At 38.0% G+C, this 72,089-nt stretch overlaps 1 protein-coding gene across 6 annotated transcripts; it reads left to right on the plus strand.

The window, feature by feature from the left end:
- The first annotated feature begins 515 nt into the window (after positions 1 to 515).
- Positions 516 to 55,074, plus strand: LPGAT1 (lysophosphatidylglycerol acyltransferase 1). 6 transcript variants are annotated; one of them, XM_025165842.2, is made up of 10 exons: positions 516 to 676; positions 2,780 to 3,004; positions 3,993 to 4,260; positions 21,326 to 21,444; positions 26,077 to 26,172; positions 29,560 to 29,833; positions 44,737 to 44,766; positions 49,236 to 49,362; positions 51,972 to 52,078; positions 53,274 to 55,074. In XM_025165842.2, exons 3-10 carry the CDS (start codon positions 4,023 to 4,025, stop codon positions 53,423 to 53,425), a joined length of 1,143 nt encoding a protein of 380 aa, XP_025021610.1. In that variant the 5' UTR covers positions 516 to 676; positions 2,780 to 3,004; positions 3,993 to 4,022; the 3' UTR covers positions 53,426 to 55,074. The 6 variants fall into 6 exon arrangements, with proteins under 6 accessions (XP_025021610.1, XP_015743333.1, XP_007426929.1 ...); XM_015887847.3 differs by lacking the exon at positions 516 to 676 and adding an exon at positions 772 to 1,200; XM_025165843.2 differs by lacking the exon at positions 516 to 676 and adding an exon at positions 1,300 to 1,475.
- The last annotated feature ends 17,015 nt before the right edge of the window (positions 55,075 to 72,089 follow it).

The raw sequence follows: 72,089 nt of genomic DNA on the forward strand, positions 1-72,089 counted from the left end.
GGATGGAGCCATTTTGCTTATATATGGGTAGAGATGCTCAGAAAATTACTATGATAAATAATAAACAATAAAATTAATGTGATAACCATTCCTGCTCTTTAGTTAAAAATGCAGGTTAATACAGACGTGCACACACCCAAGAATCTTAAACAACAGTGAAAATCAGAATAGAATGATGTCAACAGTTATTTCAAATCACCCTATTGTATGCTTTTTAATCCCACTTCACTTGCTGGATCTCCAAGGTGGACTCTAACTCTCATCGAGCTTCTGTCCTTAAACTCAGTGAGAGGTTTAATCCTCATCACCATTCAACCCATAATTTTTTAGATTCCCGCTGAAGGCCTTCTCTCAGATCCCATACTTCCTATCCTTTTTCCAGTCCTCAGCCTCTTCCCGCCTCCAATACCAAGTTTTACTTTCAGTAGGCCCCGGGCCAGGTTTTTTGCTGCAGCTGCTCTCTCTTAAGTTCCTGCTGCCTTTCCTTCGTCCCTTCCCCTTCTCCGGACCTTGGGATGACACGTGAGACACGGGGCGGTGGAGGTGGTTTTTCACACCATCGCTCTTAACCTCTTAACGTGACTTTTTCAACTAAAGGCTTGCTAGTCACGAACTGTGCAAAGGCCTGGCGCTGTCAGATCGCCCAGCCAGTCATTCGGTCATATCCTCGCTGCTGGTACGGTCGTTCAAGCTTGAGGACAAGGGGAAGGCTGCTAAATCTCTTTGCATTTTTAATGGCTGCAATTCCTGTTGCCGTTTCTCCGATATTCTGAGTTTAGCGTTCCCTTTAGCTGGAAGAAGGACGCGCTTTCGCTGCCTCTTCCGGGAGCGGGGAGGGGAGTTGCAAGGGAGGCGGCCTGCTGAGGCCCAGCCCGCCGGGAGTTTGGCTGACTGGCGGGCAGAGGGACGGACGAAGCCAGACTGCTAAGCTTCGGCTCGTTAGAGGGAGCTATCGGCCGGAGGGAGTGGGGCTTGCTGCAGTGAGGGACCTGCTCCTGCCTCCGCTTCCACCTCCTCGAGAGCCAGAGAAACTGGCCGAGGAGCCGAGTTAGCCGTAGAAGAGGCGGCGACGAGGGGTCACGGCGCAGCCTCTTCGCGGCAGTCGAAGTGGGTGAGGGCCCTGGCGGCCACGGTTGCCACCGTTATGAATCCGGCGGGCTCCTCAGGACCGGCCCTGGGAGGAAAGCCGCTTGGCCGGAGGTAGGAAAGTCCCCACCCATCCTTTGCTCGCGAGCGGCGCCTCTCGAGAGGGGAAGGGAAGGGAAGGAAGGGAAGGGATGGGGCGCGGGATAAATAAGGGAGTTTTGGAGCCAACGCCGCCGCTTCCCCGGGGCTCTTCGGGAGGTAGTCCCTCCTGGGGGAGAAGCCGGGGACAGCCTCTCGGCGCCCTTGAGAGGATCCCCCTCGCCGCCCGAGACGAGGTCGGGGCGCTTCCTTCCCATTGGCGCTCTCTTCAGATCCTCCCCTTACTCTGGGTGAGCAGCGCGGCGTGGCGGCGGTGATGGAGGAGGAGGAGGAGGAGGGTGGCTGTCGCCCTTGAGGCTGCCCTGGAGCCCGAGGTTGAACTTGAAAAGGGACAGGGTCGTCATGTCCATGGTTGCCTTTCTGGGCTCATTTTGGGCAAAGCGGGGATATGCCTTCGCCCGCCCAGAGGGAAGATGACCCTTTAAGGGCTTTCATTCCAAGCGGGGAGGGGGGGCGGCGGAGGAAGAGAGCGACCCACGAGCACATTGTGGAGCCTAGTCTTCGGTAGGCAAGGATGCTGTTTGCGAAAGATCGCCTACTTCGGGCTGCGGAGGCACCCCGTTGGTGCCCTTGAAAGAAGCTTTCGGTCGGGAGGAGGGAGCCAATTCAAGTCCCTGGGACAGAACCATTTCCGACCTTTAAAGTTCACGGTCGGGTGTAACCCGGAATGTGCTTTTCCCCCGCCAGGATTCTTTTTGTTTCCTCCGTATTGGAACAAAGGTTGAGGATCCTGCCCCCCACTCCGAGAGGACTTGAGGGGCTTTCCAGTTTTTCCTTTGAATGTAAGGCGATAGTGGATTTTCGAGGGACTTCAGATAGGTGAATAGGTCACTCCTGATGCTTTTGAAAGACCCCGAGTCACGATGCTCCCTCTGTGGCTGTGCATCACTTGCTAGTGGCACTTGTGAAAATCTGCCCCTTCAACCTCTCCTATAAGGAGGAAGTTAATTTTATTACGATGTGGCGACCTCACGTCGTTTGGAGGGAGAATTTTCTCAAGAGAACTCCCCTTCCCCTTCCGTTACTTAAATAGAGTAGATGCTACCGAGCACCACGGAGTGCTACTGTACTCTTAGTTCACCATTTGCCTGGGGGAGGGGTAGAGCTTCCTTTTCCTTTGGGGCCCTTGCAAGCTTGTGCATGTCCAGAGAGGTAGAGCCTGTGTCCTGATCCGAAATCCTCGACAGGAGAGAAGGATAACGCGGCGGCTGAGATACAAGAGATCCTCCGCGTCTTTTTCCTGTCCTACAGAGCACAGCGCTGACACCCCAACAGGTGCGGGCATTGCGCTTGCTGCCCTCTTCCTCCCGGGAGGAGAAGCGGATAGACCCGCTGGGGTGATTCGCGGCAGAATTCACCCTCTTCTCCTGGGAAGGTGCGCGAATCGCGATAGGCCCAGAATACTGTGGAAATCCCGTTAGGGTAGGATAAGTCCTCTGGACGGCGCCTTCCCTTGTAATGTAGCAGGCTCCAGCGTTTGTGCCGCTTCAGTCTCCTTCAGTTGGTCTATCTCTGCTTGTCTTTTCTCCCTTAGTGAGGTGCAAAGGGAATAGGGAGTGTTCCCAGCCCATTCCGTTGGGTCCAGGCCAGTAACCTCCGTGTCCATGAGACCGCCGTCATCCCATCAGAGTTGCTGCCACTGCCACCACTTCCTTCTCCTTCACCTGCAGCCACCGACCAAGGCACCCTGCTCTGCTTCTAAGGCCATCAGGCCCGCTTCTTTGGGCTCTCCTGTTTCCTTTCCTCTGCGCAGCAGAAGGTGAGTGATCCAGCGAATGGCATTGTCTGAGTCTGGCCTGATGCCTCTGTTTTTTTTCCTATCCTCCTTCCCCAGCCTTTTAGTAGAATTCTACATACTCCAAACAAAAGCATTGAGTTTAGTAAGTCCTATTCCTCGATAAGTGTCTTTGGGATGGAAGCTCTAGTCTTTCCCCCCCCCTTTGCTATCTATTTGCTTTGGTTTCTGGTGCTTCCTGCTGTGTTTTTATTTCACTGTTTCCTTCTTGTAATTTTAAGAGTTGGGGTAATTTTAATTTTTTAATTAATGATTTTGCCATTTTTAAATCATTTAGATAAAACATTTCTATACTGCTTCACGTTAAAAGAAATTTCAAAGCATATACTAAAAAGCATAGTCTTCATATTTTCATTTTTTCTCTTCACCTACATTTCTTCTAGCACAGTAAAGGGGAGTTAAATATCTCTGATCTTAATGTGTAAACTATGATAACAGTTCTTTTATGGGGGGAAAGCAAGGGGAATTCTTTTTCTCAAAGAATCTGTCCTTTGTATACCATGTTTGTGTCTTCTGTCTTACCACATAAAATGCACATTTCTTTTGTATGCTTGCTGTGATCTTAAGACATTGAAAATGATGATTTACTTAATATACAATTATCTTATTGGGAGTAATCAAAATACATATTCTTATAAAAACACAAACAACCCCTAGGGCCATGAGAACAAGTTTTGTAGGATTTCTTCTAGCTCTTGTGAATATACCACAATAAAGACAAGTAATTCTCATTGGTAGCTTGTAGTGAATTTTTTTTATTATGGTTTTTTAAAAGGTTTTGAGAACAATACTTTGTGTAGCAATCTAGAAAATTCAGAAAAGACGTATGAAAATACTGGCAAAGTATATTACCATATCTTTAAATGAAAATCTTTTTGGTCAGAAGGGTTTTTTTTTAAGCAGGAAGTTGTATACTTTATGCTGACTAATTTTTCTCTTTCTTATCCTGTAGGAAAAGACTACAGACTTCTGTGTGAAGAGAATGGCTGTAACTTTGGAGAAGGCCCAAAGGGCAGGCTATATATTTCTGAAGGCACTGTTAAGATTTAGCTTCATGGTTGCTAATAACCTTGTTGCTATTCCGTCCTATGTTCTATACTTAATAGTACTGCAACCTCTTCGATTGTTGGATAGTAAATGGTTTTGGTATATCGAAGGAGTATTATTTAAATGGCTTTTAGCCATGGTGGCATCCTGGGGCTGGTGGGCAGGATATACAGGTAAGAACATTTTCTTAACTTGAAATAAAATGCTTATATATGCAGGAATAAATCACTGCCAGTGATTATATGATACACTCAACCACATTTTAGGCTAATCCTGCCCATGCTGTTAATTTCTGACACGGTTTGCTATGCAAACCACAAATTTTGGTTAATTGAATAAACCATAGTTCAGTTAAGAGTATTGTGCAAACACAGCAACTATGTTTAAACATATGAATGTATTCCTCTTAAAATATTTTCATATGCTCTTGCACAAATATAGAAAATGCTTGTAGATTATTACAAATTAGGTTGCCAACTTGTCCACGTTATTGTACCTTGTTTAAAAAGTATACATGGCAGCTAAAATCCCAGTACCAAAAGTGATTCTCCAGCAAAAACTATGTATGTTAGGCTGTATATAATTGAGTTCTTAAATTCATTTAGTCCACTCTTGCCTCAGAGGCATTCTTAGACATAAATGTTTTTATTTGCTATTTTAAAAAAAGGCAAGTTGATTTCTATGAAGAGAAAAAAAGCTATATTGAACTCAGAGGGATTTATTTGCAAGTAAATATATATTTGTGGTGGTAAAATGTGTTTTTTTACAAGGAAGCCAGGAGAATTGGTGACTCTGTTATGCCCAACTGTGACATCCAATTGTGAGAATTGAGTTGTTTCAAGGTAAAAAAGTGGAAGTCTGGTTTTTTGTTCCCATCAACATTTCTCCAAAATGCAACACTTGTTTTTCATGGATTGAATGATAAATATTTGCATTCACTGTTTGCAGTGAAGAGAGGTTATATTTATTCTGCACTCTATCCTAGATGCTACTTTTTGGTTGCATTGAAATGTATGAATTGGAAACTCTTATACAGCTTGAATTTAGTCAGCAGACTAAACCAAAATGTGGTTTGCTTGTATTTGTAGCCTAGCATGTTGTGCAGTCAGCTATAGTGATTTGCCACCTATGGCATATAAGCTGTGTGAATTCAGCAAATTGTGGATTATTCAATAAATCATGGTTAAACATAATGACTTTCTGGTGTGTGAAATCAGCCATAGTGAATGCTCATATCTAATAAATATTAATATTCATTTTTTAATAATGACTGTCACAGTTTGTGGAAATGTTTCTGTGAATGTCACTCTTTACCACTTCGCTTTATTGTTTTATTGTCATATTCATCCAGATAGTGTTGATATCCAAAGTGATAATTTAGATAATTACAGGAAAGTATACTCATAATAATAGAATTGGAAGAGACCCTTTAAGGCATGAATACCATGTTCAAATGAAGAATCATATCAAAATATCAGTGATGAATTTGTTGAATACATCCAGCTTCTGCAGAACTCATCCATTTTTGGGGGGACTCAGTGTCTCTTTGAATAATTAGTTCTACTGTCAAACTGCTCTTACTGTTAGGATTTTTTCCCTAACATTCAACTGGAATTTGCCTTCTTGTAACTTAAAGTCATAATTCTGTATATTCTGTTCGGGTTGACAGAAAACAGAATTCTGTATTGATATGCTTTCCGGTGCTTAGAAGAGGTTTCTCATATATTCTCTAGTTGTCTTCTTATGGCAAAACATACCCAATTCCTTCAGTTTGTCCTCATAGAACTTAGTCTCATGATCATCTTCATTGCCATTTTTTGCACTTGATCCAGTTTGGCTAACTCTATAAAATATGGTGACTGGAGATGACAGAGTTCTGGTGAGATCTAATAAGTAGGACTGAAGTGGAATTATTGCTTCTTATGACTTGGAAGGTATATTTCTGTTGAAGCAGCCTAAAATTGCATTTGCCTTTTTTGAAGCCACATCATACTGGTGACTCATTATTCACTTCTAATCAATCACTATTCCAAGATATTTTCCACAGATATTATTGCCAAGCCTATATCTGTGTGTTTGATTTTTGCTTCTTATATGAAAAACTTCATTTATTTCTATGAAATTTTATTCAATTATTTTCAGCCCACTTTTCTAATGTATCAAAATCATTTTGAATTGTTGCTATCTTCTAGAATATAAGCTTATATTCTAGAAGATAGCAACAATTCAAAATGATTTTGATACATTAGAATTCAATTTTGGGTCACCTGGACATGTAATAAGTATTCTCTACCTCCTGATCTAACCCTAAAATACAAATATTTAAAAGTGTGGGGTCCAGGACCAAATTCTATGGTATTTCACTTGGCACTTCAGTATAGTGAAAGTCTGTTGATAAGCACACTTTCAGTATGATTTTGGGGTCAACTCTGTATCCATCTAATTGCCATGCCATCCAGGCCATATTTAATTAATTAATCTTGCTAGTTACTTGTGTATGTTTGTGAATTATATACACACACACATAATCAACTTAGGTCAGTTCATGAATGATTAGTGACATGGATGCTACATGAAACAGATCTATACAACTCTTAGTAGTAAGTAATTGATAAAGAGAAATTCCTGTATGGTTGTAGCATTGTCAACACATTGCAGTTGGCATGATGTGAAGGTAATAGTACTGTATGCTTAAAACTAACTTTTAAAGAAGAGGCTGTGTTTTAAAATATTTGAAGGGAAGTACATAATTCTTAGCTATGTAATTCTGCACCTGTTTTAAATGTATTTAAATACAGAGAGATCTATTTTCTCTCTGATAGCTGGACCTTTTAAGATATGAAATTGTACATTGGTGATATTTCTCATCTTAGAATTTTGGACTGGTACAGTATATAATATAGGGGCTTATATGTGCCCTCTATGAACTTCAGCAGCGCAGTTATTGAAAATCAGCAGTGCAGTTTAAGACAGAAAGCATACAAAACCTATTGTGTAAACCTAACATGTGGCTGCACTATTTTCAAAGCAATTAAGTGTAGCACATGCCACCAAAATGTTGCCCAAGTTTGGTCTGGTAAGAGTTGTCAGAAAATATAATTAATTGTATAAGGCAATCTGCCAGTATTCAGCATCAAGTTAGTTTGCTGTTCTATAAATTAATTTGTAGAGGTTTGGCAGGATTATATATGTGTAACACTAATAAGACTGTTAACCAATTTGCCCTAAATATTCAGCCATATATATATAGTATATTTTGGTTTGCGCTTCATATCGATCTAGTTTGAAAATGCTCAACTGAATCTGATATGAACAATGAGTAACTTACTTACCCAAGTGATACATAACCAGACAAGTCAAGAAACAGGTGACAGCCTCAGTTTGCTATGGAGTAGCCATTTTGGACAGCCTTCCAGCTTCCTATACAGTGGATTGTTCACTGTAATTTCCTGCCATATAATTTAAAACTTTTAAAATCCACAGGGGTCGATCAGGGTTGGAGCCACCAAGGATAGGATTGGCAAAAACTTATTCTACTTGCCTTCTGTCACAGTTCCAGCTCCTCATAAGCCCTTAAAGGAAGGAAGGAAGGAGGAAAAAAGATTACACAATAGGAGAAGCTTATTTACTGTGGTTGATACTCTAATCTCTTTTCTCTGGGTTTGGAAACTGGGAGGGATAGCTAATCTCAAGGTAACCCTCTCTTCAAGATTTGGTAAAATCTGAAGGCCAAGTTATGTAAAGTATTAATAACTAACCTTGGGTATGCATGGGTAAAATAACCTAACTTGAAAATGCCTAGACTACTGGGTTCAAATGACAGGGAGGAGGCAACCAGTTAAGCATGATGTGAATGTCGCATTCTGAAGTTTGTATTAGGAGATACCACTCTCTAAAGTATGCTTTTTAGTATCTTGTTACTAAATACCTTAAATAAACACTTCCTACTGAATATTTTACTATAGGAGCAGACAGGCTTTTGGTGGCAAAAAAGTATGGGCACACCAATGCTATAAAGTCACAAGACTGTCTGGGATTATGTGTTTAAATCATTTGCATACTGCCAAAGTCAGTGGACTCATGGCAGTTATCAAACAACGCATGAAAGATAGATAGATAGATAGATAGATAGGTTTGTTTGTTTGTTTGTTTGTTTATTTGTTTCTTGTTTCAAAATTATGGGAAACTGTAGGGGGTTTTTTGGTTTTGGTTTTGGTTTTTTGTAGAAATGTCTTTAATATTCAGTGGCACAGCTAAAGGGAGCTTGGGGCAACAAAAACTGGATCTGGAGTTTAGATATGGCCTTAAGGCTACAAGTTGATTTTCTCTCTCTTAACAAGAGATTCTGATTGTTCATTCTTCAAGGTGAATTGCTTTAATTGGTTTATCAAATGAATGTAAGGCATACATTGTACCTTGTCTACCACAAGTGGCATTTAGACCTAGTTTACAAATCCTGCAAAGCTGTTTGTTTATGGCTTGTTGAATAAATGTCAAAATGACACAGTATGCTAGGCCATAAACCAAGCTTTACAAACATAGTGGTTGAGTTCATACAATAGTCTAAAGCATAGACACATAAACCACATTTTTCGTTACGGTAGTGTGACGTGTGAACTCAGCCAGGCATAAGTCAAAAACCTCTTGGGTATGACTCAGATGTGTGTGAATGTATGTTTGTCCTCTCCTATGACTGAACATATTTAGTCTATTTGAATTATTTGGAATTATTCTTGTTACAGTGGTTACAAAGGTATAGCTTGTTTTCAGGTTGTAATTTTAAAACACACTTACTCAAAAATAGTCAGCAAAGTGGTTTAGGCTTCATTTGAAACTTCCAAGCATAATACAAAGTTTATTTGAGCAAAACAAGGAAATGGTTTTTATATTATACTTTTGTTACTATAATTATGTGAAGCTTATCAAGGGGAAATTTTGAGATCAGTGTTCCTGTATACTGAAGTCATAATTTACTAATGAAAGAGTATTAGTTTTTAAAAAGTTGTTCCATGGTGGTATATGTTTGCTTGTGAAGATTATGTTGGTTTCTTCTGTTCTTTTTTAAAGGGTATTTCTGGAATGTTCTGTATCTTTGAAATTGTAACACATACATAGCATTTTGGCTGGATATTTCTTTTCTTGAGTTTACAATATAAGTTGTACAATATGATGATAGAGTTAAGATAAACAATATTAGTAAAATAATTTTTTCTCTTTAATGTATAAAGAATCTCATAACAGGTGATTGTCCGTTTGAAGGGTTTAGTAAGTTCTGAAGTGTTGAAAAGCTGGAAGCTCAGTAGTGACTCTCCAGTAATCATGCTTCTCTGCCTAGAAGAACACAAGTGCCAAATTTCATGTATGAGATACAGAAAACTGCCCTGACAGTAGAAAAAAATTGAACACCCCCTTTAGTTCTTTCTTTACATTTGCATCATGTGCTTTACAGTTATATCATCTGCTACCTATTATGGAAGCATTTGATTTCCTCAGGTGTCAACATTTTTTACAGCTATTTGCTAAAGCAGTTTGAAGCTGTGATAGAGAGTTGAGATAATGGCTTTTATACCTACATTTTCTACCAATAGTAACAAAATGATTTAATTATATATGGAAGACTCATAAAATAATATTTAGCTGTTTTTCTTACTACTCTAAATGTAATTGAGAAATTCAGAGCTGATAGTCTGCACCTCCACATATAAATCTTAAAGTTGGCTCTAGATAAGGTTGCATTCCCACTGAAGGAATAGGGATCTAATTTTTAAAAATCAAACATAGTGAACATCTTCACTGCCTTTCTTCTGTGTTCCTCTGTGTAACCTTCTTTCACCCCTGGTTATTTGTGGAATTAGAAACGAATTAAAGGAAAAAGGACTTTTGACCGTAGAGTACAAGAAGTGTGGCTAGGAGAATTCTTTTTTTCCATGATAGTGTTTTGGGTAGAAATGTACTCAGTTCTATATGCCTTGGAACTGCATATTAGAAATTGGATAGCGTTAATTTCTGTGGGAATGGGAATAGAAATTTTAGTTTGCGGACACTTTCCATCCTTGCTATTCTATAGATGTGTGTAGTATTCAGATACAAAGCAAGCAAGAGTGATTTGGATCTGGCATTGGCACTTTTGCTGAAGTGGTTGGCTGTTCCTTTAAAAAGCTGCACCTTTTATGGGGTTCACATGGTATTTCCGCAGGCTCAGGAAAATATGCATTTTTGTTAAGAGAGTGGTGACAAGGTGTGACTATATGTCCCTTGCTGCCTCTTTAACATGTATGTTCTGGGACCCAGTCGGGTATTGTGTAAGCCCTGGAAAAGAAATAACTTCTTTAAGTAGCAGCCATCAGGCACCAAGGCCTGCATGAGTCAGATCTGAAAACTGCACTCCTTTACTGTTCTCTGATATTTTGACTACAGTGATCTTTTCAATTTGAAAAATAATCAATTGTCATTTATCATAAAGTAAGTATTTATCTTGATTCTATCCAAAATTTTTAGAGACAACACCTTGTACCTTTTGTTGAAGTTGTACAAATTGTCTGCAAACTTTTATGTTTCAAAAAAAAAGTGGTTGATTGTGGATCCATATCTGTAACAGTTTACATGATTAGATGTCATGGTAACAAGTATTCAGACATGCAAATTAACATACAGTGTAGGTTTACATTGTGATAAAGGTTTTTCCAAATCTTGCTGTGAAAAAGAAGCAAGCAAATGATTGTAAACACTCATATATTCCTATGATACATATATACCCATCACACTGTTCCTTTTGGGGTAAGCAATATTATGCAATGTGCAGAGAGTAGTAAGAAATATGCAAATGAAATATAATAGACTCTTTATTGCATGACTTGCCATTTTGAATTATAACTCTGCTAAATTTGTGTCATAAGTGCATTTATTTAAAATAATGTTTACTTTCTCTTTACCAAATTAAAGAAGATGTCACCTTTTTTTTCAGTTTAGCAAACTATTAATAGGTCTGGGTTCATATCACATATACAATATATCATATTATCATATATTACAACTCAGGGTTGTAAGATGGTCTGTTTAATTTTGACTAAATAGTGTATTGTGTGAATACAGCCATTATGGTGTATAAACTACAGTATGTCTTGCAGCTTAAGTGTGCTATGTAAACTCACCCATTTGTAGTATATTGTAATGTATGAAGCACTAAAATCCTTTTGAGTTGTCTATTGAATTGGGTCCTGTTGAAACTTGAAGATATTCTCCTTTAAAAATTATAAAAATGAATCAATTATTGAAATAGAATTGTTAGAGGGAGAATAGTGGTAATATTTTCAATCTTATTCATATGAAATAATGTAGAAACTTTTTTTTTTTGCAGTTGTATTGGTAGATGTTTTTGCTTACCTTTGGCTAATAAAGCAAGCTTGTATTTTGAGATAAAAATGTTATGGAGTCCTCATTTAAATGAAACAATATTATTGCAACTTACTTTGAAGTGTAAATCAGTGCAAAAATCAGATATTTTGCTGTAGTTATATTAGAAGGATACCCTAAAATGGACATAAATGGATCAAGCAAATCCTTATATAGGGTACATTCCTTATGTGTATAGTCTTATTTTCTCTTTATTTGCTGTATTTCATAATCATTTTGATTATGCCTATCTATAGAATTAAACTCTTAGGGATTCAGAGCAACTTTAGATTCATTTATTGGGACTTTTCCCTGCAGCCCTATAGTGTGCATTCTTCCTGTCTTCGAGACAGAAGGAAACCTTCCATTTCAAAAACTTGTACCCACAGCTTACTTCTTGCCATCCCTCCAAAACAAAGCCAGAAAAGTTGCTGTCCTTACCCAATTGTTGTCAGGGAAGTACAGAGGTAAAGGGAGAGAAGTAGGGAAGGTGAAGAATTTGTGCTTGAATAATGGAGAGAAGTGAAACTCTTTTTCTTCTCTCCAGCAAGCCTCTGGAAGACATGGAGACTGGGATCACCTGGTGGAAGATGGCAGTAGAGATTACCAATAAAAATAACAGCCTAATGGAATACCTGCTGTTAAATTACTGTTCTTACCTGAGCCTAAAAAGAAAACAGAAAACTTTGTTTGCCAGGTACATTCTCTTATCTCTGGCAGACAAAGCAGAAATGGCCATGGAGGCACAAAGTCCTACAGCTGGATGGGAGGGAGAAGCCCTCCAACAGGCCAGATGGAGCCCTGCAGGTTGCTGGCTTTCCACAACCTTCTTGCCTATGGGAACCAGAAAGTTTGTGTAGGATATTGTGTTTTCTGATGGAAACAACACCTTCCTGTTATATCCAGGTTCAGACTGCTTCAGCAGTATACTGACACCAAGATATAGGCTCAGTTGGGTCATATGTCAGCGTATTGTCATTCTCAAAAAATCGTTAGTAGACTGTCTTGCCATCAGGGCAAGAAGATGAGGCCTCAGTATGGACATTACTTCCAATGGAGTATAGAGGGCTGGAAATTTGACTTTGATGCTGGATGTAGCTCATTACTTTTTCTGATGTTGCTTTTTAATTTAAATTGTTCTCTTCCAGTTGTTTCTGATCACACCCTTGGGATTATTTTGATTTCTAAAATTACTGGGATGGAGTTAAGCATATTGCTCCATAACATCTAACCCTTTTTTAATGTAACCTAAACTTTTTTTTTCTTTCATAAAGATTGATAATAGATTTCCTTGTATCCTAAATTGTGTACAGCCTTCAGGTAACTCTTTGCAACATATGTCAGCATAACCATGTCAGGGTTTTGTACAAATGAGCATTTTGGGGTGTGATCAACATGCATTTTTGCAGTCTTGACTGGTGCTCTGTAACCTCTCCAATAATTTGGTCCCTCTTATAAAGTTGTATTTATTTGCTTTCTTTAGTCACATCATTTTTTTGAATCTTAGGGCAAAACATGTTTTTCCCCACCAGAAAGTATATGTTTTTCAGGCTTAGAGGTGTGTTTTACTGAGGAACAGTTAATTCTATATTCCTTAATAACCGTGAAAGACATTTTGGACAATTTTCACCCCAGCATTCAAACCTCAGTAGGTAGTTTCTCTTTCAAATTTTCATGGATGTATACTTATCTAAGATTCCTCTAATATTTATAGATTTCTGGTATGTCTTCATATTTTATCTATTTATTTTATTAGATTTATGCACCGCCCATCTCCAAGACAACTCTGGGTAGTACCTATTGTGTGTGAGAGAAAGTGGACACTACACAAAAAAGTTTTGGTTCTAATGCTTATCATGGAGTATTTTACATCTGTTTATGGATCTAACAGGTACCTATTTCGTACCCATGCCAGAAGAAGGAAACACCATCTCCTTCAGTGCTATGGAACGTAAATGAAATTTTCTATAAAGACTAAGACTTAGCTGGTAGCACCACCTGGCTGGCCTTGTCTGGGCCTAGTGCTTGGATGGGAGACTGTCTAAAAATTGCAGGAGTATAGATTAGATTTGGAAGTTGAAAAAAAATCTTGGAAGGAAATTGGAGCAAACTGCTTATTTTTGCCAAGAAAACTGAATGGTTGTGTCCATGAAATAACCAGGAGAGTTTGAATTGAAATCATTTTTATTTACAAAATCTAAGGTCAGAGTTATGTCCTTTAATTCCAAGCTTGTTTTTCAGTATCAGTAAGGAACTCACTGTACTTACAGTACCATTTCACTTATAACAATGTCCATTTAAAAAGTGAAGAGACAATGGCAAAGGGGCAGCTTAAGAATCATTGCAAATTATAAATGATAAAACCCTGGCAACCATTTGAAAATGATAGAAGTGAGAGGAAGTATTTGAAAAGGAGGAGTTGGGGAATATTTCTGGAGATATTTTCTGGGTGATCATGTATAAATTAGTAGGGCTATGCAGATGTTTAGAAACGTGCTTTGCAATGTGCTGTAGTGTTTACAAAGGACCTCTATGTGAATCAATAAAATACATCTTTTCCGGGTTTGGACAACTGCTGGCTCCATGTGCATGTGCAAGCAAAACCACTTTGCTTTTTTCGAAGAAATAGCCAAGAGTCAAAGAATTCTTAGAAAAGATGCAGCTACTTTAATTATTTGAAGAAAGGTGATTCATACAAGTTTCCATGTGCTATAACACTCCTTTTTCAAAGGATTTGCACAGCCCTATGAATTAGGAAGTGGAGATGGACATTTCCAGGTTGAAAATATCACAAGCGGGTATGGAATATCCATGGCAATCTATAACAGGCTGCATAGAAACCAGTTTCTGTGGAACTGTGACTCTGTGCAAAATATATGTTTAGAGAAGGGTGAATGGAGATTCACAGTATATTCTGTGATTAAACAAGACTTTTTGGGTATGGAGACTACTGCTGTCTCTTACACATTATTTATACACACACACAGGGTGGTGCTTAAAACCCTTTTGAACTTTCAATGTTTCTGTATAAATATGACCTAAAATGTGATCTATTCTCCACACAAGTCCTAAAACTAAAGATAGCTCAATTAAACAAATGAGTCAAAAACATTGTACTTGTTCATTTTTTTATTGAGGAAAATGATCCAAAGCTAAATAATTGTATGTGGCAAAAGTATGGGAACCTTTGCTTTCAGTAACTGGTATGCCCTCCTTGGGCAGGAATAACTGCAAGTAAATGTTTCTGATAATTGTTGTTCAGTCCTGCACATCCTCCTGCTTGGAGGAATTTGAGCCCATTCGTCCTTGTAGAACAGCTTCAACTCAAGTATATTGATAGGCTTCCTGGCATGAACTGCCCACTTCAGGACCTTCCACAACATTTCTGTAGGATTAAGGTCTGGACTTTGACTTGGCTATTCCAAAATATTAATTTTCTTCTGCTTTAACAATTCTTTGTTGTACAGCTTGTGTGTTTTGGGTTGTTGTCTTGCTGCATGACCCTCTGTCTCTTGAGCTTCAGTTCATGGACAGATACCCTGACATTTTCCTGTAGAATTTGCTGGTAGAAGTCAGAATTCATAGTTCAAAGCAGGCCCAAACCATGATACTGCAATGGGGTAAGGTTCTTATGCTGGAATGCGGTGTTTGCCTTTTGCCAAACAGAATACTTTTCATTTTCAAAGTTCTGTTTTGATCTCATCCATCCACAGAACATTCTTCCAGTAGCTTTCAGGCTTATCCATGTGGTCTTTTGCAAACGTTGGCAACAGTGTTCTTTTTGGAGAGTAGTGTTTTTTTTCTTGCAACCCTGCCATGCACACCATTGTTGTTCTCCTGAGGATGGTCTCATGAACACTGACATTTGCCGATGCAAGAGAGGCCTTTTGTTCCTTAGAAGTTACCCTAGGTTCTTTGAGACCTCCCAGAGTATTACATGCCTTCCTCTTGATGTGATCTTGGTTGGTCGACCACTCCTGGGGGTGGGGGTGGGGGTAACAGTAGGGTTGAATTGCCTCCATTTGTACATGGTCTGCCTGACAGTGAACTGGTGGGAGTCCAAACTTTTCCAGCCTGGTGAGCATCAATAACTGTTTTTAGGAGGTCCTCAGAAATCTCCTTTGTTTGAGCCATGACACACTTCCACATCCCTGTGTTGTAAAGATCACACTTTGATAGTGAATACCCAGAATTCTGTTCTTTAAGGCAGGACCTCCTACACTTACACCTGATTATCATCCCATTGATCGAAACACTTGACTCTAATTTCCCTTTCAAATGAACTAATAATCCTAGATGTTCACATACTTTTGCCACACACAAATATGTAGCTTTGGATCATTTTCCTCAGTGAATAAATGAATAAATGAATATATTGATATTTGTTTAATTGGGTTCTTTTTATCTAGTTTTAGGACTTGTGTGGCGAACAGATCACGTTTTAGGTCATATTTATGCAGGCACATTGAAAATTCAAAAGGGTTCACAAACTTTTAAACACTGTGTGTGTATATATATACACATACACACACACACTGACTTTCCAGCTGAATACAAAATTTGTGGTCTATTTCAGTGGGACTTTAAAAAAATATCAGATATTTGGATGTTCACAGAAAATTCTTGTGCAACAAACTGATGAAAAGGAATTGTTGGGATTTCTGCTGTTGAATTTGTTTTTATAGGTAAGGAACAGTGACTTAGTTTGCTAGCATGCTCTTCTGCCCTGTTATATGGATTGTAGTCTTGATGAAAATCAAATTCATGACTTAAAGGATTGGTCCCCCATAGAAAAATATGAAGAAAAATATGGTTTTGAGTAAATCAGCAACATTGTGTAATCTGCACAAAACTATATGTTTTCCTTCATACTTTTAAAAGTAATTAAAAATTAGTCTTCTGTGACACTTAAGCTAAACATTTTCACCAAACCTTTCAAAGTTAGCCATTTTCCTGTAAGTAGACTTCCCTTTGTCTGCATCCTGAACTTCTCCAAATCCTTGAGGATTCTGGCTTATTTTGAGGCTGCTGTTTCTTCTCAGTATCAATACTAACTTCTGTATTGTTTTAAAAAGGCAGTTTTTCTCCCTAGGAGAAAGGGAGGGGGTTAGGAGTAACATATCCAAATGATATGTCATTTCTAGAAATGCCTCGGTTAGCTTGAAAATGTATTAAAACTCAGGTACTGCTGGTTGTTATTGAATATGGGGTGATGGTTTGTTTGCCCATTCACTACAGTAACTAACTAAAAACAGCAGTTAACATTACTAGAACTAGAGCCCAAAGCTATAAAGCTTCCATTAAAAACAGCTTTAAAATCCTATTGATTTATAGAAAAGATTGAAATAATTACTTTTTCTAGAAACTCCACAATGCTGAAAGTTTAATTTTTTATAATTTCCTGTAAGTTTTCCTATGTTTTTGCTCACAAGGAATAGAATAGGACCGTAATTTTTTTAGAAGTTGGGTAACTATAAGGTAAATGAGATGGATGCTAATCCAAGCAATAAAATAGTTCTAAATTCAATAATATAACCAGTTTCCACTATATTCATAGCTTATGCTAAATCAAACTTGTAATAATCTGTTCTTATAAGGACTTTCTCTTACGTATAATTTTTCTCTTTCACTAGCTTTTTACTGTATTCAATATAAAAATAATAAAACAGTTTTTAAAGGAAAACTTAGGATCTTAAGATTTGCTAACTTCAAAAGTATTTAAAATTGTTTTAGGAATATCTTAATTATCTCTGTGTATGAATATGTGTAGATAGGTCTATTTATGTGGAGTCCTTGGGGTTCTCTGAACTTGGTTCTTTTCTTGCAAACGTTTCATTACCCAGCTAGGTAACATCTTCAGTGCTAAAATGGGATGAGGTTTGCTCTCTCTTTATCTGCTGTGGCCTGCTTTGCCAGTGCTGGTGGGGGTGGGGGTTCTGTTTTGCTCTTCTGGTAGTTCATTGATTAGCGTATGTTGACTGCTTGATTGTGTGCCTGGTGGTGACCTTTGCTTATCTGGGTGATGATTGCTGGAGATGATTGCTGGTGATTGAATGCTGGTGAGGCGATCTTCTGGTCTTTTGTCTCTTTTGAATAGTATGTAGATGCTGTTTATCTCTATGTGTCCGTTAATTGCTGCCTTGTCTGAATACCAGGCTTCCAAGAATTCTCTTGCATATTTGGATTTGACTTAGTTCTTAGTTTAAAATGCTGACAGTTTCCCAGTTAAAACTGTGGTTGAGTCTGTCCATGTGTTGTGCAATTAAGGAATTTTCATCATGTCTTCTGACTGCTAGTTGGTGCTCATGGATGCGTTCTGCTAGTCTTCTCCCTGTTTGTCCTACGTAGTGTTTGTTACAGTCCTTACACTGTATGTTGTAGATGACTCCTGTTTTTTCTTCTTGGGCAACTGGGTCTTTTGGTTTACTTAGGATATTTTGGAGTGATTTTGTTGGTTTGTGTGCTACAGAGATGCCATATGGTTGTAATAATCTGTTGGTGGTTTCTGAGATGTTTCTGATGTATGGCAGTGTGATCCTTTTCATGGCTTGTGTGGGTTGTGTTGTGGTAGGTTGAGTGGTCAGGCACTTTTTGATAAAATTACGTGGGTATCCATTTTGTTGGAAGATGTTGTATAGGTGGTCTTTTTCCTTTTTCTGCTGTTCTGGGTTGCTGCAATGCGTTTGAGCTTGCTTGAATAATGTTCTTACACAGCTCCTCTTGTGGGAGGTTGGGTTGTTGTTTTGGTAGTGGAGTACTTGATTGGTGTGGGTTGTCTTCCAATAAACTTGGGTTTCTAATTTCCTGTTGTTTCCTCTGCTGATGAGGATATTCAGGAAGGGTAGTGTGTTGTTGTTTTTTTCTTTGGTGAATTTTATTCCTTTGAAGATGTTGTTAATGGTTTCATGTGTCTTCTCTAGTTGTTTCTTTTTTATTATAACAAATGTGTCATCTACATACCGGATCCATATTTTAAGCTGTATGGGTGGCAGTGCTATAACTTCTAGGCGTTGCATTACAATCTCTGCTATGAGTCCTGACAGTGGGGATCCCACGGGTGTGCCTCTGATTTTTTGGTATATTTGTCCATCGAATTGAAAATAGGTGGTGAGGCAGAGGTTGATGAGGTCCATGATTCTGGGTATTTTGATCTGGGTGTATTTGGTTAAGTCGGGTGTGTTGTGTAGTACAGCTGATATGGATTCTTTCGCTAGTTCTGGGTTTATGGACATGAAGAGTGCTGTGACATCAAATGAGACCATAATTTCATCTTCATCTATGTGCATGTCTTTGATTTTCTGGAGGCATTGCAGTGAGGAGTTGATAGGTCTATTTATGTTTGTGTATGAACTTACATATTTTAAATGTTATGCCACCTCTACTAACTCAGGTCACTTTACCTTACCTTGCCATATGAACATTTTTATGTACGAAAATGTGTATGTGTATTTTGAACTTAAGATAAAATTTAGACTCTGACCAGTTTTGTCAAATGCATAAGAATAAGAGACTTTGAGTTTTGCTTATTACAGAGGCTCTGAAGATAGTTGGTAGAAGAAATTTTATGTTCTCTCAGGATAACTATTCCCTCCCATAGTAAGCTTTAAAAATTTAGAGTTTTTAATAATGTATCTGTATCTTTTATCATTAAGTGAAAAACATGATCATTATTTACAGATATATTTCCTTGCATTTATCAGTTTTACAAAAATTTGGGAGTACTGACCTTCTATCTTAAGACCTCACCTAATTTAACTGGAAGAGCATAATTATGAATGTTATTTTCCCATACTGAATTTTTTCTTAGAAACATTTTCTAGCTTCCAATATTTTGCATATAAGATCTTCTTGAACAGATAATAAAATTAAACATTAAGGGGATCAAGGCAACTGTACAACATACTGGTTGTGGTGAGGGAATTCTATCTAAAAATTCCACAATGGAGTTAAAATTAGTTCAGGCTATTTTACAGAATAACACTTAGAAATTGACATTCCTCATGCACCAAAGCTTTCCTAGATAATTGAGCTTTACATTATTACTGGAACTCTTGATGGAGATCATTCTACATCTCTAGGAGTATTATTGGGTGACCATATTCCAGGGTTTTTTACTTTTCTTAAAGATGACATATGAAATTGATATTTCAGTAATAGTTACAAGAGGTAGATGGTTCATATGGGAGAACTCACAAAGAAATTTATTCTCAGAATTGTTCAAGCATGATTCTCCCCTGCAAGAAAACCAGCTAGCTTCAGTGTTGGATATGAGCTAGTATCAGGATGCTCATAGGAAAACCACAAAGTGGTCCATTATCAGGGAGTGTATTTTAAGTTCTGAAAATAAAAACTTGAATCATAATTGCCCTATGATAAGTTTAGCAACTGATTTATGTTTTGCAGCTCTGCTCACACATCCTGCTCAGTCATAGGCTATTATCACATGACATATTTATCCATGGTTAACTGAAATTGACCCATTTTTGGGGATTGGCATAATACACTGAACTGTAACTGTATCTGGGCTGGATTTGTGTCACCCAAAAAACTAAAGTGGGGTTTTATGATACACTAAACTTATGTGTGATTCAGTATTGTGGGTAGGCACATCTATATACTTGTGAAGGCAAAAGTTTTACTGTATGCAAATCTTTCTCATTCATCAGTGTTTTTAAATTTTAGACATTTGGTACCAGAATATCAATGCTTGAATTAAAAATATACAGAAGCATTGTAACCATTTTTCTGCTTCAATGAAGAATGCTCTCAAAGTTTTTATTGCCGTTTCGTCTTTGCATAGTCTCAACAAGTGGCAGCTCCTAACCAGGCTCAGGATTGGACTGGATTGGTATTTGACTGGGAGATTTATGAGAAATATCAGGCTAGAGTGAAAAATTAAGAAAATAATGATGGAAGAATACAATGGCAAACCACTTCAAGATTTCTGAAAATAACAAGGACATGATCATGAAATCATCAAGCGTTGAGTTCACCTTGAAGGAGACTTTGCCATATCTTTGCATTGCATTATTTTTACTTATTTTCAAAGATAATGAATGTTCAATATATATAACAATTTACAAATGGAAAATCTAGTGTATTCCTTCTTGGATTCAGAAATTTTACTGTAAGATCTCTATTGTAGTTTTGCTTCATTTTTATAAGCCTTCATTTTTTCTTGTCTCCACTGCTATTGAAATTTTGATTTCATGTACATTACAGGTAGTCCCCGAGTTAAGAACACCTAGGTTACAGATGACCCATAGTTAACAACAGAGCCTATTGTAGCAAAATTTGAGTTAAATACACAATGATTTGAGTTAAATACACAATGGTTCAAGTTCATTACACAATGCTACTTGTATTATACAATAATACTATTCCGACTTACATACAAATTCAACTTAAGGACAAATCTTGGGAACGGAATTTGTTCTTAAACTGAGAACTACCCGTACTATCTATGTGTAACAAGTTCATCCTTCTTATAAAGTAATTTTTTATATAGTGGCATCTCAAATTAAATGGTTTTTGCATACACGTTTCCCCTGAAAATGCATAAATTTATTAGCAATTGGGGAAAATTTTGGGGAAAAATAAATGTAGGAGAAAATAAATTTGAAGCTGTCTAAGAATACTTGGCTTGAGAGAATTTGAAAGTATTTCTATCAAACTTCATTTTAGCTTTAAATGGTGTATTATATTTGAAGCCTTCCAAATTTACAAATTAATGTACTATAATCTGTTGGAATATCTCTGGAACATGAGTTATTTTTTATCTATTTTAAATTAGCGTAAATGATCATTATGTTAAGTAAGTCTGTACTTTCCTTCTGTTTTGCACAGTCATGGAATGGGGAGATGATGTTAGAACAATTTCAGAAGATGAAGCTGTGATGCTGGTAAACCATCAAGCAACAGGAGATATTTGCACTCTAATGATGTGCCTTCAAGACAAAGGCACGGTATGATAATTTTATATATTCCATTAATACACTTGTTGAACCATCTGGGTAATTTCTCAGAAGTATAGCATTGGAAGACTCATGCACAAATCTATGTTCATCCAATACTTTAACCATATTTTTTATTTCTATATCGTCTCACATTAACTTATATTATTTATACGTTGGTGCTTTGGAAGCAGGACATACAAATCATAGAGGGTGTGTGCAAGTCAGGCAGCATTAAAGACTATGTATTATATATGTATGCGTCTGTCTCTATCTATCCCGCTTTTCTGCTCTGATATACAGTCATGACAGAAAAATTCAAGTATTGAAGTTAAAATATGGACATTTAAAAAACAAAATCATCAAATCCTCTGATAAATAAGAGTCTGATGGATAAGGTTGCTCTTTACAAATTTCTTAAACCCTGAGATAATGGGGGCTAGATGAAAATCCCAAGAGAGTTGATGCATAGCAAGAGAATTGCCTCTCCCACATGCCAGAAAGATGAACTTTTGATGGTATGGACATATTCAAGAGGACCTCTGTTTCTGATCTTACAAATGAAACAAGTTTGTAACAGGAGAAGCTGTACCTTAGGTAACCAGGGCCTTATTTTTTTGAGACTATAAAGGTAATTAACAGCACCTTAAATTGTGCCCAGTAAGCAAATGATGACAAGTACAGATCTTTCAGCACAGGCATCATTTGAATCCCTGTCTTGCACTACAAGATTTACTTGTAGTGTTTTGTGCTAACATCGATGTTTAGATATTTTTCAAGTGCTCTTCCAGTAGAACACATTTCAGTACACAAGTTGGGATGTAACCAGAGCATGAATAAAGCAGTCAAATATGACTGGCTCAGGAAGGATGCAGCTGGTGCACTAGAAGTAGTTGTGCAGAGATCCTCCTTTCTCCCCTGTCACTGTCACCAGAGACTCCAGTCACAGCTGAGGTTCAAGGAGCATTCCTACACTGGGATTCTGATCTTCTAGGGGGAATGCAATCTTATCCAAAAGAGGTTGAACCTCAGTCCTTGAGTCCTGCTTACAAACTTTTCATCTTGTCTTCATTTAATTCAGCTGGTTCTTTTTCATCCAACCCATTTTTGAACTTAGGAAACATTCAAAAGTACTGATTGAATTCAATGGTAGGGAGCCATAGAGTTGGGTATCATTAGTATAATGTGACCATCCTCCAAACTCTAGATGAATTCTCCCAGTGGCTTTACATAGATGTTGAACAGCATGGATGACAAGATGGAAGCCTGTGGGACATCATAAGGCAGTAGCCTTCAGCACCACTTTCTGGACAGAGTCCAACTGGAAATACAGAAATTGTTGTAACACAGTATCATGATGTCCCAAAGCCATTAGGAGCCCAGAAGGATACCTTACTTGATGGTATTGAAAGTTACCGAGAGGTCCAGGACAACTTGCAGACTCACATTTTCCCTATCCAGTGTTCAGTAAAGGTATCCACAAAGGCAACCAGTGGAGTTTTAGTATCATATCCTGGCTAAAAAAACCCAGCTGAAATTCATTCAGAAGATCAGTATTCAGATGAGTCTGAAGCTGTAAGGCCACACCTTCATTACTTTTCCCAGAAATGGAACATTTGAGACTGGCCTATATTTAGACCAGTCTCCCAGGTTAAGGGACCATTTCTTTGTAAAGATCTGATTGCTTACTCCTTTAGATGAGAATTGGACATATCCTTCCCAGAAGGAGGCATTATTATATATCTTGATCATGGAGCTAGTCTCATCCTGACAAATTCAAAACAGCCAAGAGGTGCAACAGTCAAGTGACCAGGTAGTGGCACACATCTCTCCATGCACTTTCACAAACAGTTGCTGGGTTACATGCCTACATTTTTTCCCTACTCTAAAAACTAAGTTCAAATTGGATCTATTCACATTTATTCTAAAAGAATGATGCAAATTGTTCAGAGCATGCCATTGACTGTTCTGGCTCCCCTCATCCAACATCTTGAAGAAAGAGATGCTGTACAGTTTCTCAGGAAAATAAGCTAGATCAGCAGAAGGTACAAAGCAATAGATTTGCTTTGTCACTTTTGAAGAACAGTTATTATTTTAATCAGTGTAGTGAATGCTACTTTTACCAAGGAATAGAAAGCAAAGCAGTTGGGCATTCAAGGTCAGCAACTGCTTTTCTTTTACATTTACATACAGGAGATAATGGCTGCCAAATAAAATTTACTTTGTTGCAGTAATCTTTTTCTATAAAATGTTCTTACATATTATATGCAAGATGAAATGGGATTTTTGCATTTTATATTCAGTTTTGATGTTCAGTAATCTTTTTCTGTAATAATGTTCAGTAATCTTTTTCTGATTACTGACTTTATAAGGGGATACATGAAGTATTATAATTTATAAAGGAATAATTACAATGCTGACTTTTGAGCTGATTTAGATTAAGACCCAGATTCAGGTCTTTACTTGGTCACAGAAGTCATGGCGTAGGTTTGGGCCAGTGATTTTTCTCAGCTCAGTCCTCACAGAAATCGTGGTTGTGGGGATAAAATGAAGGGGAATTCACATCTTGAACTCTGAAGATAAAAGGTGGGATATATATATGCAGTAGAAATATGTAAATTAGAAATCAGTTTGAGACTGTATTGATTTAGTATTTAATTTTATTTCTAATTAGGGTAATAACACTGCAAAATGTCATGGATGCTATTTTTTTCTAATGTTGCTTAAAAATAAAAACAAGGAAACAAACTGAATTGCTTTGAAAGTTAATACTGAAATGAAACTTTTCAGTACTAAGTGTGTTGAATTTAAATAACTTTAAAACTGCCTAGACAATTTGAATGGTAAATATATCTAACATTCATATGTATATTGTATATTTAAATCAGTGTTAATGCTAAATTTATTTTGATCATATTTTTATATCAGAACAAACTATTATTCAACATATCCCTTTATTGATCATACATCTTTCTGGGTTTTATATATTCATTGAACAAACATTGAAAATTATAGCTGTTCCTATAATAGAAAGAACTTACACCTCAAAATACAGAATCTGTTGTTGTCTGTTTTAAATAATTACTTTGAAGCTGAATGTCTAAATGTTGGTTGGTAAATGGAATAAAGTAGAACCTGAGATTTTTATCCAGAGGGCTACTTTCTATTTAAATTTTATAAATTTCAGCATGGACAAAACCTACATGCAAAACGCTCTCATATAATAAAAAGTATTACAGATAGTCCCTGCTTACTGACCACTCGTTCAGTGACCGAAGTTGCTATGGTGCTGAACGAGTGTTACAACCAGTCCTCAAAGTTCTGGCTCTTGCAGTGCCCCTGCAGTGATCATGTGATCGTGATTCAAATGCTTGGCAACCAGCTTGCACTTACGACTCTTGCAGTGTTCCGTAGTCATGTGATCACCATTTGTGATCTTCCCTGCTGGCTTCCCACAAGCAAAGTCAATGGGGAAGCCAGCAGGGAAGGTTGCAAGTTCTGGTAAGTCCCTCCCTTGGCCTTCCTGTGTACTGACCTGCACCGCCTTCCTGGGCTTGTGCCACACCGCAGCACCCCCGTCCCATAACTTGCGTACGGCCTGTGGTGGGCTTCCTCTGCGGCATCACCACACTCCTTACCTGGGACTCCTGTTTCTTCCCACTTAACGAACCACGTGTCTTGGGGTTATGATGGCACCTGGGACTGCCTGAATTGCCATCACTAAGTGATGCGGTCACGTGACATCTTGCTTTACGTCCGCATTGCTTAGCAATGGCAAACCCAGTCCTAATTGCCATTGTAACCCAAGGATTGTCTGTACTATTCTGCATGTATCTGTTTTTGTTTTATATTTTTATCCTGGGAAACTGGTGATGGCCATGAGACATTTTAATTTGGTCTGTGTGGTTTTTCTTATCTCCTTGTTTTTGTAGTGTAAGAAATTGTATAATTCAGAATGGGACAAGTAAAATAGACAACAACAGCATGTTTAAAATGAATATGGGGATAATAAGATAATTAGTTTAATTTTTGCAGCTTTGTTCATCTACAAAAATCTTAAAAATTAACATTGTAAATGAATGCCTTCTAAAATAGAAAAGTTTAAAGGACTTCCTAAAAAGTTTTATTGGGTAGGTATAATTTTTGAATAATCCATATAGTTTTGAAAATCCTGTTTACCTCTCCATGTTTGTTTTGTATTCTCTTATTTTTTCTTATATGAAATAAAACACAATATTAAAATGCTTATATAGAAATAAAGATTGTGTAAAGGATTCTTTAAAAATGTTAGTTAATGAAAGTGGATTTTAAATAATAAGATTTATCCAAGATGCTGAAGAAATAGAAATCTGTTGATTTTATATAGGGGAAATACACTGAGAAATAATGTTGCTTTAGTAAATACTTCTTGAAAGCTAATAGGCTTTTAGTAAAAATGTTTACATGAAAATTATCTCTAAGGATGCCATTTGTATTCAGTTTTCTATTTAATAATTATTTTTTTATTTTTTTATTTTTATATATTTGCTTGTATGTCTCTTACTGAAAACACATGCTTATATCTGATGGGACGGAAGAACTATCTCTGATTTTTGTTTTGTTTATATGCAGAATACACACTATTTCTTATCTAAATTTTCCCAGGTTGTTCGTCAGATGATGTGGCTGATGGATCATATTTTTAAATACACAAATTTTGGAATTGTATCTCTGATTCATGGAGACTTCTTTATAAGACAGGCAAGAATTACAAATATTTTAATAGCAAAATCTGCTTTCCTAAATGTTTATTTGTATCTTGCTATGATTGTCAGTATATATTAAATTGAAATCCATTTTCAGATAGTGTCAGCAACTAATAAAAATTTTAACAGAATGTGGAGAAACATACAGTAGCTACTAAGAACACTGGTTTGGTGTTATGGATAGATATGCTACCTATTTATTTTGTTAATCAGCTTAGAAGTTTCAGGCCTCTGTTTGCAGCAGACCATGCTTTTTTTGGGATTGGAGTAAATGGTTTGCTACAAGTTTCTAACCTTTTGCAGTGGGAGATAGGAACAAGTGAGTCCAAATATTTTTTTTCTTAATATTAACCCATATTTTGGCTTTGTCTGAATGACTTCTATATACCTGGTGCCTCCTACACTTATAGATGACACTTTGGAACTGGAAAGAAACAATATTTTGCATCCTTTCTAAAATGTCAGTGGACCAAAAATTGTAATAATATACCCTTGATGTACAAAACCATTTGGAAGGGGTTATTTAAACTGTAAAATTCAGCTTCCATAAATCTACCTTATGAACCATATAAATCTGTTAATTTGATCTACATAGTAGACACATAGGCAAAGAACCTTAAATTGAGGGACTTTTGTAGTATTATAGACTGTTGCAAATACCTTTATTTAATTATTCATTTAGCAAATCCTAAGATATATGGTTATGATCAAGACTATGTATTTCAGAGAATACTACTGATGCAGATGCAACATTCTGCTCTTTGGAAACTTGTTTCCTGCTGTTCAGCAGCGTTTGCAGAAAAAGAAAGTCAAAGACAGAAGAAGAGATAAGGACAAGCACCCTTATTAACTTCCAAGGGGGTTAAGGTGAACATGTAGGCTTTAATTTAAAAACAAAAAATGCTTCCTGGAGAAAGAAGAGTGGGTTCAAAAATTATCTTTCCTAATGGACCACTTTAGAGAGTAGCTGAAGAATGGAAGTGGCCTAGATCCAGGCCACAAAATAATTATGAGGGTTCAAAATAGAATGATCATAGCACTGCAAAATTCTGGGATCCTTATCTTCTCTTCTTTAAATGTAGTTTAGTTCTATAGTGTGTCATCAGACCTTCAGTTCTATCCTAGTATCCTGCTCACACTTTCCAGGTGAGAGGCGCATAGACTTAGCAACTATGGCTATACCTAGGAAAAACAGGAAATTTTCTTTATTCTGCAGGAAAGTTGCTTTGATCAGTCCATCAAAGCTTCCATTAAAGCAGCAGTTTGTCACTTCTCTCAGTTTATAATCTCTCCACATTTCTGTGGAAAATTATGAAAATAAATGGACAGTGTTTAGGGGCTTTGAGTATTAACTTCTGTTTGGCCTGAAATTGTTGATCTTGGGAGACTCCAGTTATAAAGCTAGCAGCAAAAGAAACAATGGCAGGAACATATTTTAATTGGATTTATCCCCCAAATAAGTAAGATGATGTCAGAGCGGGAGTGTAGAGGACATAGAGAATGACCTTGAAGGCAGCAGGAAGAGCCATTACCAAGGCAATGGTCAGATAGAAGGGCTTGAGTAAACATGTCAGGCAGGCCCCTCCCTAGCTCCCACAAAGATAAAATGAAGGAGGGGAAGTACATTCAGCACTACACTAAAAGTAGTCCTGACCTATATGGCATTGGTTTCTTAATCTGGTCTACCTTGTTGGGCTGACAGGGAGAAATGGAGGGATTATTAATTCACAAGTATTTAATTTTAACTTGATTGCCTGTTGGCTGGGAAGCTTACTTTTAACCAGATTAGCATATGATCAGGTTTGTTGAATGATAAAGCTGATCAGATTGGCTTTAGCCACATGGACAGATTCACTTACAATCTAGGTTCACTTTTTCCCTTTTAATTTTTATTTTTTAAATAAGATTAAAAGAATTAGCTTTTTTACACAAAGCTCACCTCTTAATTTCCAGGCATCAATTATGATGCTTTTTCAGCTTTTGGATGCCCTTTTCTAGGGTTAGGATGGGAGAGAATTATTTCTTAAAACTGAAGGTTCATGCTTAAACCCAGTGTTTTATACATGTATGGAAGATCATCTGCAGAAATAGGGTACTTTGCAAGAAGTGATTTGACCCCTGCTCAGCTGTTGATTTGACCTTATTGCTAGGAAACTTAGAAAAATGCAAGCAAAGATAATTTTAAATTTGCATAATTTGTATAAATCACTTTTTTTTTTTACTAAACATAGTGCTTACCACACTGAAAATAAAATAAAATATAATTATACTGCCTGCTAGTGATTTTATATCTGTCTGTCTCCCCTATGAATGATGTCCTTACCCGTGTACATACTTCCTAGAGCCAGAATAGGATTGCATTCTCTCTCTCTCTCTCTGTTGCCCATACACTCCTATCTTGATGTTTGTTCGTTTATTTTTTTTTAATTTCATTTATGCCCCACCACCGGCCCACAAGACTCTCAGTGCTTTATGGGAGTGCAACAGTTAATACACAGTCAGAATTAAAAATAGAAAACACCAAAAACATGTAGAATAAATAAAAATCCCTGATGCCACATCCCAAACACGCTCTGGAAGAGTTCTGTTTTTAGATGCTTCTGGAAGGCAATTCAAATAAGAGCTAGCCTAATCTCTAGTGGCAGAAGCAGCACTTCTGAGGTTTCTCCCCCTCCTCCCCCATTCCCCAAAGTGGAGAACTACCAACTGCTTTTCTCAGTGAGATCAACTTGATCAGGCCAATTCTAGTGGATGACTGTGGTCTTGAAGGTAACTTGGTGTCAAACCATAAAGGGCTCTCTAGGTCATGACCAGCACTTAAACTTGACAACAGAATTAAAGCTATCTTTCTTTCACTTCTGTGAATGGTATTGTTCTTTTATCATTCCTTGTTCTTTCAGTGAAGCATGGAAGTTGGTGTGTATAGTTTTGTTTGTAAACTACAAAAAATATGAATGTCTTCTTACTTAAATACTGGACAACTCCATGATTTACCTTTGTATCTGATTTCTAATAATACTCTTAAACCAAACACTTTGTATGAGATCATTCAATGCAGTAAGCCATGGCTTATTTTATAGTTTAAAAAGCCATATGAGCTTGGTTCCCACATCATACAGTACTAAGCTATAATCAGACAAAGTATATTGTGGCTTGGGGCAATGTATGAACCTAGCTGTTGATAAAGGAAGCCTAAGTCTTGTAAAAATATTGTGATTATAACATTACTTTCATGTTTCCCTTTTTTATTTTCTAAATTCATAATTAACTGAAACAACTTGGTTTAGAGTTTTTCTTTGAGTAAATAATAACTAATTTGGATGGGAAAGTAGACATTATTCTGACATTTTAGTTAGTATGCTCTTCGTCATTTCCATTTTAGGGAAAAGCTTATCGTGACCAGCAGCTTGTGCTTCTCCATGAACATCTAGAAAAATATTACAGGAGCCGTGATCGCAAGTGGATTGTATTGTTTCCAGAAGGTGGTTTTCTTAGAAAAAGAAGAGAAACCAGTCAGGGGTTTGCCAAGAAAAACAATTTGCCATTTCTTACACATGTTACACTGCCAAGACTGGGAGCCATGCAAGTTATACTGAAAGATCTGGTAGCTCAGCAAGAAAATGGAACTTTGGCAGGTGAAAAAATTGCTGTATCAGGTATGGAACGTTTTGAATATTTATGAAACAATTGCCACCTGGTTAGAATCTTAAAAGTAGTCTGAGGTTTCATCCTGTACTGTATTGCATGTATAATTTGTTATATAACAATTTTATTAATTTCCAAGTTAGCATTGTGGTATGCTATACATTTAACACACAAAGCTGTGCAACACTCTTAAGCTGTACCAAATCGATTTCTAGTTCTTTTTCTTTTAATTTCTTTTAATTTCCTTTACTGCTATGACCTCTGAAGGCTTGAGTAGTTGCTTGGGTACTTCAGGAAAGGTTTCTGACAGATGGGAACTCAGCCCCAGGCCAGGAAATCAACTCCACAGGAAGGCTGAAAACTATCTTTACTGAGATTGGCTATATTAACAGAATCTTGCAAGTCTGATTGTGCTGTACCTCCTCTCCGTTTTATACTTCAGTGAATTAGGGAGGTGTCTGCCTGAGCTGCTTCCAAATGTTATCTCATTACTCTGGACTTGAAAAGTATTTCAGCTTTGTTTGCCTAGGTAACGGTTCTTGCATATTTCCATCAAGGTCATCTTCTTTACTATCTACACCAGGTGACCTTTCATGGATTGGGAATCTGAATAGTATCTTCACCAGAATATGTGGTTACCTATCAAGGCAGTTCTCCATGTAGCTTTCCTCAGGGACCACCTTCAGCAGCTGCAGCATAATAGAAGTCGGTTATGCAGTTTCCTTAGGTGAAAGATCATTCTCAATCCTTCTGGGGAGTGGAGGCAATGGAGGAAGTTAATAGGTGGAAGCACTAGACCTACTGATCTTCCCTGATAGTTAACAGGCCCAATTTCCACTGAGACTTTTACCATTCAATAAGGCAGGTGATCTGTGCTAACAAATTCCCTTCCTGTCTCAGGGCTGTTGCAATTCCATGGGGTCTTATAGAGTGAGTCTTTTGCCACCAGGGAACCTGGTTGCCCAAATGGGAATTACCAAAAGAAGAAGAACCATCTTGCCTAGCTCCTGCAAAATCTATCATTAGAGACCACACCCAAAGTATCTGGTGCAAATGCTAGCATTCCTCCTTTGGTTTTTCCTTCTGTTACTCAGATACCAGAAGATCTGAATACTCCCACTTACTAGGCCACCATAAAAAGTCTTCCATCTAGATCAGATTTAGTCAGTTGAGGGGTTCGTATTCACCTAGAGCTAATTGCATCTACACAACTGGAGGTTGAATGGCAAACTTGCAGAACATAGACTCTATTCAGACCATTTTAGTCTCTTGTGCAGAGTCAACTCAGCTGCCCAGAAATAAAATTACTTGATGCATCTTCTGTGATTAAAGTAGGAAGAAGGGATCCAGCCAGTGGTAGCCTCAATTCTTCATATAGTGGCTTTCATTTAATCAAGCCTCAATCAGAGCTTATGACAACCAGGGCCCAACACACCAAAATGTCAGGTCTCAGTTCTGGGATCAGTTTTTCAGGTTCAAGTGATCATCCATTTCTGTGGACTCCTATATGATTCTCAGTGCAAACCATCATTAAAATAACTACTTGTGAATGTCTTTCTTAGGTATTTTGTGGCAAACTTTGATCCTATCTGCACTGGTAAACAATATATATTTCAGCTACTACAGAGATTCTAACGTAGAACCTGTAATAAATACATTGCTTAGTTTTTAAAAATTAGATAGGATTCATGTGCTTTGAGTTTTTTGAAAACCAATCCATTGGCATTGCTTTTAAGTGCTGTACTGGTCCTATAGAAAGAACAATCCCAGACCAAGTGAGACTATACTTTTAGTTGGACCAAATAATAACAGAGTTTTCAAATTTGTTCAACAAGCAGGCTATTTTTAGGGGAAAGTTAGACAAGAACATTTATGTGAAGATCAAACCAAGAGTTCATTTAATCTGACAACTTTCCAGTCTTGGATACTATTTAATTTATATTGCCATTTTTTAAATTAATGGCTTTTGTGGAGCTCATATACAGTACAGGGTGTGATGCTACTAGTTTGGTCATTTGTTGCTTCTATGTTCATAATTTCTGTAGATTTTTAATATTAAAATGTAGAAGCTTAGTTGAATCACAGACTTCATGACATGTATATAGACTATCATGTAAGTCAATTTAGTAGGTGGTTGCAAAACAATATTCCTTTTTGGGTATAATAAATAATGCACTTATTTTTTTCTGTCTCCCAAAGGCTCTGTGATAAGCAGTTGATAGTGATGGTACTCAGATGTATTATTCAACCCCCACCCAAAAAGTGTGCATGTTCATAATCATTTTCTATTTAGTTCCTGCATATACACTGTGTGGCTCAAAATATATTTGAATTGCAATTATACTTCAGTTAGCATTGCAAAATTTTCCTTCCATTCTTTCTTTTTTATTGGACTCAGTATTGTGAGAATTTGTATTGACACTGAGTGAAAGCAACTCTGCTTCATGGTGTATTCAGAAACGTAAACTACTGTACTTGGCAGCCTCTCACTGCAAGAAGCCAAGAGGGAAAAACGACCTTTTCAGAGAAATAGATACATGCATCCTGCACTCTGCAGGGTTTCCATTCAATTCTCTATAGGCTAATTTGCTTGCTTTCAGAGGAAGCAAAAACTTGGAGTATTCTCAAGAGGAACAGCATTGAAAACTGTAAAACTTTTATTAGGAGCAGTCTCTGAAGTATAAACACATCTGTATTTTCTTTAAGTAACTTAGCTGAGATTTTCTTTCATCTATAGTTTTTCCTGTGGAACACCTGTCTGAAAAGTAAATATAAGTGCTTATCTTTTTTCTTTTTCCTGAGATGTCATTAGATTAAGATTCAAAACTATAGGTTCTCTACAGGCTGGGATTATATCTGAAACCTATCATAACTGCTACAGAGAAAACTTAGTTATTTCTCTAGTATCATCAGAATTGGGTATCTCTGGTATCCCTGAGTCCCCTACTATCACCATGAAGTGGTATTTCAAGAGCCAAAGGAGTCTTCTACAAGATGGAAATAGTTTAGTGGTTTAAGGTTTAATTGTCTGTCAGAGACCATGGTGTTTTTATGGTACCTAAATACTATATGCTACTTTTTAGGTATTACTATGGAAGCAGCAGTAGTCATAGAAACCTTACCCAGCCCAAGTTTATAATTCTTTGCCCAGTTTTTTGCTGTCATAATATTATGCTTTCATTATAGTTTCATGTAATATTATATCATTCTTGTCTATAGCTTTTTGAATAGGTAGCCCATTACTGTGCTCTTTCCTGAAACTCTAATTAACCTCTTTCTGGATTTTATCTGCCATATTCATTGACATATCTGTATGGCAAATATTAGGAAAGATGCTTGCAATGTTGGCAGTGTCTTTATACTATTGGTGCATCACCATATTTAATAATACTTAATCATATCCCCCTCAAGTCCTACTGTGCTGCCTCATCATAGCAGGGAGGGGAGGTGTTCCTGGGAAGGATGAGTGAAGAAGTCTAGGAGTGTACACCAAGAGTATATATTCCTAGCAGGTCACTCAAGATGTGAAAGTTATCCTAGCTGCCCAGCTAAAGCAAGCAGGTGCCTATATCAAGCAGCAGCAATATAGGAAGATGCTGGGGGTTAATGATCACTTTGGTGACAACAGCAAAGGCATCATTTCATATTATGCGGGAGAAGGCAGATGGTAAACTACTCCTGTATTTTAACAAGAAAACCACACCGATAGACAAGGTAAAGTGATTGATGATATAGTGCTGGATGATGGGCCACTCAGTCTGATGGCACTCAAAATGCTACTGAGGAAGAGCTGAGGATCTTTCAGAGTACTAATGTTTTTTATGACGTGGCTAGATTAAAGCTTTCTAGACATCTAGTTGCAGATGTTGCCATGCAGGAAAAGAAAATCCAAAGCTGCACAGACAGATTTTTAGTGGGAACATGGAAAGTCATACTGCTAACTACTCAGGAAATGAAAAACATAAAAGAAGTTGTGTTGCTTTCATATCAGGAAAGATATAGCAAAGACAATACTTAGGTAAAGTGCATTCAGTGACCAGATAATATCAATTAGATTTTGCAGACAACTCTTTCACATGATGATTATCCACCACTGATGCAGAAGAAGAGGAGGTTGATTAGTTTTATGGTCAAGATCAATCTGAAATCAACAGAACATGCAAACAAAATGTGCTGCTTATGGTTGGAGACTGGAATGCCAAAGTTGGAAATGGTAAGAAGGAAAACTTAGTTGGTCTGTATGGCCTAGGAAACAGAAGTGAAGCAGGAAAATTACTTACCACTTTCTACTAATCCAATGATTTCATCATTGCTAACACAGTCTTCAAGCAACCAAAATGATGCCTATATCACCAGAGTACACAGAAATCAAATTGACTATATCACAAACAGTTCATGTGCAAGTTCCAAATCAAGCTAAAGTGGAATAATAAAGTCAACCCAATTCTGTACTATGATATTGAGCATATTCCCAGCATTTTCAAGGAGAACTTCAGGAATTGCTTTGAAGTCCTGAGGCTCATTGATAGGAAACCAAAGGAACTGTGGAATGAAATAAAGAAGTTGTTAAGGATAAGTGTAAAAAGATCAAGAAGCAGAAGAAAACAAACTGGATGTCAGAAGAAATGGTGGAAATTGCCAAGAAGAGAAACCAAAGCCAAAAAAGACAAAGATCAGGAAAGAACTTAACAAAGAATTTCAGAGACTGGTTAGAAGAGACAAGAAGCAGTATTAAAACAACATCTGTAAACACTGAAAATAGGAATAGACATAGAAAGGCAAGGAAAGACTTCAAACCATCTCCAGACTCAGGTTTCAACCTTGAACTGGTATGCTAAAGAACAACAGTGGAAAGCTGCAGCAATTAATGGAATATCTACAGAAATATGGCAAGCAACAGAAGAAGAATTAGTAAAAGTTCTAACCAAACTTAAGGCACCAAATCTGGAGAAAAACATAGTGGCCAACAGATTGAAAGAGGTTAGTCTACATACCAATACCAAAGAAAAGAGACTTACAGAATGTGTAAGTTACCGTACAATATCCTTAATTTAGCAAAATACAGCTTAGGATCATTCAATGCAGCTTAGAGCTCAACATGGAAAGGGAGATGCCAGACGTTCGAAAAGGCTTGAAGCAAAAGCACATTATTGCTGGTAAATGCTGGATAATTGAGAAAGCCAAAGGATACCAAAAAGAACTCAATATTGTGAGGAAGTGAAGTTGGGATTGCTGTCTGCACTTGGGAAAAGTAGCTGCAGCCAGGCAGAAACACTTTCCACCCCATTTCCTTCATACATTCATTCATTCACTCACAACTTTACTCACAAGCATCCATGCCATTGTTCTAGCTACCTGTAATAATTGAGCAACACCCTGGTGTTTTCAAGGATGTGCCAATATCCAGAGCATCCAGAAGCAGCCTCATCCCACCCAGGCCCTTAGCTTACAAAAGCAAACCCTAAGACAGTGTGTGTGTGTGTGTAGGAAGAAAGGAGATACGAAAGTGGTAAACAGACGGGGAAGCGGAGGTGACATCTGGAGATTGGCAGCTATTACAGAGGACTATCAGTCAAATGCCAGGACCACAAGCTACAGTAAGCAGCATATCCTGGTGGGATTCCTACCTGGAGCTTGGCTTGGGAGCTCGACTGGAGTGCTTAGAAGCAGCACTGCTTAAGAGCAGATCTTGGAGCTTGGCCTGGAGCTTGGCAGCAAGTAGAAAAGAACTACACTGAGACAGCAGCACCTCATCCCAACTAGTGCAAGAACTTTTGGAAAAAGGCAAAGGTTGTATGCTGCTTTATAGACTTTGAGACTTTTGTTTGGACTGAGTATTAAAAGACTGAATATAAAAGACTGAGTATTAAAGATGTATTTATGTAGCAACAGCAACTTGCAAGTCTGGAAAGTTAACCCAGAGCAATAACCTGTTGTAGGGGTTACAATAAAGCATTGTGTATAGCTCAGCTATGCTGTGGTGTGTCCAGTTCTTGGAAAGTAAAGAACCCTCACAAATATGTATTTCATTGATTATGGAAAGGCCTTTGATTATGTGACCATGTCAAGTTGTGGAATGTCCTTAGGAAAATGAACATCTCAGAACATCTCATTATCCTCATGCAAAACCTATATACAGGTCAGGAACCCACAATCCAGACAGAACATGATAAAATAAAAGGAGTCCAAGTTGGCAAAGGAGTGAGACAAGGTTTATTTATTCAGTTTATATGCTGAAAATATGTTGAAGGAGGCTGGATCGGAAGAAGATGAGTGTAGTTTTGAAATTGGAGGAAGAAACATCAGTAACTGCTATGTTGATGATACTATGATAGTTGAAAATGCAGATGATCTGGAAGCTGTAGTAATGCAAGTCAAGGAGCACAGTGAAAAAATGGGATTATGATTCATTATAAAGAAGACCAAACTGATGACAACAGTTATACAGTGGGGCAAAAAAGTATTTAGTCAGCCACCAATTGTGCAAGTTCTCCCACTTAAAAAGATGAGAGAGGCCTGTAATTTTCATCATAGGTATACCTCAACTATGAGAGACAAAATGGGGGAAAAAATCCAGAAAATCACATTGTCTGATTTTTAAAGAATTTATTTGCAAATCATGGTGGAAAATAAGTATTTGGTCACCTACAAACAAGCAAGATGTCTGGCTCTCACAGACCTGTAACTACTTCTTTAAGAGGCTCCTCTGTCCTCTACTCGTTACCTGTAGTAATGGCACTTGTTTGACCTTGTTATCAGTATAAAAGACACCTGTCCACAACCTCAAACAGTCACACTCCAAACTCCACTATGGCCAAGACCAAAGAGCTGTCGAAGGACACCAGAAACAAAATTGTAGACCTGCCCCAGGCTGGGAAGACTGAATCTGCAATAGGCAAGCAGCTTGGTGTGAAGAAATCAACTGTGGGAGCAATAATTAGAAAATGGAAGACATACAAGACCACTGATAATCTCCCTTGATCTGGGGCTCCATGCAAGATCTCACCCCGTGGGGTCAAAATGATCACAAGAACGGTGAGCAAAAATCCCAGAACCACACGGGGGGACCTAGTGAATGACCTGCAGAGAGCTGGGACCAAAGTAACAAAGGCTACCATCAGTAACACACTATGCTGCCAGGGACTCAAATCCTGCAGTGCCAGATGTGTCCCCCTGCTTAAGCCAGTACATGTCTGGGCCTGTCTGAAGTTTGCTAGAGAGCATTTGGATGATCCAGAAGAGGATTGGGAGAATGTCATATGGTCAGATGAAACCAAAGTAGAACATTTTGGTCTAAACTCAACTCGTCGTGTTTGGAGGAGAGAGAATGCTGAGTTGCATCCAAAGAACACCATACCTACTGTGAAGCATGGGGGTGGAAACATCATGCTTTGGGGCTGTTTTTCTACAAAGGGGCCAGGACGACTCATCCGTGTAAAGGAAAGAATGAATGGGGCCGTGTATTGTGAGATTTTGAGTGAACACCTCCTTCCATCAGCAAGGGCATTGAAGATGAAACGTGGCTGGGTCTTTCAGCATGACAGTGATCCCAAACACACTGCCCGGGCAACGAAGGAGTGGCTTCGTAAGAAGCATTTCAAGGTCCTGGAGTGGCCTAGCCAGTCTCCAGATCTCAACCCCATGGAAAACCTTTCGATGGAGTTGAAAGTCCGTGTTGCCCAGTGACAGCCCCAAAACATCACTGCTCTAGAGGAGATCTGCATGGAGGAATGGGCCAAAATGCCAGCAACAGTGTGTGAAAACCTTGTGAAGACTTACAGAAAACGTTTGACCTCTGTCATTGCCAACAAAGGATATATAACAAAGTATTGAGATGAACTTTTGATATTGACCAAATACTTATTTTCCACCATGATTTGCAAATAAATTCTTTAAAAATCAGACTCTGATTTTCTGGATTTTTCCCCCCATTTTGTCTCTCATAGTTGAGGTATACCTATGATGAAAATTACAGGCCTCTCTCATCTTTTTAAGTGGGAGAACTTGCACAATTGGTGGCTGACTAAATACTTTTTTGCCCCACTGTAGCAACCAGTCATAGAACTGATGATGATATCGAAATGTTGGATAATTTCTGTCTTTTAGGATTGACTATCAGTAGTAAAGGAAGCAGCAGTCAAAAAGTATGCCACAAATGAGCATTTGGCAGGGTAGCAATGAAGATTTTTGAAAATATATTCAGATATTATGACATGTCTCTACCTAAAAAGATCAAAAACCTGCAGGCAATGGTTTTCCCTAAGATACTCTGGAAGCGAAAGTTGGAGTTGAAGAAGCAAGGTAGAAAATGTATTGATGCTTTTGACTTAGGTCTTGGAGAAGGCTCCCTATTGGATACCCAAGAAATCAAATGGATCCTAGAACAAATCAATTCAGAGTTCTCACTTCAGACACAAATGACCAGGTTCAAATAATTGTATTTTGGACACATTACGCAAAGATTCAGGTCCCTTGAGAAGTCCTAATGTTGGGAAAAGTTGGGAAAGAGAAGAGGATGACCAGCAGCAAGGTGGATGGACTCAATTACACTGGCAATGGGTGCACCACTGGAAGATTTGAAGGGCCAGGATAGGCACAGATCATCCTGAGAAGGCCTATCTATGTGAATGCTAAGAATTGATAATGACTTGATGGCATATAATCAAAAAGAGTCATGTAAATTGGTTTGGGCAACAGCCTTGCAGTTTGGCATTACCTTGAACTTTTATAACAGATGGAAATTACAGTTCATCTCTGAATAACCTTACTCATATTTCCTAATTATTACAATATTCTTTTGACAAGGTGATTTTGGTTATAGCAAGGCATATCTTATTCAGGCTATCTCTGGCTTTCAGCAAATAATAGCAGCCATATTTAAAACTGCAGCCTTGGGGAAGGACTGAAGTTAAGGGTTGTATTATATGCATTCACCCTGGATTATCTTTGAATAAGCCCTGTGTGAAGTCCTGGGGAACCACTGCCTCTCAAAATAGAAGGTGAGCTATATCAATAAATTAGCTGGTTTAAGGCAGCTTAAATCAACTCCATGTTCCTTCCATCGTACCTCTATGCAAGGCCACATAAGGTTTCTTTTCTGTGAAAAGAAAAGGGGAGCACTGATTATGTTAATGATGTGTTTCTTATTTCTTTAAGTCAAATCAGGCAGAGGAATAAAATCAGTTTCTGTGTGGCTACTGTTTTTTATCATGAATAGATTTGCGATAAGTCTAATAGTAATTCCTTTCCTTTCTTCTGGCTAAAAATCAGAAAGCAGGGCAGAATTATAAGAGTTACTATCTTTATAATATGGCTTGTTTCTTTAGCCATGGATTCTTGATGAAGACAATGAGAACTGGCAGCCTGAATTAATCCAGAGCAGTGGCCCCTACAGTAATTTGAAAAGTTGATATGGCTGCTGACCATTGAATCTAGTGAACTCTTCAATAATCGTGTATTGTAAAAAAAAGAAATGGTCTTTTTATTAAGTAAATCTCAAAAGAGCTTGGCTGTACAAGGTGTCTGTGGTTGAACTAGACAAACCAGAGATACTAAGATGTGGCTTGGAATTATTTTGGTCCTTTGCCTGCATCATCTCTTTTGGCAGAGAGTCACTGCAGTGCTATTTTGGATTAAAGCTATTCTGGAGTAGTTCATGATATGTTCATGGCTTGATTAGCATTTTGGGATTCTGTCTGCTATCACCTGAACTAAGCATCTTACGTACAGATTACATAGTTAATCAAACAAGGACCATGTTTTAACTTTATTTGGTTAAATTTAGAATCACCTTATATAGGTTATATTTGAGCATGTGCTTAGACACAAACAAAAAAGGTTCTCTCGATAAGAGAAAGCCACATAAAAATTGATCAGATTATTTTGAAGTTGCCTATTTTAATCTTAAGAGCCAGTTTGGTGTAGTGGTTAAGTCACCAGGTTAGAAACTGGGAGACTTTGAGTTCTAATCCCACCTTAGGCACAAATCCAGCTGGCTGACCTTGGGACGGTCATTCTCACTCAGCTGTAGGAAGAAGGCAATGGCAAATCCAAAAAATCTTGCCAAGAGCGTTGCAGGGACTAGTCTAGGCAGTTGTCAGAAGTCAACATTGACTCAAGGGGACCCCCCAAAAAACCTTCCCCAACCTTAATTTATGTAGTAAATCTCAGTGTTTCTTTTCCTGATTTCAGCCAATATAGACTTCTGAGTTTGCTTGTCTGTCTATTCAATTTATATAATCACCCATCTCAAATACATGATTCTGGGCAACTACAATGATTAAAAATGAGGGGAAAAAAGAATATAATATAAAAACATATAAACTTTAATTTTCTTACTGCCATGCTGCATTTACCTGGAATCACTTTTTCCTCCTAAACATCAAGCATTTTTCCCAGCACACTTTCACCCTCTTTCACACCACACACCCTTACTTTATGCCCTTAATGTGCCTACTAATGCTATTTAAAATGTTCTGTGCTAGCAGTGGCCTTCCTTGGAGCTATTGGAGTTACCACTGTTGGGAGCTAAAGTAGGTAGATTATGATAATTCTACTATAGTGAACATAAGGATGATCATCTTTGGAAGCATATTACTGATGTTTGGAAGTGCTGTTATAATTTGATCTGCAAATGTCCACCCATTCTTCTGGCATGGAACCAACAATATTGGAATCCATTTATGTGAAGTGGCAGGAGTAGTGTTAACTATTTTTTTAAAAAAATTGAAAAGCTTCTAAGGAAGTTATAATGCTTAAATTAGAGTCGGTAATCCCATGTGACCCTTCATTGTGTTTTAATGAATTTCTCCACAAGTACCCATAATTGTCTGCCTCCTTCTAATTTATTATTGAGCTGCTGCCCACTGCCAACATTTTGAAAGGCCCTGTTTCTGTAACACGCAGCAGCCACAGCCTCTCAGAGTGTCCAGCATTGGCTTTTGTATTGAATAGGCATATGGTCATTGGACACTGCCAGGAACAGAAGCTTTCAGAAAATCAGTAGCAGTTCCAATATTCATAAATTGGGAGGGACTGGCATATGGGAAAGTTGGTCTGTCTGTCATCACATTTCTACCCTGCTGCAATCCAGAGACTCTCAGTGGCTTACATAAAGTAGAAAACCAAATAAAAAATTAATAAAATTATAAACAATAAAACAACCTCACCCCAAAACTACAGACAATAAGAATAGAAAGTGCAGATGCTCTAACAAAATCAGGAGAAGGATCAACTCAGTCAGCTCAGTTTTTAAATTTAGTTTTTAAAATCTACATAACAGTCTTAGCTGCATCAAGATCTGTGTGAGGAGGGAAAAGCTTTGCGTGTGTTCCCCTGATTTGTGCTACTTCAGTTATTCATACCCTTCCTGACTGTTTATGGATATTAAAAATGTAAAAAGTGAACAAGCATATAAGGATCCACAATATACTATCCAATATCATTTGTGGTTCTTTCAACCCTAGAGGTTACCAGTTCCTGGTTTAAAGTATTCAGTTCAGTGAAATATAAGAACATGAGCATAAAAGGAGCACATCAAATAGAATCAAGTTCAACAAAAGCATCTGTGATTACATTCAAAAAGGTCCTCATTTAGCAATGAAAAGCTAGATGAGACTCCTTTTAGATGGCATTCTATAGCTTAGGCATCGTAGCCAAAAAAGTTCTTCCCTTTATCATCACCAGCCAGGGATCCTCAGGACAGTGCCTCAGTTGATGGTTTTAACCACAAGGCAATCTTATATGAAGAGAGACATCACAAACTATATAGAAAATTGTTCATGTGAAACAGCTTCTCAGAGTTTTGAAATGTCATAACATCAAATTTTCACGAGCATTGGAATTTCCTTGGTTGTGAGAGTTTATTCAAGCAAACAACCTGAAACCAAGCCAGTTGCATTACTCTGACAAGGGACAGGTAGACATTGTGGGGGACTTGTTAGTTTATAATAGCCAAAAACTATTTTGTGTGGTAACACGTTTTCAGACTAACACGTTTTATTAAAAGTCCTAAGCTGTTGTGAGCTATAGCTTACTTCATCAGATGCCTTCTAAGATGCCATATGAAGTGAGGTGTACTTGTATGTGGGCAGAAGAAATAGTTGCAAAGATTAAAATTTGAATTCACTATAAATATAGCTTGCATGTTATCCCAGACAGCTCTTTTTTAACAGCTTCTACAGTTCTTGAAATAAATTTACTTATCAGAAATTTGGGTCACTTAATTCCTTTTAGTATGATTTTTAGTTCTAGTATCTGCCAAAAGAAGCTTGACCCTAATTTTGTAAGATGATACGTGAATCCCAAAGGAGCAGAAACAAAGTAAAATTTGCTGCTTGCTTATCTGTATGTTACTTTGATTAGAAACCATAGTGTCTTGAGGCAGAGAGTCCTATAAATCTTGCTCAGCAGTATTACATAAGACTATGAAGCCTGAATAATGATACAGATGATCAATTCTCTCTCAACTAGAACAAAGGGAGTCATGTTAAAGGGGATTAATATATCCTGAATTATAAGTATAAGTGATTTTGTACTTGTCACTAAGGCATTAAACCACTTTTATTAACATGCTTTATCCTCCCAGATACATCAGGCTTTATCTATATAGTACACTACTGGTACTTCCAGTAGTGAAGTATCTGAAATTAACTATACTCATGTTATGACAGAATATTCATGAAAATATCAATTTTAGGAATGAAACTATTTTGTTCATACCCACTTCTCTGCCTGAAAGTTGTCCAAACTCATTTCCTCAAACTGTTGAGGAATTCACCTGGCTATACCTGCACTTAGTATTCAAACTGGAGTTTAGTTATATGTTGGATTTCAGTTGCTGTGCAAAAAGTGCTTTGCAGTTCTCAATCAAGTTAATAAAATTTGTGTTGGAGAGCAAATGTGTTTAGATCTGTGTATGCTACATAAAGATGCATTAAAATACTATTTAAAAACAGTGATGTATGTGGATTTTTAAAAAATACAGAGTAGTATAGAAATAAGGCAGTGTTTTTAATAGGCAAACACACAAAAGTAGCATGAACTGGAAATAATATAATTATCCATTATTCAAGGTCAGGATAAATTGAATTTTGAAGAAAGTGGCACAGGAAGTTGAGATAGACTACTAAGGAGCTTACAGAAGTGGTGTATTGAAATAACAGGAAGGAACCAAAGGATGAACTCTATCAAAGCATGACGTTGAAGTAAAATGAATCAGATTCTTTTAAAAAATAACAAAGAATCTTAGAACAAGACTAAATGTTCCTGTCCCATATACAGTGCCAGCAATTTATTTAGTTATTAAATGTCTGATCCACCCAATAACTGATGGTCTCTAAGATGGATTTTTTTCCAAAATATTTTTTAAGAAAATAAGAACAATAAAATTTGTCATTATTTAGTTTTAAAATGTAATATATGTGTTTTTTAGATTTTTTTATCTTGCCTTTATTATTTTTTTATAAATAACTCAAGGCGGTGACATACCTAATAATCCTTCCTCCTCCTATTTTCCTCACAACAGCAACCCTGTGAGGTGAGTTGGGCTGAGAGAGTGACTGGCCCAAAGTCACCCAGCCAGATTTCATGCCTAAGGCAGGATGAACTCACAGTCTCCTGCTTTCTAGTCTGGTGCCTTAACCAGTAAACCAAACTGGCTCTCAAAAAACAGTTTTGTTGTTTTATTTCTTAAATATTATCCAGCTGCATTTTAATCTGGTTTGGGCCACATTCTGGAGTGTTGTGGCCTTGTGTTTGACACCTCTGATCTACAATACCTCATTTCAGTTGGTAGAGGCTTCTTAAGGAGTGTTTCAAAGAGCCTGGGCAGGTATGTAGTAGAGGAGGAAGTGTTTTTGCGGTACTTTGACCCCAGCCTGTTCAGAGTTTTAAAATCTACACAAAATCTTAAAATGGTGCCCAGAAATGAGTGGGCAACCAGTACAACTGATGAAGCACTAGCCCAAAAGATTATATTGGGCAGTTTAAATTTGGGCGGGGGGGGGGATTAATTTTGGATTAACTGAAATTTCTGAACCATCTTCACAGGTAGCCCTACATATTATAAATTGTAGTAATTTAGTTGAAAATTTAGCAGATAAGATAAACTGAGGTATCCTGACCTAGAAACAGTGCAACTGGTATATCAGTATAAGCTGATAAAAAGCGCCCCTAACCATCAGGGCCACATGTGCCTTTAGTGATAATGATGGATCCAGTATTATTTCTAAACTGTCTCATTTTTGGAAGGGAGTGCAGTCCTTTTTGGAACAGGCTGAACATGACCTGGTGTAATAGATGGCATGAGTGGGGAAAATACTGGAATGGAAGTTCAAGGTTGTCAGGAGGGGGGAGAGGCATTCCAGAGCAAGCGCCTCCTCGGCCCGCCGCAAGAGTGTGGGAAGACAAAAAGGATGAGGCTGGCCCCTCCCTAGAGTTTCACGGGGTATATCCACTAGTTGCTTTAACACAGGTTTAGTCTGGCGAGATTCTGTCTATTAGGTGCGAGCTAATAAAGGAACAGAACTGCACTGGATTGCCTCGTTGTTGTTCTTGGGCTGAACCTGACACCTGGACAGGTGGTCCCTTCTCTGCAGTAGTATCTGGATTAAGTTTTAATTAATTCATCCTTATTGACTCAATCTCAAGCACTTTTGGATGAAAAAGAGAGAGAAAACTGGTTGTCATACTACATACTGAGCCCACATTTTGGGATGAACTTCCCTAGCAGTTTTATGTAAACGTTAAATAGCAATGGGAACAATGCTGCGTAGATAATAGTGCAGGTAATCCTCATTTAGTGACTGCCGTTAGGACCAGCAACTCGGTCTTAAAATGAAGTGATCACTAAGTGAAAAATCTTGTGACCGTGACTGTGCTTATGATTTTACTTCAGCTTTCCTTTGCTTTACAGCATCAGAAGGATACAACCCCAAACAGCCAGGTAAGTCCAAATAGGGAAGGTTTCTGGAACTCAACTCATGAGAAAGCTGGGTAAAAGGGCAAATCTTATAGCCCTTTTTCTCTATTTCTCTGCCTTTGGAATGCTCACCTCAGCACTGGGATAATTAGCAGGAACAGAATTAACATTTGTATTTACATACAAATGGAGAGGAAGGGATTACAAGAGAATAAGCAGGCAAACAATGGGGAATATACATTGAAACAAATGCGCTGGCACCGGCTGTTTGCCTAGCATGCTTGCAGCTGCAAGCCTTGAGCTTTTTAGGAGGCAAAAGAAAGCCTTTAGTGTGAAACTGATTAGGGTTTCTGATCAGTTGCAGGCAGCAGCTGCAAGTGAGCCCTGGTTTCTAATCAACTAATTAAGGTCACAGAGCTGAGCTTGTTAACTTGGGGTTAGCACTGTTTAGGGCAGCGCTGTGCTGGGGAGAAAGGCAGCTCAGGAAGGAATAGCTTGTTTAGGCAATCTCTCCATTCTGCAGGGGGAGAGAAAAAAAAAGCCAGGCACAGGACAGTGCATACTAACTGACTGTAATGGAGAACACGGAACAGAGAGAGAGAGAGAGAGAGACGCTGTGAACGTCATAAATGCAGGCATTTGTCGCAAAATTACTTTTTCATCACGGTTGTAACTGTGAATAGTCACTGTCCAAGACAATCACTAAATGAGGACTACCTGTATTAGAGGTCTCTAATCATTCCTAGGGGAAGAAAGTCGAAGTGTTTCTGAACATCAAGTAAGAATGGAATAGAATTAACAATGAATGCACAGTATAAAATAGGCAAAGAAGCCAAAGCACCATAGAAGAATTGTACATACCACAAGCATTTGGAGAGGAAGGGAAATATATGCACACATGCGCGCACACTTTTTTTTTTTGGTGCCTTCGAGTCATTGTCGACTCCTGGCAACTGCTTGGACTAGTCCCTGCAGTTTTCTTGGCAATATTTTATACATACACACTTTGAGTGAAGCTTGGAATCACTAAGCATGAAAAAATTGGAGTGTACGTGATGGACATAATTTTGCTAGAATTGTCCATCAGTAGTAGCTTTTTTGAGCTCTTGTAAGTTTATGCTTGTCATCACAGTTGGTATGTGCTAGATACCTTGCCATCTCTTGGTCTTTTTTTCAATTAGCTTTAACTTTTCTGGACATTCGGTGATTTTTGCTTTTGCATTGGGTGTCCAAAATATGTAAAGCGTAGTTTCAATATTAGTGCTTCCAGTGAGTGGGCTATTAGATGAAGTAAGTCTTGCAATTCAGGGTATTACCAACTATTTTCTCTGGCATCACGGTTCAAAGCATACATTTTTCCTTGTTTAGACTTTCTGGTGGTCCAGCTTGCATACATTATAATTGCAAAATTATAATGGCCTTGACAATGCATACCTTTGTTGGTGTGCTGTCTCTGCACTTAATATTTTGTGAAGATCCATGATCCAGGTAGTCCTTGCTTACTGACCATTTGTTCAGCGACTGTTCAAAATTACGAATGCGCTGAAAAAAGTGACTTATGACCCGTACATGAAGTTACAGCCGTTGCAGCGCTGTGGTCACGTGATCAAAATTTGGGTGCTTGGCAGCCCACCCACATGACTGCAGGGGTGTTGCAACTCCCCCCCACCTGCCTATCTCTCCCCCATCTATATCTTTTTGGTCCCCTGCTGCTCTGTGCTCCACTGTCCTTGCTGTCTTCTTGCTCCTGATGCTAACAAGGCATGCCCGGCCTGGTGTCTGGGCTGGGCTGGCTTTGGCTGTGGAACAAGAAAAAAAAATGCTAAAGGCAGCCTCTCAACGGCAGTGTCCTAAAATACCCCTTTTTGCCACGCTCCTGGGTGGGGCTGGAGCTGGCTTCACTTGTGGAAAAAGGAAAAAACAAAACCAAAGCAATCCATTTGCAAAGAGCTCTTGGGCAGGGCTGGAGCTGGCTTCAGGTTCCAAAAAGGAGAGAAATGAAACCCAAAGCAGTTCCTTTGAACAGAACTCTTGGGCGGGGCTGAGCTAGGGGCTGCTTTGGTTTTTTTGGGGGGTGGCAGGGGGCCAAAAAGGCATAGATGGGGGGCAGATAGGTGGGTAGGACTGGGCTGGGGCAGCTGCGGCTTCCCAGGGCATGGCAAGCAGCTCCAAAGCCATGTGGTTTTGGGGCTGGTTACTGCCCCACAAGACAGGGTGCAGGGTAGCCAAAAGGGCAGAGATGGGGGGATATATAGGCAGGTGGGAGTTGGAGGCAGTCCCTTGCCTTGCTGAGGCTTGGAGCTGGGAGCAACGAAGCTCAGAATGGCTTGGCTTGGGGTGGGTCCTTGGCTAACAACCAATGAAATTCACTTAATGACAGCAAGGGGAATTGCCAGGATTGCCACTGCTAAGTGAAGCAATCACATGATGTCTTGCTTAACAACATATCGCTTAGCAACCTAAATTCTGGTCCCAATTGTGGTCGTTAAGTGAGGACTACCTGTGGGGGGGGTTCCCCAAGTAGCAGAGTTTTTTATTTCATAGCTATAGCAATCATCCCAGTGAATTTTTGAGTCTAAGAAAATGAAGTCCATTGCTACTTCTCTGTCTCAGAGTTTCTTCTCTGCCTTTTTGTATTGTCTGTCGTCATAATCTTAGGGTTTTTTTAATATTGAGCAGCAGACCAACATAAGCTGTACCTTCTCTCATTTTCAACATGAGATTCTTTAAGTCCTCCTTGGTTCCAGCCATCAAAGTAGTATCATCAGCTTATCTGATGATTTCCCCAGAATTTTAATTTCTATTTCTTCTAGCCTAGTGTTTCTGCATATAAATTAAATAATTTGAGAATATATAACCTTGGCACACTCCTTTCTCAATTTTGTAGTTGTTCCATATATCAATTATTTTTCCTGACCATCACACAAATTCTTCCATAGACAGATGAGGTTGCCCAAAACATCTATATATTTAAGGGCTATTCATAATTTGTAATCACCTCCAGAGTCAAAAACCATTGACTAATCAATTAAGTAGAAGGAGGCATCATTTTGGATCTCTCTCCCATTGTCTTTTGGATATCATCAGTGAGATATTGCATGCTTCTACCTCTTTTGAATCCAGCTTGTATATCTGGCAGTTTTCATTATGGATTGAAATATGAATCAAGTTTGGATTATGAAGTCTTGAGCATTATCTTACTAGCATCTGAGATAACTGCAATTGCTCAGTTATATGAGCATTCTTTAACACTGCATTTTCTAATACTGGAATTTAAATTGATCTTTTCCAGTGCCCTGACCATTGTTGCATTTTCCATATATACTTAAAAGCACAGATAGCATTTAATTCATTTTTTAAGTTGTTAAAAAGTTTTGGTGCTGTTTGTATTGCTAAATTAAATATTACTCTTTGTCCCTTCTTGCTCTTCCCTCGAATACAGCACTTAGTTGAACAAATTTTCCTTTGTCTTTGTTGCTTTTTTTCTTTTTTAATTATGTCATACTTTTTTAGTCTAGAGTTCTTCAGGCACTCTATTTGTTAAAAAGTAATTAAAAGTTTATGTCTAATTACCATGTAGGTGATAATGAAAATGCTGATTTAAGTGGAATATAGCTTACAATATTACAATATTATTAAGAAATGTATAATTTACATTAATCAATTATTGTGCTAAACAGTTATTAAACATAAGGGTTCTGTGTGCCAAAGGCATATTTAACAGAGGACCATGTATATTAAAGAATTACAAGAATACTCTTGCTAAATACAAGTGAGGGAGAGAATAAGAGAAAGGGAGTTCTAGATCATGAAATCTTAATGCCAGAACCTAACCTTATATATTCCTGTGTAGAAATTGGATCTGAAAATAGATTTTAGAGCTAAGCTAGTGATACTAGAAATTGTAAGCACTTTAAAGTTACTTATTGGCCTAATGTCAGCTCCTTTGCCTGGAAAGAAAGCACAAACATAGCACTTAGCATTTATAGATCGAGTAGTGCTTGGCTTAATTATCCACTCACTTGTTGATAGAATACCAAATAGTGCACATTCAGTGCTCATGGATTTTTTTTAAAAGCATATTTTAGCCACTGTTTTATTATTATTTAAGTTTGATATTAGAACAACTCCATTAACATATACAACCATAGAATCTGTTTAAAGCATTTGAATATCAAACATGTTTTCACAAGTAAATTGCAGTGTTGATTTACTTCATGACTTATTAAGAAATCAGAACAATTTTTGATATCCAGGATTTTGATGTCTAGTACTCATTAAAATTAGCCATTTATTTGGAGATTAAGAGAATTCTCCATTTGTTAACCAAGCTGAGAATTAAAAACTCTGAATATAGTATGTGGAATCTGGTATCTTGTAGCATGAATTATTAGAATGTTAACATTAATGAAATGTTACACTAGAAGTATGATATATGTGATTAAAAGTGTTAATTTTCCTGGTTTTCTTTCTTCCATGATTTCCTTTCTTAGAAAGTAAATCAAAAGGCCTTCAGTGGGTGATAGATACAACTATTGCGTATCCCAAAGCTAAGCCCATAGACATTCAGACATGGATTCTTGGCTACAGGCGGCCAACAATTACTCACGTACATTACAGGTATGAAATGCACTTTCTGTCTTCAATTCATTTTAACAGGCTTGGATTTGAAATTTTCTTAATGAGACATCTTAAAATATATAGTTGGTTAGAAATATGAACAGCTTTACATTTAGTGTTTTCCTTTTTGGACATGTAGTTTTCCATTTGGAAATGCTATAAAGTATGATTTAAATGCTAGTTGCTGTAAGTATGTAGCTAATCAATTAGAGCTGGAGGAAGTTCAAACCAGTGAACTTGAGTGGGAAGCCCCTCCATATATAAACCTATAAATGATTAGGCTGTTGGCATATGTAATAGAAAACAAATTTAAAGCATCTGTGATAAGCTCACAAACACAAAACAAATCTTCACAACAGGTAAATAAGTACAAAACAAAAATAAAACAAAAGGAGGCTCCAAACAGTTTAAAACTGTTGGATTTTTGTTGCATGGAAGGGTTTTTTTTGTTTTTTTTTTACTCTTAGGTATTTTAGTAGGCAATAAAGAGGAAAATCTTATGCTTTGCAGTATATAAGATTGAGGAGGAAGGTTCAGTATATTGGTGACAGAAGGAAGGAATGTATTTTACTTGCTCTTGCTTTTGAGGACTAGTTCTAGCATAAATCCTGTAGTTCTGGCATTGGGCTTACTGCAACAGTACCCCAGTGATGAGCCCTTCTGAGGTAGGAAGTAGAAAGTAAGAATGTGCAGCCATAAGACTGTGCATTAATACATGTAAGAATCCAGATTTGCAGAGCCAGTATGCTCCCAACAAAACCAAACAAAATTCAGAATAAGAGACATTGTATATAATATTGGAATGAGGTAGGGGGCTTTCAGACTGACAGTTTATCAGTTTTCTAATCAAAATAAACTGGGTAGCTATTCCATCATATAGAATAGAAATCTTTATTGTCATTGTACTACTTGTACAACGAAATTAAATGCCACTTTAAAATGCAGCTTTAAAATTATAAAAACAATAGAACACATAAAACACATAACACACATAAAACACATAAAACACAACCTTCACATTCTATCTTGCACAACCCCTGATGCTGCATTAATACTGCACTGTACGATAGAATTCAGTATAGTTACAGCTCTAAGATAGAAGCTATTCTTCAGCCTGTTTGTCCTTGTTTTCATTATCCTGTACCGTCTGCCAGGTGGTAATAGTTCAAAAAAAGAATGTCCCGGGTGGGATGGGTCCTTAAGAATGTTTTGAGCTTTCTTAAGGCAGCAGGAACTATAAAGTTCTTCCAAAGAGGGGAGAGGGCAACCAGTGATCCTCTGGGCAGTGGTGGTAACCCTCTGGAGCGCTTTCCTATCTCCCACTGTGCAGTAAGCAAACCATACACAGGTGCAGTAGGTTAAAATGCTCTCTATAGTACAGCGGTAGAAGGTCACCAACAGTTTTTCATTCAGTTGTTTCCTGAGAAGTCTCAGGTAGTATAATCTCTGCTGGGCTCTCTTAACCAAGGCTGCAATATGAGCGTCCCAGGTCAGGTCCTCCTTTATGGTAACACCCAGAAACTTAAAACTGGCCACCCGCTCCACTCGGTCTCCATTGATAACCAGGGGCTGGACATCTAATCTATTCCTTCTATCGTCCACTATAAGCTCCTTGGTCTTATTGATATTAAGAGCCAAATTATTGTCTCTGCACCACGAAAGCAGCCGGTCCACCTCATCCCGGTAGGCAGACTCATCTCCTTTGGAGATAAGCCCCACCACTGTTGTATCATCTGCAAATTTAATGATAATACTGCTGAAGTGAGTGAGGGTACTTCAGCACTGAAAATCCAGACATCTCTGAACTGCTAATAACCCTCCAAAATACAAGCTGTTAGGAACAGCATCTATGTTTCTTTCTAGCTATGCTTCTTCGCAGCCATCTTGGGGGTAACTATCCTTGTTAAGGAAAGTAAAACAAAAATGTAATGGGAAACACAGAGTACCACAAGTAGAAAATGGCATAATCTGTTCCTTTGTTAAAAACAGCATGACTGAATCACAGTCATTGGATTATAAAAGCCACATATGGAAGCATTAAGTAGAGACAGTATTGTGTGTGTTATTTTTTCTTTTGCAGTGCTTGTCTTCATAGACTTGGATAAATAGAAAATAATATTAGAGGAAAATTTCAGAGATTATCGATTTTGAGGTTCAGGTTCTTGTTATCAGCACTTATATATTTAGTACATATTTATTGCTGTCAACATTTGATTGCTGCTTCTCTTTTCCAGAATCCAGAGAAGAAAGAGATACTTAATACAAGATTTAAATTATAGTTCAATGTTTACAAAATGTAGAGGTCTCTGAAGGAATAAAATGCAGCTCTTAGTGAAATATAGGCCAAGTACTGGACTTCGAACTGAAAGCCAGAATTAATGTCTATTTTTCTTAAACAGTTCAGCTGCCCCAACAATTGGTGATTTCTTTTTAAATGTTTTCATTGAATAATACTAATGAATATTATAGATTGTTATGAAAATAAGCTGTGTAAATATTAGAATATGTACTAAATCCTGATAGAGTTCAAAGCAAAAATGAAATTCATCTTAGAAAATGAAAATATTTCATGTATCTAATCCACTTTTCTATTTTTCTTTAAAATGCAGAATTTTTCCAATTAAGGACGTGCCTGTTGATCCTGAAGCCCTCACTGTTTGGTTATATCAACGGTTCATTGAAAAAGAGGGTCTCTTGTCACACTTTTACAAGACGGGTAGATGCTTTTAATATTCAGCACTCATTTCTCATTGATTAGTCAAAGATCAAGGTTTTTAACACTGTACTAAGCAGCTCATCAATATAAGAAATATCTGTGTAACACCAACAACTATTTCTTAATCCATGTAGAAGTAGCTTTCATGATATACAACTCCCATATTGTATTCTCATTTCACTGGTTCATGAAGCAATGGATGTATGTGTTTGTGTTATTCTCCTTTCTTGAGATAATATATATTTGTAAAATGGACATTAAAGATTATGTAGAATAAATTTGTTAGTCTTTAAGGTCTGTTAGACTTTTTGTTGAAAATACCTAATCAGAGGACAAAGAAAGAAATCGATAGTTATGTAAGTAGAAACCATGATTTATTTCATAGCTTGTAGATTTGTCTAAGAAAGTTCAGGTGGCTTGAAAACCAAGAGTTGTTGAGAGTATTCCTGTGGCTCTCCTGCTGCCATGAACTTTGAAATTTTGTTAGGAAACAATGACACTTCATAATTGAGTTATTGAACAATGTCATTATTCAAGTAAATCTATGTAATACATTAAACTTACATTAAAATACTATTCACCATGTTGTTTCATTGCCAAAATGATGTCATCCTTACTTTTTTAATGTTAGAAAAATTCAAAGAGGATCTTTGAAACTATCCAGGTTCCTTCAGATTAGATTTGGTGCAGTATCTTGCTTTGTGAGCAAAACCATATCTTAATAAGCAAAACTATTGAAGTTCTTCTGATTCGTTTGTCTGTGTGGGTTGGAAATACATTGTATGATATGCCTTCTACCAAATGAAACCCTATCTCAAGATCAAGGAATTCAGCTCTGATGCTAATCATAGTTGAAGCTAAACCCAAACGCTTACCCGAACAGAAATTAAACAAAGATATATTCATTTCCACTGCTTTACTAGGACGTGATAACTAATTCAAAATGTTGCTAAAACAAGAAACCAAATTAGCCTTAGTTGGGGTAAACACTATTAAGATATGTAAACAATATTTGCTCCAGGCAGGAAAATGTTTGCAGGTAGGGAAACATAACTGCCTCCTAATGTATTGATAATCATAGAAGAGAACCAGGGTTATATCTGCTGTGCCCTGAGTTCTTGTTAATTTCATGATTGGGAAAAATTCCAGAAAGGTAGCTTGAACTTGTCACAGAGTGTTTCTTCTTCTCTTTCAGGAATGTTCCCTCCTCTGCAAGGACAGACGGAAGTTGTTTCCCGGGAGATGACCCTTAGCAATTTGTGGCTAGTTCTTGTACAGTTATTTGCATTTTTGTCGGGTGGTATGTGGTACTGCGTTCTTCAGTATTTTTATGAATGCCTATTTTAAAAGGTGAATGAATGGGACACAAGGACACAATGAGGAACTTGGTACTTTACAGAATGCATCATGTTATGTGTTCAAATATGAATATGCCAGTAGAAAGGAACATACTGGATGGACTTTCTCTCCTTTTGGGGGAGGATTTTAAATTCCACTAGAAGAAAGGATCAACAATATAATGACCGAATGATGATATATTTTAAGAACTGTCCATATTTTTAAAAGGCGTGACTCCAGCAAATTCAGCATTTGAACAGGAGATGCAGTTATACAACCATCAGAAGTGAATATCTGTAGCAGAGAATGCTTTTGTCACAGGTAGTATTCAGCACTGTAGTTAAAACTCCAAATTTTCAGCAACTCTTTCTTCAGTAGTCTGTACTGCAAGTCTTGTGGTAGAGATCCTTCATCTGCACAACTCAAATTGTATTGTAATTAATTATGCCGGATCTGTTTAACATAATCCACAGTCCTGGCTATGGTATTGTGACTACCCCATGATACCTGTTTAGTAGCTTTTTTTTTCTTTTTCTTTTTTAAAAATTATTTTGAACATTATCTCAGTGAAATATTCTATTGTAACCCATGAAAAGGAAAAGTACATTGCAAGAAGCATTGCAGTGTCATGGAGTGTTGAAAAAACTGTGCATACCTCATAGACCAGTCTGTTCTTACCATGTTTTCTGTTACTTGAACCTCTTGTGAATATCCTCTTGAAAGGGTGCTTCAGAAATGGAATGTCATTAATCTGTTTCCTGTTGTTATTATAGAATGCATTTTGTGTATGTACACGCTTTCCCTCCCTCCCTCCCTTCCACAAAATGCACTTTTAAAAAGTGATGATAAGAAGCATAGCTAGAAAGAAACATAGATGCTGTTCCTAACAGCTTGTATTTTGGAGGGTTATCAGCAGTTCAGAGATGTCTGGATTTTCAGTGCTGAAGTACATGAGTTGCCACAGACTTGGCAAAATAATATTTTTTGTAATTTTTAATCTTCAGAGAGGCCTTTATTTTCATCTGACAAAAGAAGCACTGGAAATGCATGTGAGACAGTTTCTGTACATACATGCCAAGCACCTAGATGCTTTGCTTATAGGAAAAATAAGAGGAAGTTAGTTTAATCACCAGACAGAAAACCTAGTCTTTGAGCAAAACAATAGGAAGATAATCTGCTTTATAATCCAGAGCTGTAGTAAAATTCTCTGAACTGTAAAGGGCATTACTAAATCTCTCATCTTGCTGAAATATTTCACTGTCATAGAAAGGGAGTTTAACTAAAGATGCAATTTGGCACTAAAACAGGGTTCCAGGTGATCACATTACAGTTTTATAATAATTTTGAAGGAAAAGAGTCTGTGTTGTTATCACTCTTTGAATGCTTGGCATCAATACTGTATGCTGCATCGTAATATACAAAACCATTCCTAGAAACCCGTTTCTAATTTACACGTTCAGGCCTGTACACTAATTACCAAATGTTGTCTTTTATGGACTGTAACCTTTTTTCAAAGAGCAAAGCCAAGCCAACAACAGTTGTCTGTGCTGAGTTTGAGATATATATTCTCTGGTTTTTGTTTTGTTTTTGTTTTCCCAAATTACATGAGAACCAGCTTTGGTGAGTAGTATATAAAATAAAAATATAAAACCACATTATACTTACTTCTTTTGTTTTGAATGGGGAAGAAGCAGAATAAGAAAAGCAAATGTTCTATGTTATCTGTATAAATGTCATAAAATACAACTAATACTAATTTTAAACTATAGAATACATTTCAGTATGTATCATGGCACCATCTATAGTTCACCCTAGGATAATGTACATTTTCAACATCATCATAGTTACACTGCAAAAGGCCATTAGTGTGACATTCAGCTGTGAGCATTAAAGGTACATTTTAACTAGTTTTTGACACATGAGCAATTCATTACTAATATAAGAAAAAGAAAGCTATTTAAAGGAATTCTTATCAAGTGTAGATTTTGGGATAAGATTTCTTTTTAATTCCACTTGGCTTTTTGAGCTGGTGCTAAAGTGAACAGGGGGCTTCATTTTCCTTTAGCAGGAAAGTGTTACAGGCTTTCTTTCTACAGTACTCATTACATGGATGTGACTATAATCCACATTTTGTCTAAAAAAAATAAGTAGATACTCAATTCACTGCTGTTTTTAAACTACTAACTCTGAGCAGGAATACTGTTCTTGTCCATTGTGGATATTGTTCATAGGAAAATACTACAAATTCTGATTGGGTGCTTATTAGAACAGAAATGGATATCACTGGGTGATGTAGCTTAACCACTAATTTTAGCTTATTTTCTTTAATGTGATACAATGACATTTATAAAGCACTGATGGCCCTTCAATCATGAATTATTCCTATGATTCTGATAAAATGGTATGAAGCTATGTCCCATTAATTTTGAGGGACACTTCCAAATGAGACGTTTGGGTATAAATTGCATTGGACTTTTTTATTCTACTATTTGCAGTAGCAAATATGAAGAAAGATTACTGTGTCTTCTTTATAGCTGAATCAGGAGAAACTGAAGATAGTGGTTTCAGGAACTCCTAAATAAAAGCATTTTTCTACTTGCAATATGTGATTGTCAAATTGCTTATTCCGCAATAACCCACTGAGTTTAACAGGACCAAATGATCCAATTTAAGAATGCAAAAAGTGTGTAGGGAGGAATCTATATATGGGTGTATATGCAATGTTGTGTTTAGTTAGTAACTGTCAGCTCAAGCCTCTATTCAGTAAAGCATTTCATAGACACAAGTGGACGGTATCTCCTCACACCTGGTACATATTGAAAGGTAATTAATACCTTAATATCCACTGCGTCATCTAATCACAAATGGAGAACATTGTGGCATCACCTATATTAACTCAGATGAACAACCATTATGTTCTTGGAGCTCCTAATGCACATCACAGTATGTGCTTCATATGGCCATACATTAAAGAAGGGAAGTAAGAATACCCACCTTAACAATACCATGTTAGAAGGTATGTTGCTAATTTTGTAAAATTGTTTTGTGTGCCTTTTCCCTCTAAATACATGCGTTGTATTCCAAACTCTGCTCATGCCCCAAGCTGATTCTTTAAAGCAATACTGCAAAATTCACATGTGAATGTGTCATGATTTATTTGGGGTCATTATGCTAAACTGAGACAGGTAATTCAGACGTTTTCCCCACCAGTGGAAAGGCTGTCAAGAAGAAGATGGAGTAGAATGCAGGATTGGACTTAATGAGTGCAAAGTTTCAGGGAAGCAAACTTCAGCTAAATGATAGAATGTACCTCCTAGCCCCAGAAATTTGCTTCAGAAGATGGTGGGCTTTGCCATACTGGTAGTTAACCATATGCTGAACAACTATCTCTCTAAATGGCTTCATTGAACATGCATAAGCATGACAATTTCTATGATCCTAAAAAAAATGGATTTTTTTCCAGCAACTTCACTATGGAAACTAATATTATATTGGCCTTTGGGCTCTAAAACAATATGGTCTTATTTGGAGATCAAAGTGAAACTTCTCTTGCAGCTTTGCAAGGTCTCTAAATCCAGTTTGGAGAGGTCTTAGTCTTTGTCCTTGTTTTGTAGCTTATCTAAACTTTGTACCTATTCTCAGTGCTAAATACTGAGAATTTTTAGATGTTTTCTTTGCAGGTTACTATTACATACCTTTTGCTGTAAGATTTATTAAAACTAATTTCTATCACGATGTTGAAGTTGTGGGTTTTAGAATAATAGATGCCATAATTCTGGATTTAACCAACTTGGTCTCTCCTTAGTTGCACGGCCATTCTTTATACTTTTACACAGATACCAAAACATGCTTTTTCCTCCACACAAATATATGACATTATCAGTTTAAGCACTTTTGATTCAATGTGAAGAAAATGCTAGTTTTTTCATTGTTCAGTATAGTAACTGTTAACAGGATTGTTAGATAACTACATACAAACTCAACTTTTAGTCTTGATTTGATCAAGCAGAAAAAAGCCAGAGTCAGTGTAACAGATGAGCAGATAATTCAAGTCTTGTTTGCCCTGTTTACTTGTTATATTCTCTGTGTTTTTTAAAACTTCTCTTCTACCTTGCTGGCTTGGGCAGGGCACAAAAACAGAACAGGAATAATCCAGGAAGCTACAGACAAAACATGCATCACCATTAGAATGGTATTCTAAACCACAGCTTCAATCAGAAACCCAAGATTACACATTTGTTTATGCTAGCTTATTGTCTTAAACTTGTTTATTTAGTGGCATTAATGCAGTGAACCAGTGTTCCTCAGCCTTGGCATCTTTAAGATGTGTGGACTTCAACTCCCAGAATTCCCCAGCCAGCCATTAAACTAAGCCAAAAGCAAGCCACACAATAGCTTGGTGCTATGTTCACAGGGATTATTTAAACTGTGGTGACTTACTTATCATTAAAAATCAAGTCATCTGCTTTTCCTGAAAATGTGTGTGGAAATTATATGCCTATAGGATATAGGTTAACTTCAGATCGCAGGAATAGCACAGTATTTTTTCTAGGCTAGAAGGGATGAGTTTGTCAATAATAATGCTGACTCCATAGAAAGCAATACAATTTATATATTTCAGAATTATTTGTGCTTGGTGTTTTCAGGTGATCTCTTGGCATGCCCTGTGAATTTTCAGGGTCAAAATATGGTGTTATCTCCCTTTATGCAGCTACAAATCGAAATGCCTTGAATGATACTGAGTGGGACTGTTGCATTGATTTCTTTGAGGTGAATTACATTATGATTCTTGACTGGAAACTAAGATGTCTTTTTTCTTGTTATCTGAATACTAAAAATGGTTTGGAAAATCCAAAGCCCACACTGGCACTCTTAAATTTGTTTTGAGATAATTTGTCCATTTGTCTATAACTTGGCAGTCAAAGGCATATGCAAAACATCTGTTTGTCAAAAATGTAGCAATTAGCCCCCTGAACTAGAATATGTCTCTCAGTTCCTTAATGTGAGGCCACAGTTTTGCTACACTGAAATGGAGCACAAAACTATGATTTGGTTAAAACAGTGGGTTGGATTTTATATATTAATATTATACATTGATACAGGCTAAGCAAGAAGCTATGATTTCTTTCACAAGTTAATTGAAGCTTAGATTACCTTTTCCCAGGCAAGCAGGGGAAAAGGGAAGGTGGAAGAAGACCCAGACATGAGCCGCACTAATGGGAGCATAGGTTAGTATAGTGTCTGAATCCAACCAATGTTTTCAACTAGTGTTTTAATGTTTAGAAAAAGTATCTGTTTCCCATGGGTTGGATGATCCACTAACACATGCCCTCATCTTTGAATTAAAGCAGAATAACCAGCTTCAGAAAAATAGCTTTTATTAATAAAAGCTATTTTATTATCTGGCTACAGATAATAGTATGATGAAACAACAGTTCAATCACAGCAGAACAATACAAACAGAGCTGGGCAGTTATATAATGGGAAGGAACGGTGTCCTCTGAAGTAGCATAATCTTAAATTGCTCTGACTTTAATCTGCAAGGCAGCTGGGCAAAATTTCATCAGAAGTCACCTCCATAACTAGGTAAGGATTCAGTGTTGACATAAACTGCATATCTGAAGGCAAGGGACTACGAAATTCAGCTCAAAGACTTCAAGTGAGCCAACAGTGGTGTCTGCAAGGTATGGTTAAAAAAAAAAAGTCACAATTGAAGCTCTGCCTGTACGTGACACACAAAAATAGGTGGATTTCATCTTCATGGCTGCCATCTTGACTTTTTCCCCCCCTGATCAGGGGAAATGCCTTTAAAGATGAAGGTCAACTCTTTCAGGGGACAAGCAATTATGGTGACCAGAATCCTTCAAAAATCAAATATGGATAAGCTTTATGTTAATTTGAGAGAAGTACAAATCTTGTCCTATGTTGTTTTGGAATGTTACTGTTAGGAAGGTACAGTCTTTCAAGCAGTTCTTTTGGAACTTGATTTTTCCTCATTTAAAGCATTTTTACCCCACTTTCACCTCAAAGGCTACAGGATTGCATAAAATGGGGGTTGGGGGGAGAGTCAGACTTTTTTGCTGTCCTGCAATATAAAAGCAAGACAAAACTGAAAGAGGAATTGAGGAAAATAAAAAGATGACATCAATTAATAAACTTACAATGATTCTTGCAATAACCTGTTGGGGGCAATTTCCCAGAAGCAATGGAGAGGTCTTGCATTCTTCTCTGTCCAAGAATATGTATCAAATGGAAGGAAAAGGTGTTCTTCCTAGCTTGAAACAAAATAATAGAGCTGTGCACTACTTTGGATCTGATGCCAAAAGGTGCTTAGGGACGCATGAATGTAGCCCTCATCTACAACTTGGTAAAGCCCCTGTACTTTTTTCCCCTGCAGCTGCTTTAGAGAGTTACAGAGAAGTAGTACAGTACTACGCTCTTGCTCCTGTGCCCTGTGAAGTCCCTTTGTGGAATCAAGGCCCATCCTCAAATGCTTCTGTTTTGACAGATCAAAACTTCTTCACCTCCTTTCTTCCCTCAATTAGCACCAGCCAGAGAAGGTAGGGACAGCTTCCTGTTTGATTGGTTCTTATTTATTTATTTATTAAATTTGTATGCTGCCCATCTCCCCCAAATACATTCTTAATGGTTGGTGGATTTTTTTTTTTTAAGTTAGGACTTTATGAAACAAAATTATCTCCCCTTTTGCCCTGGGCTTGTGACAAAAATCTGGAATACTGCACGTCTTGTCCAAAACTCAGAACACCAAAACAGTCTCCACATTTTACACATCCCTGTATTGCTTGCTTTGCCGCAGTCTGATGTGTCAGCTTTTAAATCTTTAGTCTTTTGTCTGCCAATTGGGTGACATGCATGATTCATCTAATCTCTTTAGGAAATCCTAATCAAGTAGCCCAAGAGTAGGTCTCTTTGAATTCTCTCTGATGTTTTTGGCAGCAAAAAGATACTCCAGTTTGAGATGCTTACATACTGAGTTTCTGAAACGATTCCTAGAAACGTCTAGCTGCCTGGGCTTTTCCACAATGGGAACTGGTTCCACTCTTTGTCTAGAAGAAAGATGCTGCCTTCTGTGGAAAGCATTGCTCAGACATGCCATTTGCCACTTGAAATTCTTTATTTAGAAACAGACATATGGAAAATCAGTTTAATCAAATACATTTGGCCTCATAATAATATACTATATATGCACTGTTGTTATATGCATTGATTATATGCAATTCTATCTTATTAAATGCTAGATAAACTTTCTAATGGCAGGGCCTAATTGTATAAGTAAGCATGACCAAGGATGCCAGGACCATGTTCCTTGATCTGAGAGAAAGGCTCGTGTCCTAGGAGACCAAACACCACAAAGACAATTCAATGGCCTGCACATATTTATCATGTAAGCTCCCTAGCAAGTATAAACAGTACATACCAAAGCACGCTTTGCCGTGTTTTCACAGTCAGGATTTAGCGACTCATCAGAACATTTTTATCATACCTCCATTACCAAGCAACAGTTGATATCATGGCCTAAAGGTATTACTGCATGTGTCATATATACTAATACACGCACACTCATAGTACCTTACATTAGGGTTCTTTGCCCCTCAAGGCTTAGGGTCCAGCAACTCACTGTACTCAATAAGATGATTATTTGGATCCTCCCCAATTGTTTTAGTAAATTCTTTGGGTGTGTTTCCTATGAACAACTTCTTCACTCATTGACAGGAATGTAGTAAGAAGTAATTGGAATATGAAAGAAATGCTCTTTGGCCTATCTAGTCTTGCAAATGTCTCTTGGCTATGACACAGGCTATTTTCTTGTTATGAGACACAGAAATTGTGAAGGTCAATCAAGCATACTAAAGTAAGAGCCATTTTTCCATGTCTACAAACAGTTCATTATTCAGAAAGTACAGGCCAAGCTTCCCTGTGAAAGGAATTGTGTAAGTTTTCAATGAGCTTTCCCCAACCCAGATTTCATCTATTTTATACAGTAGATATATAAAGAACTACTGCAAGAGATACGATTTTGTCTGGGAACAAAGATTTGACTTGCCTCTCTACCAGCTAATGAGTGTGGATAACTATATCACGTAGCCTTGGGTTAGGAAGTCTGCCAGATGTTGGGTAATGACAACTTTCAGCAGTTCCAGCAAGAGTTGAAGAATATGGATAGATGTCATCCAACAGCCATCAGGGCACCAAGGTTCTCCACTCAGCACTTTCTATATAGTAATGGAAACAAAACTTAGTGTCCTAGACTTTTCCTTTTCCTTTTATTCGTTTAGGTTTTTTTAAAATGCAGCTGGTTAGTTGCCACAAGATGCTTGGAAGTGTATGGGTAGTGCTGCTGAATCTCAGAAATAACATAGTAACTGAATAGGATTTTTAACTGTTCAGAGTGAAAGTTTGATGCTTGGCTTAAATTTCCCCCCTTTTCAATAACTATCAGTAAGGTCATGAGCATTCATTGATTACTTATTCAAAATAGTATTAAACTACCTTTTACATCATTCTTGATTGTACAAGAAGAAAGTGTATAAAAAAATGGATGCCAAACAAATCCTACAGTAGGGTTGGAAAGAAGGTAAGCAAGGACTTATTGGTAGATCTCAATGAGCAAGGATTCCTGAGTCCCACAGCAGTTACAAAATTATTCCTTCTGAAGAGAAAGCTGGCTTATGGTAACCAGAACTGGATTTTGTGTGGGTAAGGACCAAGCTGCCACACCATAACAGAAAATGATGCAGGTTATTTTGGGGACGGGAGCTCAGCAGTAGCTGCTTTTGTCTTATGTACAGAATCCTGTGAGACACAGTCTACCCTGAAGGCTTCAACTAATCTACTTCCTTCAGATGCAGTGGAGAATGCCATGATGTCACCAGTGCCGGGAGTAAAATTCAGCTACTCAACCAATTCACTTCCATAAATGAAAGGATGGAGGAGGCCAGTGTTTTCCTTGCCTCAAGCAGCATGTCTGAATCTGAATCTGCTGAGGGCTATTTCCATTCAGTTATGAAACCCAAAGCAATCCCCACCCCCACCCTATTTATCATATGTAAACCAGCCTGAGAGCCTTAGAGATTGAAAGCAAGATATAAATGCTTTAAATAAAGAAAGAAAAACAGGTTCCCAAAGGACTGAAATAACATGACAGCAGAATCAATTTTAGCACTCTAGATCTAAAAACTAAATCTCTGTATTCTAAATAGAACTACAGTAACTGTGGGTTTTCCTGACTCTGTGCAGTAGAAGAATTAGAATAAGTTCCCTACTTCATTCAGACTGTGGTTTCTGAATGTTAAAGTAAAGAGGGATGATTCTTCCACATTAAGTCATGAGGTAGAGTCTAATATTCTAGGTAAAATAAGAATGCATGCTGCAGGATAGGTAATTAATTAAAAGTTCTCATTTAGCTTTCAGCTTAGCTACCTCTTATGTTTTTTGTGGCAGGCTGTACATGCATAATGCAAAGCTTGAGCATCTGCTAAAATGCATGTGGCAAGACTGAAGGCCCACTTGCCCTCCTTAGTTGCAGCTCTGATTTAAGAATGCAGACACCTGCTTTTAACTCATTAAGCAAATGCTACATTAAATGGCTTTAGGTAGCCTACTCATGTCGTGGGGTGATTTCTGTTTTCTTGAGGAGATAAACAGAAAGTTGCCAGCGAGAGCCACATTTTTTACCAGGAGTGATGTTACTATAGCTTTTACCATTCAGTTGGGCTGTATTATAAATGCTGTCCTTTTGTTATCTCTCCTATGAGAACAGTAGTCAGGGGTGAGTATAAATAGCACAAGAGAAGCTCAGCAAGATCAGACATATGAAAATGGCCTGCAGAAGTGTGGATGCCCTGCAAAGATCCCAAAGGAGAAGCATTTTGATCTTGTATTTCGTTTTTCCTCTATTTTTTACAATTTTCTTAAAGTAAGTCAGTTTTCTTCTACTAAAATAATTAACTTCAGTACAGGAATGTTTCCAATAGCATCCAGATCTGACACTCTAAATAAAGTAAGGTAAACATTGCTTTGTATTGGGTTAAACTGAACTGTCTGATGAGGAATAAAGGGTAGCCAGGCTATTTGGAACTTTTTACTTCCTAAGGAAAGTTTTGAGTGAGTGGATGCTCTTTTCCTCCAACTCCCTCCCTTCACATTTTTATAATTTTTCTGTGGGAAGCTTGAGTTTACCATAATGCATGGAATGAGGCTTCGAAGTTTCCCTCCCTTGTATTAAGCTGCTGAAATAGAAATGTATGCATCAGTTTTGAGAGCATTCTTATATTCCTCTTAACCCCCGGCCGTTCCCATTCAACAATCATCAACATTAGGCTGATTGTACAATGCACACATTCTACTGTCATAAAAGCTATTGATGATGATGATGATGATGATGATGATGATGAGCCATCAGATTGTTGTCAACTCCCAGCGACCACATAAAAGCTTTTGCTTTCATCATAATGCTCTTGGCAGAGACTGCCATTTTGGAATGGTGGACAAACCTCACAGGACCAGGAGTGGGCAACTGAAAGCCCCATGAGAGGCAGGCCACCAAGCTCTATTCTGTTGGTGGGAGGCTCAGGATTCAGCAAATAATAATAATAATAATAATAATAATAATAATAATAATAATTTAATATAACTGCTCATTCTAGTGGACACTAGGCAGTTTACAAAATATAACAGTAGATTAAAACAATTAAAAACATAAAGTGAAACAAGTCAGCCTGGACTAAAGACCACCCTTAAAACCATTAAAAGTACCCAAGCTGAACGGATGATTTCTCATGGTGGGTGGTAGAGTCTGAAGGGAGGGGAGGGATTGCTTATTTTGTTTATTTTATCTTTATTATATTTTATATACATTATATTTTATTTTACTGCTGTTTCTCACAAGGTTGTCCAGAGTAGCGCACAGAGACAAGAACAATAAACCAATCTTCAATAAAATCATCGACCACAATCCAAAACTAGAAAGTTGAGCAGTTAATCTGGACGATTAAAAATTACTTCAAGGGCACTCTGGTCCTGGAACAATTCTTACACTGCAACTACCCAAGTGACATGCATTTCTTAAGTTGTTATCTGAAACAGTGCAACACATCCAGTTAGACTTCTTGGGAAGAGATTTCCACCAGGGGCTGTTGAGGTGGGATTATCACCACTGAGAAGGGCCTATTCCTAGTCATCACTCCGCAAGCTGGACTCACATGAAAGGCTAAATCTGCTTAGAAGAAGAAGAAACCCCCCAACCCAGAACACCCCTCTGCAAATCCCAGCCTTGCTTGCTTGTTTAACATCATAATATCCCTCTGCCCCTCGGCCACATACATAAATGAAAGTGTCTCTTCATCATCCCTGCCCCAGTGGTTAAAACTTGTCTACTCCTGCTCTATATTCCGCAAGAGGAGCCAGTGACAGCTGTGGCCAGGAGGGCCTTTGCCCAATTCCACTTTGTGCACCAATTGCTCCCATTCCTGGACCAGAAGACCCTGCTTGTTGTCCCTCTTGCCTTAGTCATCTCCTGGATTATTACAATGTTGTCTACATGGAGCTACCCTTGGAGACCATCTAGAAGCGGCATTTAGTCTAGAATGCAGTGATATGGGTAATTATAGGTGCCCCACATATGCCTATGCAACACCATTACTTGGCAAGCTGCACCAGCTCTTTTTAAGCTTCTGGGTGCAATTCAAAGTGCTGGCTATCACCTACAGAACCCTACATGGCATAGGGCCAGGTTAAGCCTCTAACTGCCTATTTCTGCCCTTCCCACATACTCTCATGGGATGGTATGCTCCAGATCCCCTCTCTGAAGCAATGTAATCTGATGGGACCTAGGATGTGTGCCTTTTCTGTTGCAGTGCCTATTCTCTAGTATGATCTCCCCCTCCCCCTAAGATTCAGGTGGCCCAACCCTTTAAGCCTTCTGGAAAGCTTTAAAAAAACATTTTTCCCTCAGGCTTTGGGCCAGGATGATAGAAGAATCCATTTTCTAAGAGGTGGACTATATTTGGTTGACCCTGGCTGTATATTGTCTGACTTGTTGCTTATGGATTTAATTTCGTTTGGATTTCATACGGGTTTTTTTGTTTGTAACTACTGTTTTTTGTTTGTTTGTTTGCTTTCTATTTGATGTGCACCACCTGGAGTCATGATTACATGGGTTGGGCAGTTCCATAAATCTTCTAAATAAACAAATAAGATACTCTGAGTTAGTAAGAGAACTGTTATGAAACACCCATTCAGTCAATGTACCTGGGAAACAGGAGCATGTAGATTAATTTCTCCTCGCCAAAGTTTGGCCAAATATCTGAGTACAAAGAGCACAGACAGACAGAAGTTCTATGAGTACTTGGACAGGCGCTATTTTATATTTTAAATGCTGCCGCAGAACCTTAGATTGCATTTCCCTGCTGATTCTGCAATAGTGTCTATGATTCATGAAGGATAGCAACTTGGGAACAATCCAACAATACTGTCTCCTGTGCAAATCTAATTTAAATGAATGAACGCCTATTCCACTTATTTTGATCACTTTTGTTTTTTACATCTGTTTTTCAGAACTCTGTCCAATGGCCAGTAAATCAAGCAGTGCCTGGCCTCAGGCTTTTTAAGACATAAAAGGAAAAGGAGATGGGGAAGAGAGAAGGAAAAGACACTCTACTAGTAATTCTTCATAATGAAGTTAATTAGGCAGTCATTCAGACAGTCATGGAGACTGTCTGCTTACATCAGAACTTAACAGCACTACTGAGTTAGAACAAACACAGACCCACATTTTATCTAGACCTACATTATCTTCCTGAAATGGCCTATAGAAGCCTTGGGAAGCTCACAACAGAACATGAGAGCAGTGTAAGTGCCAGCATAACATGGTGGCTAAGAAGCTGGACTAGAATTGAGGAGATCAAGGTCCACGTTCTCCCTTATTTATGGAAGCTTCATGGGTGACTTGGAATCATTATCTCTCAGCTCAGCCTACCTTGATCTTGAAGGAAGGGCAAAAGGTCAGTCTAATAAATAAACAGCATTGCCCACATATGCCTCCCAAGAATAGATAATGAGTAGAGTGTGGTGTTTAATATTGGAGGTAATGTATAGACATCATGACTCATAGCTACTAAGAATCTTTTCCCTCTTAAAGCTGTCCTAGTTTGTAGCCATCACTGCATCTCGTGAGGAATGTCATTGATGAACTATGTCCTTCAAGAACTGCATGATTTTATTCATCTGGATCATGCCTCATTTACTGTATTTACCCAAAAGGAAGATGAGCCTGAATTTAAGCCAATACCACTCCTCCTCCCTTCCTAAAAGGAAGGTTAGAGGGGAAAAAAACTGATAATATTTTCTAGTAGGAAATAATTCAGTTTCACTAGGGGATGTGATCTTAAAAACATTCCTTTCTGTTCATTTTCTCCATTTCAAGCATAATCTTACATTCTTTTACAATATCCTCTCTAACTTGCCCATATTTTTATTTTTTTCCCCTAAACTAAAAAGAAGCAAAGGTTGCAATGGTTCCTCATGTGGGAGTTGCTCCAGTTGCATGTTTTCTGCATCTTTTCTAGCTCTACAGTAGCCCCTGTTCAATTTCAAGGTTTCTGATATGATTGCACAATATGTTTGTACAAAATAATCACAAAATTAGCACTTTTATCCTGTAGCCCTTTCTTAATGATCCCCCACAAGGAACTTTCCTCTGTCACAGTCGTGCAGTGTATCCATGTTTTCATCACACTCTCCATCCCCTGCCCCAGAGTCTCTCTCTATTATCGGTTGCTACTAGCTCAGACTCCATCATAGACTCCTTCTGTGAGGCAAGGCTGTTTTGCTCCCATGTGCCTCACTTTGCATATCCTTTTGTTAAAATAGCCATTGAAACTCAGTCTGAAGAGAAGCCTGTGAAACTCTTCACCATGCTTTTTGTTCTAACTGTGCCAAACAGTCTGGCATTACTAACTTAATGGATACTTGCAAACCGAGTTCAGATAAAAGCTCCACTCCAATGTAGAACTGGGAGATCCCAGCGGTGGAAGACAGCCCAAACCTTTCCCTCTGAGCAATTCTCTGCTGGATTGTTGTGGTTTTGAAATTAAGAGTTCATCATATTCCTCCAATTTTGTATCACCCATTCTAGACTGGATTTCTTATTCTATGTCAGCACCCCCTCATCTGGTGCCCGATTGCCACTATTCACTGGGCCACGGATAGTGGGAATTATAATCAGACATATTTGAAATCACTATGACCACGCAGTTCAGTTTCTTACACCTAGAAAAAACCCAAGCCTGTGTGTATTAATTCTGAACATCTATGCCTTCTCCCCAGTGTTGCTACAGTTTGAACTGAGTTGAAAGCACAGTGCCATCCGGCTAGCTAATATCAAAGCTCACATGCCCTGTGCTTTGGCAAGAACACTTGGATCTTCACAAGATGGATTCCAGATGGTTTTAAGATATTGAAGCTGACCTTTTATTTTTCTAAAGATTAAAGTGGGAATAGGCTTTTTTCCTTAAAGCAGTACTTTCAAAAGAATTAAAGAAACATGAAACAGGATAAACAATTATTCCAGTACTTTTGATTAGATGGGTTATTTTAACAAAAGCAAAATGAGAAGCATGTTGTTGTTGCTGTTGTTGTTGTTGTTGTCACAGCTAGTAGAAATACAGTTTTTGAAAGTTAAATATATGCAGTGTTTTTTTTCCTTCATGTATAATTGTACCATCTGCACAAATACTAGTTTATAGAGTTAAATACATGAAAGAGACCTGATGAGTTTAATCTAAATTTGTTCTTTGAATTGAGTTCTGGTTGATAACCAGAAGAACTTTGAAGCCATGCCCATCCTTGGACCTCTTGATGGAGGGCTGTAATGCAGGATCCAGTGTCAGTTACTGAAAGTTACATAAAGGAATCTGTTCCATGTCCTTAATAAGAAGACTAAACTGACTGTACTGGCTTGAAAAAAAATTTTTTTTTGAGTACTGAAAGATGCTAAGAATCTCCCCCAAAGTTTCTTCTTTCTTAATTCTGTTGATGGCCAATCTTTCCTTTATCTGCTGTTGCTTCAGCATCATTTACTTCCTTCCTGTTATTGTAATGGCAGAATCCGCCCATGTCCTGATTTGAAAAGGGCTCAGTGAAAATGACTTTTTTTCCAAATAGTCATCTTTTCATTATTTTCCTGCTTAGCCCTATTGTCTTTAAACTTTCCAGCTCCCACAAGCAAAATCTAACTTTACAACAGCCCCAGTAAACCTTGCCAAGGAAGCAGGTCTGTTTGACTGCTGAAGATTGTACTTGTCCGTCCCATGTGGCAAATCATCTCTCAGACTCTCTTCTTGGGACACAGATTCTGGATACTCTATTTCATCAGTGTCACTGATCTAATGGAGGTTTCTCATTGCTGCAGCAGCCATCTGGATTTTTTTGCGGGGGGAGGAAAGGAATGGTTATAAAGGAAGAAAATGAATAGATTCTAGTCCAAAATAGTTTAATTTATATTCCAAAATGTGGTTTTTTATTTGTAATGGAAGCAAGCAATTAACCCCTCTCCTGTCAGCTAAATGTTCCTTGCATTGCCTGGATCTTTTTAGTTCAGGATGGACTCATGGCTTGGGAGTAAATTTGCCTTTGGAAAAAATAGCTGGAGGAGGGGAGGACAGCTATTTGCAGGAAACATCAGTGAGTACAGGAAAAGTTGTACTTCTCCTCATCTCACTGACTAAATCTTTCCTACAAATATCCTGTATCTTGGCAAATGAGGGTTTAACACACTTTCCAAAGTGAATCTGTTTATATAAAATTCAGGATGTAGTGAAACTTGAAAGAAATCTAGACCCAGTGCAAAACTTTTCATAGTATTTATTGATGAACATTGGAGAGTACAAAACTGCAGAGAATTTAACAAGATTAAATAGGTGAAGAGAGTATTGGCTGGCTGGCTGGCTGGCTGGCTGGCTGGCTGGCTGGCTGGCTGGCTGGCTGGCTGGCTGGCTGGCTGGCTGCCTGCCTGCCTGCCTGCCTGCCTGCCTGCCTGCCTTCTCTCTTTTTTTTTCTCTCTCTCTTCTATGTTTGACTCCCAAGGGCCAAACTGTGGGAACAGGTAAATAGAGACGTCATCTTAGTCTCTTTGTTAAGTTCAGAAGAAATGCTCTTTAAATGTTCTTTTATAGGGAAGAGCTGGCAGTAAGGGAGCATTAGATTCCAACGTAGTTCTCTTTCTTTCCCCAACACATCCCAACTCTGCTCATCTTTTCCCATTGCATGGTTGTGGTATCTTGCTGCTGAATTACTTTGCAGAAGGTAGCAGGGTGTCTGCAGGGTATGGTTAAAAAAAGGTCAGGATGGCAGTGGCGACGATGAGATCGAAATACCATCTGTTTTTTATGTGTCACACTCATAAAAAGCAGATGGAGCTTCAATTGCAACTGCCATTTTGACTTGTTTTACCACACTCTGTGGACAGCCTTGCAGAAAGCTGTTGTGACATTGTCAGGGGTTCAATATGCTGGCATGTCTTGGGCTCCAGCAGGTAGCAGAATACCGGAGCAACCCTAATTGTTCTGAATAGACTTAAATTATGTTAGAGTACTGACACTAGGCACAATCAAGTTCAGTGTTTAGTTTGAGAAAAACAACAAAACACAAGCACAGTCCAAACTGAATCTGAATCAGCCTGGATACGTCAACTGTATGCATGTAGGTATGTTAATTAGATCCCACATTCACAAGCTGCGGAATTCATACTCCTATCCCATAGGAAGGCTCCATATTGCACAATCTGGTGAAGAAGCTGGTTGATCTCCCCAAGGTACTCAACCTCTAATGCTCATGAGTGTGGAAAGTCCCCAGCTGATCAGCCTCATTAACATTTGTTGATTCAATTTCCTCAGTCACCTGCAACTCCTCTGTGAAGTTCACTAATCCTGATATTGGAGAGATCACGCAACTTACATGCTCTCCAGCTAAAAGTGAGGATTCAATAAATTAGACACGCTCCATTGATAGTGGGATTGGCTGAAAGGTTTATTAGCATGAGGTTAGAAAGCTACCTTCAAATAATATGGCACAGGACAGGAGCAATACTTTTGCTGCCTCCACCCTGACATTCTACAATCCCAAGGGTTCGTGGTTGAAGCAAGAGGCAGGGTGATCGATCCTAGGCACATATGACCTGCCTATGTTCTAGAGACATTTTGGCAATAAAGCTCCAGTTCTTCTAACATTCTAATTTCATTCCTCTTTACGATTCTAGGATTGCTATCTGTTGTTAGGCTAAGACAATGTAGCAAATGTAAGATTCACTTGGTCACACTTACTCCTGAGAAATGTGGTTTTTGGGGACATCCCAGATCTTTTCCCTGCATTAACTTTCTCTGGAACAGTAACTCTTTAGCCAGGCGTGACTTCAGGGAGATTTTAAAAAATCAAGATGACTGCACAATCAAAGCCCTACCCCTTTTTTACGTGTATCTCATATACAGTGCACATTAAAAAGTGGGTAATGCTTCAATTGCTTGGCCATGGCCACCATCTTGGCTCTTGGCTTCCCTGTGGCCGTCCTAGCACACATAACTCCCATTGCTAGCCTAGGAAAGACATCCAGAGTGGCTCATCTGGGGAAGCCTGCTTTAGACCATTTATCCTGGAGAGAAAAGACCAAATATGCAGACAGTGTTTTGTCCAGTTGCAAGAAGCAACACCACCATTCCCAGTAAAATCAATGTTTCTATCAAACAAGCAATAGCCAATGTTTAAATAGTACTGAATATTTTGCGAATGGACATAATTGCTACTGGTCAGTAAAGGTAACCAGCAATTCAGGTGGCTCCAGTTCTTTTTGCAGTTCTGCAGGTTATCAACCCTGCTTTCTTTTGCCACGCTTTCAGCTCACTTTCAGTTCCCTTTGTCATTCCCCACCCCCATCTTTGATTTTAATAGCTGGCTACTGATTTTAGCTTTGCTCTTCATTTATTTTATTTTATTTTTTCCTGTGTCCTTGATCAGAAGACAGTTCAAAAAGCAGGTCACAAACATTTTAATAAATGTATTTAAATAATAGATGAGGTCACTTCTGTTTATGTTTGCCTATTCTTCATAGATTCTGCTGCCACCCTGCTCCTTGGGTAGCCTTAGTCCTCTTCCCTTATCTGTTCTGAGCCAAGAACCCAAACAGTAGGAATAGAAATTTACTAATTAAATTGCTACAAGCATCAGTAACAGCTCTATCATACCACCTTCTCTAGGGGAAAAAGTATTCTCCATCTTTCATTTTTAAAAGAGATCTGAACGAATCTTTCCCAAAGTGGTTTCAAACCGGTAGGTTCTCCCTACTTCTGTATTTCTGCTGTCCAATTCGCAAAGGCACACTACACAGCATTCAGTGATTAGGCATCAATGCAGATTCTCCTAATTAACCTGCCCTTCCCCATAATGATTTTTATATTATGATGATGTTTTGCTCCATAGCCTAGAAAGCATTGTAGTTTAATTATGCCTGTTTTTGTGGCTTTGTTAATAAGTCAAAGGAAACTGACTATCTGGGTATTTTTTGTTGCATATTTACTATCCAACTTGGTTGATTTGGTTCTCTTTTTCAGAAGTAAAAGATCCACATTGATCCAATGGTCATTCCATCCAGAGATGAGCTAAA

This window comes from Python bivittatus, unplaced genomic scaffold (genome assembly GCF_059951505.1).
Source record: "Python bivittatus isolate LINGU-HERP-01145 unplaced genomic scaffold, Pbiv_v1 ctg000020_np1212, whole genome shotgun sequence".
NCBI lineage: Eukaryota > Metazoa > Chordata > Lepidosauria > Squamata > Pythonidae > Python > Python bivittatus.

Excerpts from the sequence above, each read along its gene's own strand:
- LPGAT1 (XM_025165842.2), top strand. The coding sequence starts at position 4,023 with ATGGCTGTAACTTTGGAGAAGGCCCAAAGGGCAGGCTATATATTTCTG. Across the intron at positions 21,445-26,076 it reads GCCTTCAAGACAAAGGCACG|GTTGTTCGTCAGATGATGTG; the intron begins GTATGATAATTT and ends AAATTTTCCCAG. Across the intron at positions 29,834-44,736 it reads TGAAAAAATTGCTGTATCAG|CATCAGAAGGATACAACCCC; the intron begins GTATGGAACGTT and ends TTTGCTTTACAG.